Below are 72089 nucleotides of genomic sequence, written 5' to 3'. Positions count from 1 at the left end.
TCACAAAAATGTGCCAGGAACCAGACTAATAAAACAGAATCCTATGTTAGCAATGACACCTTGGGGACAGGAATCATTCACCTCTTGCCAGCAACAGGGTAAATCTGCCTCGCTGATTTCCACAGAGGATTACTCCTATTTTTTCCAATAATCATCAGAACACGGTTAGGAGCTTGCTGATCCCTTGACGTTCTCTGTCCCTGTCCACCTCACTCATTGGTAGAAGTTGTTTTCTGATGTACAATGGAAAGAAATTGAGTGCCCACACTCTTTCCCAGGCCAAGGAAAAGCCCTGATCTTACTGCTGGCCTTGGCAGCCACAGCAGTGGGACAAGCAGTCCTTTCCCCTTTCCTTCCTTTCCTTTCCTTTTCTTTCCCCTTTCCCTTTCCCTTTCCCTTTCCCTTTCCCTTTCCCTTTCCCTTTCCCTTTCCCTTTCCTTCCCTTCCCTTCCCTTTCCTCTTTCCTTTCCTTCCCTTTTCCTTTTCCTTTTCCTTTTCCTTTTCCTTTTCCTTTTCCTTTTCCTTTTCCTTTTTCTTTTCCTCTCTTCTCTTCTCTTCTCTTCTCTTCTCTTCTCTTCTCTTCTCTTCTTTTTTGTTCTCTTTTCTTTACTTCTCTTTCTTTTCTCCTCTTTTCTTCTCTTTCTTTTCTTCTCTTTTCTCCTCTTCTCTTTTTTTTTTTGGCCTTGCAAGGGAAATGAACTGGGTACAATTGTTGATGTTTGCCTGCTGCAGTCTGCAGCATGTCATTTCCATCAGCTGGGCCAAACAGCAAGAACTAACAAGTTTTTAACCTTTTTCCATGTCTGCTCATCACTGCCAATAGTCCTAGGCTGGCATCATAATGCTGTGCTGCTACCTGGAATTGTAGAAACATGCTCAGCCAAGTCCAAACTCAAAAAGTGGCAGAACAGGCCAGGTTTCACTTTTGGCCACACTGGAGACACAATATCAGAACACAAGAGAGGAAACAATTGGGAAGTGCACTCCATTTTGCTCTGTGCATATCAAGACTGGGTAAAATATTAAGGTAGGGTTGTTATAGCAACAGGATAATTACCTCAAAAAATCCAGCAGTCTGGTTTCTGCACAGGTTGCTTCAATATGGTGAAGCTGGAGGGGTGATGTAGTGTCTTTCAGTAAAAAACCTGATGCACTCAGAAAAAGAAATCAAACACGATTTTGGATATTTCAGCCCTCTTAAAGAATGGGTTTTGCTCTTGAAGGTTTGTCTGCTTTATCCAAGTATTTCAGCTGTCCTTGGAAGAATTTTATATCAAACTGTTCTTACTTATGTCTTTGGTCTATCCTGGCTACAGTGCTTCTGTGACAGACAGTCTGCCTCACTGAGATGTTCAACTGCTTCAGTGCCTCCAGGACAGCTCAATAGAAATGCAATAACATTGTCAGAATAGTTGCCATGATTAATGTGCCTTTGGCAAAAAAAACCCTGAAAATGACTAGCAAATGCATTTTCCCCATAGTTACTGTGTGTATGAAGTAGTGATGGAAAATTCTGTAGCAGGAGTTGTAGGTGAGGAGAGAGCTGCATGCCCTAGAGGGAGATATGAAAACAGAAAGATAGAGAAAGCAGTGAAGAAAAAGAAGAAAAATATTAAGTATGAACTATGGATAAGGCCATGAAGGAAAAAAAATAAAAATTTTAAGGTCCAGATGGTAAAAGTAGGAAGTCAGGTTGAATATAGGCACAAAGGGAAGAAATGTGGAAAGCAAGAAATGCCTCTTCCATGCACAGGAACGATATTGCTGCTTTCATGTCAGTCAGCAGACCTGTTAAATATAAAGAACAAAGGGTTGCTCTACTTTGTCAAGTAAGTACACCAGCAAACCTCAAGAAATCAGTTAAAGCCTGAGAGAAAACCTGACCAGAGTCCAGAACTGACTAGCACAGGGGAAACAAAACCACAGTAGCCACCAGCAGCAGAACCTGGCAAGCAGGAAATTTTCCAGCAGCAGAACCTGGTTAAGTAGGAAAGTTTCCAGCTGGGTAAAAACAACAAGATCCAGTTTTTGCATAGTAGAGCTGTATGAGGCACACACAGATGGGCTTTTGAATTTCCACAAGAAGCACCCACATTTCCACCAAGCTCAGCTGCCTCTAGGTATGGGCCCATCCCAGGGGAGCAGTGCATCCTTCCACCTCTCTGCAGCTCTGTGTCTCAGTGTTGCTCCCTCCATACCCCTGCTCCAGAAGAAGTTGTGTGGCTAAGGAGGATTAAATAGAGACTCTGAGCTTTCAAAGCACTTCACCAGGTTAGCACTTCTTACTCCACGTTAGGAGAGCAGAGGTCTGAGGCAGCACACCAGCCAGGCTGGGCATTTTTCAGACTCTTCCATGAACAAAGGGATAATGGACCCATTTGCTCCAAGTGCTTGCTCTGTTGTTTGCAAACTATATCATTTAAGGCACTGGCATGATGTCTTACTTAGCAACAAAATGGAAAAGGAAACAATTTCTCTGTAATATGTCTATCTATGTTTTGTGCTTCAAGGAATGAAAACTCGGTAAATCATTTGTGTGCTTCTCTGTGCCTTGCCAATGGTTTTCTGTGTGCCATGTTTTAGCTGGTCCAAAGATTTCCCCACCTTCTGACCTGGGATACATTGAAGCAAATTGATCTTGTCACTCCTGGTTTTGGTGCATACTACCCTTAAGTTCAAGGTTGGCTCAGTTTGCCCATCAGCTGTCATTTTGCACATGGCTGAGGATTAAATGCTTAAATAGGAGGGATGAAACAGTAGAAATCATTACTTTACACTCATCTTGAAGAGAATAATAATGTCAGTCACTGAAATATTATACATCAGGTACACTATAATTTTCCTTTAACAGGACTGGCTTGGTAAAATCTCTGCATGAGCAAGTGCTGGCTATTTAGAGCACATGCATAGAAATATTCATTTCTGCATCCCTGTTTTAAAGGAACTCTTACCCTTCTGTAGCCAGCAGGTTCCTAACCTGATGTTTACAGCAAAACCATGCTCTTTCCAGGCTTTTTGAAATGGCTTTATGGCATAATACAGAGCAGGAAAAAGAAATGCTGTCCATACAGCTGCAAAACTGAGTGGAGCAGCAGCAAATGGACCCATTGCCACCCTTCAGCCCTTCACTTCCTTCTTCTTAAGTGGCACTTTGTACACATTAAGTATGAAAATTAAGAACTGCAGATACTCTGTTTCAAATTTTTTTAGTATTAAGTACGTACTTAAAGCAAGCCCTTGGGCTGTTAAAACATCTTCAGACAGAGATCCTTTTGATAACTGAGGAGAGATTTGAACAAGCCATTAAGTGACTGAAGTAAAAATTGAATTATTAAAAGGACATAGATTTACCTCTAATTTTAAGGAAAACATAGTGCTTCTCATGGATGTCTTTAAGCATGAAAAGGCAAGCTTTTGCTTCCAAATCATCTTCTTTATACCACTGAAATGCCATTCCTACTTTTATATGTATGTACTGTTTATGCACAGGCTTCTTCAGCAGCCTTATGATATAGTATGAGTTTCCTTTACCATTTCTTTTTTTCACTTCAAGGCCTTTTTGTTGCAGTCATCAGCTTCCAAGTATAAATAGATACGGCAGTATAAATAGTATAAATAGATACAGCAGTTAACATTACTGACTATATAGTATACCTGGAAACAAGCAAGTAACTAAGATGGTTTTTCTTAATTGGAAATGTAAAAATGGTGTGGTTTAAAGTGTAATGTTAGTCATGTACCTGACCTTAGAAAAGCAAGATAGCGGTCTAATTCTGCATTCACATGAAATCTCCCAGTAAAATTAATTTAATGGAGAGCCAAGATGTCGTGGTTTGGGATCAAAGATTATCTGAAAGAATCTACTCTTTAAAAGATGCTAAGTCGATCCATTTCCCCTCTAATGCATTTTCCACCAAAAAGCTGGCCTAGCATCCCCCTTTTTAAGAGTGGAAGTATAGCCAGATTGTTTATTCTTGAAGTGAAAAATAATTCTATAACTTTAAGAAATATCAGAAGATATTAATATCTTGCTGTAAGCTCTGTGGCCAGTTTAACAATCCTGGTAAACCCTCCTGCATGCTGGATCCTGGTGTTGACTTTGGTTGTCCAGTCTTGGTTTGCAAAGCAACATGCAAGATATCTTGCCCAGCACCCAGCAGAAAGATGCTGAATTCAGATAGGGGGTACCAAACCTTCAGGCTGGAGTTTGAATACCTCTCATGGAAGTTAAGGGAGTTGAGTGGCCTGGAAATGCCCAGGGATGCAGACTTAGGCCCTGAACTGCTTCATAAAGTACTGAATACTATAGAGCTCTACAGCACTGCTTCTTTTTGTTCTCTTCCTGTAGTCACCCCTTCATGCAACAACTTCTTTTCTTGCTCCTGCCCCTCTTCTCGTTTCCTCCTGCCAGTCACTTTTCTTTCTAGGAAGAAGTAAATTGTTTTCTCTGATTTGAATGCTGAACTCTTTACCTGTCTACAGATGTTTTTTAGAAGGGGGAATCACTATATTTTACCTGAATGTGAATTCCTGGGCTTTGATTGGAAAGAGCACTCCAAATTTTACATAGGTAGTAAAAATAAAAACAGCAGGTCCTTATGGAGTTGCAAGTGTGTAAAGAAAGGTCAGGATGCCTACCTGGTCAGAACTCTTAAAATGCAACCAATTTCTTTTGGTACCCAACTGGAGAGGAACAACAGTGAACCATTTTCCCTTAGCACTGAGATATCTGAGAGATTGGCATGTTACTGAAAAGCTTAGAAGGAGGGATTTTTTTCCCCTTCTGCACTGAAGAACATCAGAACAAAAAGATATTCAACACAGAATTTTGTCTTGATCATTGTGGTCATTAACCATAGTTGCTGATGAAATGTCTGTGTCCTGAAACATGACAGATATTTCCTATTAAAATTTTACCTCAGTCATGCAAGTCTGGGTGGAAGCAAAATCCCTTTTGTTGATTAAAGACATCGTGGCATACAGCACTGTCATTACCCTGGCAGTGCCTTTTCAGACTTCCTGTGAGAAATAAAGGATCTAATCTAATAATTGTGGCAAGCTGTCTAAAAACTTTGGTTAGAAAATAAAAAATATGGAAAACGAAACTTTTGCTTTAATATTTTCAATGTACCTGTTAAAAGATTGAAATGCCTTTTGAGTTTAGGTTTGACTTAAAAGTAGGCAGTGACCCTACCTCCCCCTAAAGACAATATCAGATGCAGAGTCCACTTAGTGGACTATGCCAGCTCCAGCAGTGAAAAGTAGAAAATTCTTAGGGTAAATTTATAGAAAAGGGAAAAATAAGGCATTGCAGCTCTTCCAAGCCTCTATTCCAGGGTTTGCACCCAGTCATCCATTTAAGATATAGCTGATCAAGTAACACACAGAAGTTTTGTTACTCTCAAGGTGCCACATCCAGATAGCAGAGCAACCCAGCCTTGGAAGGCTCCTCTTTGCAACTCAGTGCTGTTCATCATTCCCTTAGTATCTGCTTAGCTCAGCATACACAAGCCGCAAACAAAAAATGAGACAAAAAGATGAGTTCTGGGGCCCAGAAATGCCTTATTTTTTGCAGAACTTGTGGGTTTAATCAACAGTGAGCTCTGAGGATGCCTGGTCATTGTATTTCTTGAAACAGTAATGCACAGTTCTGCACTTCCTGCTGGATTTATTGCCTGCAAATACGAGCCTGTGGGTAGGTCTTGTCATCCCATACATCTGTTTTGGTAGTCAGTATGATATGAATTGACTACTAGAAAACACATATTTGTTTCATAGCCAAGCTGCCACACAAAATATATTTCCAGCTGCTTTATTTATTATTTTTTCCCCATTTATTAACATATGAAATCCAAATACATCACTCTTAATGAAGTCAATAGGATGGCCTGGGCCAAGGAGTGCTTTAATTCACATGAAGTTATCAAACTGCAGCCTTTGCTAACAGCCTAAATTTAAGAGGGAGATTTTTGCAGCAGCTGGAGAGCTTGGCAAGATGTGACAGATGACAGGAGAGAGTGGCACAGCAGCAGAAGGGGCAGCAAACAGGGGGTGCTGGGCTCCTGAAAATGCTGGGCTCCACAGGTGTCTCAGAAGGATCATACTGATTATGAGACTTCCTTTGGAAAAGGGAGTTTGAGATCACAGAAATAAATCAGCCATCACAAAGAGAGACAAGGAGGCATCTACAATGTGTTGCCTCACAGTGTCCAAATTACTGTGACATTGTTTTTTAATTTTATGTCATCTTTGGGGCAAAATATACAAAATATATGCCTCTATTCCTATGGCTTTGCAGAGATTTAGGAATATATTGCGTATGTCTCAGGAAACCTGACCTTAAAGGAACCATCATGCCATGATTTTCAGACAATAACTTGAGGATCAGCCTAGGGCTGTTCAGAGTAGGAACAAACTGTTGCCCTTTGTAGGGACTGGTGCCCAGGGTGGCAGCCCAGCCCAGCTAATCAGCAGTGCCAACTGCAAACTTAAATCACACAGGAGTTCAAGATATGATGAATACAACTGGAACCTTCTAGTGACATGACAGCTCTAGTATGGGGAACTGATGCTGCTGCTGCTGCTGCTTCTTGGTGATGATTGGACTGGTAATGGTAACTGGCAATGAGTTATTGAGGTGATGGTGAACCGCCAAATGGTGGGAGACAAACAGACTGGCAGTTTGTGAAGAGTCATCACAGATGCTGAGTTCTTTAATGCCAAAGAGATTTTTGTTTCAAAATGCACAAAAGCAGAAGGAAAAAAACCCAGCAAATCACCTGCTGCTCAGTTCCTCTGAAGTTAAAAGCCACTAGAAAATTAAAGATTTTTACACCTATCGCACCAAGGTCTCCTTATCAAATGTCTCTGAGATACTAATATCAATAACACTGCTAATTTCAAATATCAAACTACTTCTCTATTGATTTCTGAGTGATGTAAATACCTGCTTGGGAGAGAGAGAGCCAGGTGACACAGATTAGCTGGCTACAGCTCTGAGACCCTGAAGCTGAGCTTTAGAAAAGGAAGAAAATGAGCTAACATGAAAGTGAGTGCACATATAACAGAGACCTCAATAGCTTTCATTTTTAAAGGACACCGATCTTGTTTCTGGCCACAGCATTTCTCCTTCTTTGATGGCACACCCAGAGGCAGCCCTGACACACACAATTCACTCCTAATTCCAGGAGGTGCCTTGCACAAGAGGAAAATCTTTAAAAACTATTTGTACAGAATTTGTTCTCTCTGGGGAAAAGTACCAGTCTCAGTAAGCAGGAAAAAGCTGTTGCAAGACACGTTTAAAGATATGGTTCCTTTTTTTTTCATTCCAGACATCTTTGAAAAAAATAGCAAAGTGTATATATATATATACCTGTATATAGGGCAGTGTATATACCATGTATTTATATTTAACAAGAAAAATGTCACCTATTTGGCAAGGAAATTAAGATAGTTCTTCTCCAATAACAGAACCAAGCTCAAAGCTTACAGGAAGATTATTCTGTGTAGTACTTCCATGCTGTTAAACGTAATGTGAGAGCAGAGGAACAGTCGAAATTTCACAGGAGGGGTTAGCCAGGGGGTTTATTATCTGTTTACACTATAAATCCCTACATGAGTCTCTATCATTGGGACATGCAAATGCTATAAAAATATGCTAGAGTTTTAAATGCCTTGATGAATGAAAATGTGGAAAGCAACAGACAACCAAGCTCAGCCTGCTAATGCGTCCTGTAAAACTGTTATTAAAAGCCATTTCCTGAAAAAGCAGAAAAAAATGGTTCTCCCTGGTTTAGGCAATGGAAGAAGAATTCAATGGTGAAACTGAGTTCCAAGAAGTCACTTAAGGCCATAAGTTAAAACAGCAGTAGGAAGAGAAAATTGCAAATATTTTTTGCTGCACCTAAGGTGTTCCCTTGGTACATGGGTGAGTGACACAGCTCTCACTGTGGTCAGCGGGGAGTGACAAAGGACCATGTCCTTCTGTGACACTCCTATGGCAAGACTCAGGGTGATCACTCATAGGGCAAATACTGAAAGCCTTCTCAGAGATGCTCTGGCATCATCCCTTAATGAACTCACAAAGCAAATTGACTGCAAGGATACCCAGCCTCTTTTTCTTTGGTTTATTTGTTTGTTTTAGTTATACAATTTCAAACTTAACAAGGTTACTTACCCATGACACCTGATTAATGCAAGCGCTCACTGGAAAAGGCCTTGCTGCAGCCTCACAGAGAACCTGTGATGGATTAGCAGCCTGTCTTTTGAATAACTTTACTAAATCCGAAATAGAAGGAAGGGGCAAACTTTTTCAAAAAATTTTTTTGTTGTTTCTTCTTGATTTTTCTATTGAACTTTCATCAGCAGAGGTGAGTGAGAGCTGGCTGGCATCCCTGCATCTGAATTTCCAGCCAGTAGCGTGTGCTCTGGCAATAACGCCAGCAAGACTCCATGAGCACCTTCAGATCTGATCTTGCATTGATCAAGCTCTTCTCTTGAGGCAGGAAGACAGAGATTTATTTTCTGCTCTATCATTCTTTTTTCTATTCCTTATTTTCTGGTGTACAGATCATCATCTAATCTTTTCCAGCTTCTGAGAAACAGCTATGTATGTTTCTGTCTAAGTCTTTCCATCCACTCCAGCCTCATGTACTTACCAACAGCAATTTGTAATTCTGTGCATTTATATTGTGTGGTTTCAGTTCAATGAAATACTTAAGTGTTTAACTGCTTTCCCATAAAGCAATACCTTGATATGCTAATAGATGAGCACTTGTGTTAGAACTTTCTTTAGTGAACACTATAAGGCAAACCAACCAACCAACCCAGGGAAATAATTTTTGCATACTTAGTGCTTTTCAATGGGCTATTAAAATACAGCTTTAAAGCAATATTAAAGAACCATAATAAAATTATATTTTCTACAATATTTCACTACTCTGCTACCACTTGATAAAAACTATATTTTGTCATTAGAGATATTTTTGTACAACAGGAAAGTAATTGTTAGCTTGTTTCAGGAATAACATATATTCGTTCAACCAGAGTCTGCATGATAGGTCTATATAAGCAGAATATATTTCTGCCCCAGGTTCTCCCCCATAGATAAATCTCTGTGCCAGCTACAGGTAGGATAAGTAGCAGATTTCAAATGATCTACTCACAAAAGTGAAAATTACTTTCTTACATAGCACCTGCTGCACTGGGTCTTGGGGTATCAGGCTGTGACAGCTACACAGAAAACAAAAAGACTTCACTGCCTTTCTTCACACTGATAATTTCCACATAAATAATTTTGAAAAAATACACATACAGAAAACCATGTATGTAATTTGGAAATTAACTAAAACAGTTTCATACCTATGTAGAAATACCTTGCATACTGGAGTGGAAATTATCAAGATACACAGATATCCCTGTCACATCAGGACTGATGGAGCTCCAAAAAACATCTATTAGCAAACTCTGTGACAGTTTTTTATGTCACATATTTAGCCAGGAAAACCGTACTTAGTCCTGTTCAGAGACATGGAGAAAATTATGATGATGGCTTTTCTGACAGGGAATAATTTCTTATTTGTAAAGCTATCAGAGACAGCAGGTAAATGTGTAGTTCAATACATAAAGTAGTTTCAGGCATGCATGTTATTATCCAGTTGCTGTAAAAAGTCTGGTTTGGTTTAGTCTATTCTATAAATTTATGCTTTAGAAATACTGATTATATTTTTTCAGGTTACTGTAAAATCCCCTGAAGTCTCTAATCTTGCTGAAGGTGATTACCTAAAAAGCCATTTCATACAATAAAATGTCATATTTCTTCTCATCCACATATACTGTCTTGTTGACTTTCCAGGAAATACAGCTATGTGAATAAAGGCCACTAAAATACTATGCAAATAGTAATCAAAAAAAATCTGGTCAACCAATCATTTTATTGAAGTCCTGAAACTAAAACCAGAACAATAGTCTGAATTCTAAGAAACTGAATACATAAATTATAAGATAATCTTTTAGCAGCAGAGAACATAACCTTTTTTTTTTCCTTAAACTTAGCTGAAAAATACTGTTGTTTCTGAGCTGACACCCTCTAGGCTGGTTTTCAGCATAGACCAAATGGTTTGTAGCTCTATGATAATGGTAACATTTTCTCTTTCTTTGAGAGAGATTAAGTTACAATAAGCAAGAAGGGTCAAAGCACTTTTTAAATGAAAAATCATCTCTTTCTCCATTGTAATCATGGATTAGTCTGACTTTTGAGAGTCCACACACTTGTTCCTCTCTGTTGCTTATTCCTTAAGAAACTACTCACTTCAGAAGTTCTATAATGATACTTTTCAATTCTGAAATTTCAAAATTTTCTAAGGTTTTCACTAAAATTTAGAAGACTGGCAGCATTATCATTTCACCTTGTAGTGGCTAAAATCAGAAACTTGTTTTCATAGAATCATAGAATCATAGAATTGGCTGGGTTGGAAGGGACCTTAGAGATCATTGAATCCAACCCTTGAACCACCGTTGCGGTTACCAGACCATGGCACTGAGTGCCACATCCAGTCTCTTTTTAAATATCTCCAGGGACGGAGAATCCACTACTTCCCTGAGCAGCCCATTCACATAGTTTTGAAGAGTTCTCTGTGATATATTTTCTTCTATTCTAAAAGCTCCAGATATTCTCATTTTTATGGAGAATAAATTAAAAGTCTATCTTCTTTCCTTAATATAAAAACCAAGCATTGAAGAGCACAGAGGGAATGCAGCCCTGAGCCCTCTTGCGCAGTGATGAAATGATGGTTTGGCCTTTTTCTAATACTCTCAGCATGAATTATCTGCAGTTGGTTAAAGATGGTGATCAGTGAAATATTGCTCTTTACTTGGCTTTGGAGAGATTTAGGATGTGGAAATTAGAGTTTAGCTGACATTCAGAACAAAAAGAAAAGGCCACACAAGACTAGAAATTACTCTCCTCTCACCGGCATGACTATTGTGTAAGAAGTCAACAGCACTCCAACTGAGGAAAGTAGATACCATGGGAGAAGACACAGGGTTACAGTGTTCCTCCTTATCTTACTCTTGTTTATCAGATAGTGATACACACATTACTCACTCCCACCATTTCTCTGCAGCCCTCTCGAGAGGGACATAAATATCCTGAGTAGGCTTTCTTGAGAGGTTTTACTAGCTCTGCATCAGAAGAGTTGTGGAAGGGACGGACATTTTGGGTAGCTCTTGATTTATTAAGAGTCAAGAATTTAAAATGGTTTGACTATTTCCTCACATTTAATTTGATTTTGAAAAAGTGTATGTCCTCATTTATTCCCTTTCCCAAGCAGAGCAGCTGAATTCCCTCACATTCCACTCATTCGAAGCAAGAAGCCAGGTTCTTTTTGTAGCTTTTAATCTTGTTTTAAAGCCAATTGTTTTCTTCTGCCAACTTGTAATTGCACAGAAAGGTTCATGTCTGCCAGTGTGAAAGGAGGTTTTCTATCATTATGTTTAATGGCTGTTCTACTCTGTTGGTGATTATTCATTTACCTCTGATGCTTGTGACTCGTAGCGGTGGTTACTAGAAGACTCGCAGCAGTTTGGTGTTGGTTCCTATGTGTACTTCACAGAATAATTTGTTTTCTGTTCCAGGAAAACATCAACATCTTACTGCAGTTTCTTTCTTTGATTAATGGGAGATGTAAATCCACCCATTTTTCTTGTGCACACCCATTTTTATTCAATAATCTAAAGTTGTAGCTATTCAAGAATATCTGAACTGGTAATACATCTTGAAAATTTAATTCCTGTGTGGAAAAGCAAGCATTTTTACCTGGTTAGTCTCACTTTTTCCTATCACCTGCTACAGGAAACAGATAATAAGGGAAAAGAATTTTGCAATAATCAAATAAATTCATCTAAGTAATATTTTGTCACTTTGTGCTTGCTGTGACCCATGAGAAGGCAGCTGGCTCTCATCTGCCATGAGCAATAGGTCTGTTGTAGGGGAACATAAACTACTACACTCGCTCTGTTAATCCCAGTACTACGCCCAAAACACCATCATCTACTTCAGAGACTAAAAATCACATTCCTTAACTATTCATATTTGAAAATCCATTTAGTCAAGTAGTCTTTTTCTATAAAGACTACAGAATTAAATGATTACTTAGGAAATGTGAAAAAGGCCAAATGCCCAGGCCAGTACTATGCCCAAAACACCATCTTCTACTTCAGAGACTAAAAATCACATTCCTTAACTATTCATATTTGAAAATCCATTTAGTCAAGTAGTCTTTTTCTATAAAGACTATAGAATTAAATGATTACTTATGAAATGTGGAAAAGGCCAAAATGAGTCACAATATTTTCTGAGGCAGTGCCATCACCAACAGGGGAGAGATATGTATTTATACAGTATGCATTTGATCCAATTAGTACTGGTTAAAAGTTTAAGACTGCATTTTAATTGATATCCTGGCACCCTAAATATTTGGATAACTGCCTGCAGCCATGAGAGGCATCCTTCCCCTCACTTTTGGTTTTAGCAGGCAGTTTTACACTTAAAAGGAAGACAATTTCTTCAGGTCTTAAAGATAAAGTTTTTTTTCATTTCAGTTTTTACCAGGAAGAACTTAATTGTCTCTTACTGAGTAAGTAATGATTCAGTACATCTTGATCACATTATGTGTCCTTCAGAGACTGAAGGTCTTGTGAAATTTCTCCTGCAGCCCATTTGTAACATCAGTTTGACAATGTTCAGCACTTGTTTGGTACCATCAAAAAAGCAGACTCATTTCATCATCCTCTCCCTCATGTTTACTCTGAAGGACATAAAGTTACCAGCCTAGATCTCTGCTCTTGTTTTAAAAGTTCACACATATAACTTCTCACAGCTTTTACATTCATTATGTACTACCTCCTTTCTTGTACAGGCTGATATGCTATCCAGTCACTGTCAATCAATGAGAATATTTTTATACAATCTTCCTATATAATTTACATGGGGCTTGGCATCTTTGGTCCCTGTTTTCCATAACAATGAAAATACCTGTCCAAGTGCAAAGATTTTTAAAAAGCACTAGTAGAAAGATAACTCAGCTGTCAATGTTTAGATCAGTTTTGCCTAATGAGCTTTAGTTTTCCTCTCCAAGGAGTTAATCTGTTAAGTACTTCAGATGCCTGTTCTTATTCAATGAAAAATAATTAATCCTCAAAAAGCATTTCTTCACAACATTGAAGGATTTTATCAGATCCTCTCCATTACTATGAGATAATTTGTTGGGAGTCTTGTGACTGGCAGGAGACATGAGCATACCAGGGATACGATCATCAACAACTTCTGAATCCAAAGAGTTTCGAAAGAAGTGGAGGTCTCAGCAGCCCCAAACCCTCACTGAAAATCAGCCAGTTCTGTATAGCAGATGAAAATCCAGGACCTTCAGTAAGAGAGTGTTATAGATTTATTTGTGTGTTATTTGCTTCTGGATGAACACTATCATTATGAACCTGTAAAATGTCCCTCAGGACTTATCTGTGGGTGTGAACAAGAGGCTCGAAAAGACAAGTTTTGCTATGCAAGTGAAGAATCTGTCACTCACCTTCCTTCAGTTTTACTGCTGTTAGTGGGTCTCATATGGGTTTTGGTGGCATGCGATGTAAGTTTCTGGTAAACGTGAGTAGATTTTATTTTGAAGAGGCTGGGTAATGTCATGCAGTCATTAACCACCTCTTGCTGCTTGGCATGCAGAAATAATAAGGGTAATTGAATATCATGCTTTTGAGTGTCAGCTAATTGCCTGCAGGGCTCTGGAAGGATGTTTCATCCCTGTATACCACATAGTAATTGGATAGGTAATAGGCATTATGGGAGCCTTCCACCCTGCTAAAGAACATCAGTACAGAAGGCAAGATGTCAAGTTAGATGAACAAACCATTTAATCCACTATGGCGAGCCCTCTGCTCCTATGGTGCCATGGTGAGCAACAGGTTGGATTGCAGGATATGCACCTGCCATTGTGTATTGTGGTCCTGCCTGGCCTGGGTCATCATACCAGACAAAGCCCCAAACTTCTCAAAATGCTCATCTCTATGGCAACCCCTATATAAAGTATTGTTCAGTTATGAATCAATATGTATTCATGCTTAAATGAGAACGAGGAGTTACTATTCCTCATTTTATAACCACACCATCCCATGGATGCCTTTAATCTTCTCTGTGCTGCTGAATGTCAGGTAATGGAGAGACACAGTGTGAGCTCAATTAGTTTAAAATCTTATCAGTGTAATTGGGCAGGATGAGCTGTACTAGCTTGCCAAAGAGGAACCAACACTTTGAAATTATTTACTCAATTTTATATTCTTCCAAATGCAATTAATTGCATAACCGTTAGCAACTAATATTAACTAATTAATGGGGGTTCTAACATTACTTCATATGATAGACATCACCAAATGAGTCCTTTGAGATTACTGGAAAGTAGGGAAGGGGATTGCTACCATGAATACCAAATCTCCCCAGAAGATAAATTCACCTACAAATCATATTCAGGAACTATAAATAAAATGGCCAGTGCTAAAGAGGACTCTCGAGCACACACTGCCACACACAGGGACTCAGCATGGAGATGCAGGGTGTAATAAAATCAGAATAACCTTGGTGAAAACAACAAGACAGTCAAAAAGCTGTCTACAAGAATGACCTTACTACTTTTCAGTATTTCACTTTTCAGTATTTCACTTTTCAGTATTAAACAGTATTTCACTGAAATGAACAGATTTCTGCCCTTCAAACTTTTTTTTACTAGCTAAACATTCTTCTCTACAATTTCAGCTAATTAGGGCTAAAATTTTCTTCTTTACTCTGCTGCCAAGAGGCTCAGCCTCCACTTGTCAGCACACAACTGCTCCATTTTTGTCCCTGCACCCCAAGAATAGCCTCCACCCAAGAAAAGCAAGCATATCAAAGGCACATTCTGGGCTGCTCTGCTTTCTGCCCTGTTTTCTTGCAAGCAGCAATGCAGAAGCTACACTAAATTCTATCACTGCCCATCCAGTTACTGAACTGAAGTCCCAGAATACTGTTGCCATAATGCTACTAGAAGTGCCCTCCTTTATAACAGCTGTAGCCCCTGAGTGCCTGTGGTTATCCTGAGACCTGAACCACCTTACTAGATAAAACAGGATGTTAACAATCCTGACCAATTCTCTGACATTGTGCATTGGCAGGGTACTGCTGTTATGATCAAATTTTTCAGAAGCTCCTGACTTGGGCTATCTAGAGAGCCTGTGTTTTGGTGGGCTTAGTGTGGGAGCCAGGCTCCATTACTACCCATGGATTTGCTGCAAGGACACGAGTGCCTCTGAGACTCAGAAAGCATGTCCTAACAAGGCAGATTCAAAAGCAAATAGAAATCAATGGGTTTTGCTCAACACAGGAGCTGTAAGGAGTGATGGGTAGAGCAGATACCTCCCACACGCTATCTGTAATACAAATAGGCTTAAAAGATGTAAGGAATGAGATGAAGTAAGATTTATTTTCAGAAAATTATACTTTTGGAATATTACTTTTTAGCTACACTTTTAGCTGAAGGTCCCTTAATGTTTCTGCTGGATTCTGCTTTGCTTCTGTCCTTCATTGTGGGACAGTGTTGCTATATACAATTAAACACATTTCCACTTTGTGCTCCTGAGACTGTGGCAGCTGTACCTCAACAGAGGGTGAAGACAGACCAGATGGATAGAAGGTGAAATGCTGTCAGTTTGGGACTGAAGGTGCCACAGACATGTAAACAGAACCTATAGTTTATAAGGAAAAATAAAGTCCCGACAGTCTGATGAAAGACAAGTTCAGAAACCCCTCATCCTCTCAAAAAGATTGCTTAATATGGGTTCACTGTCTAGCATTTGGGGATTTTTTAAATCCTTTTTTTAGTTGGGATTTTTTATTATAAGAAACTGTACCAATCTAATCTGAATGAGTAAAGTCACCTTCCCTGGTGCTCAGTTTCATTTTCCTCAAGAAACTGAAATTAAAATGAAAATTCCATTTTAAAGACATGAGAAGAGGAACATTCTCTCAAAATTAGAAAAAAGATCTTTGACAACCCCATAAGTAAAACACTTTATAACTGACATCCTTAAAAAATGAAGCTCTGTGGGCCAGGCTGTTCAAAACCCTATGAGAGTGCAGTAAGTTTATTTTTTTTCTGCAAGACCAGTAGAAACTGCAGTGTCTTAAGTATCCAAAGCATACATAGCAGGGGAACATTTGAGAATGGAAGAAGAGAAGGGAGGTGAAGTCAATTTAATTTGGAAGACTTTTAAAGAAAGAATATGAATGCTGTTACAACTGCTCTCCTCAGACTTTCTCTTGAATGAAAGAAGGTGCTGATGTGTAAAACAACATTTAATTCAATTATACTTTTGGCAAAGCATTCCTATTAGCTTTATCCTTTCTTTCTTTTTTTTTTTTTTTATGATGTATCAATTCATATGCATGCATTCCTGTTTCATACAGGCCAGATGTTGTGCATCCAAAGCAGTATTAAATCCTATGAGAGTAATAAAACTTCTAACCTGAATTACAAAGTAGTATATCATTATGTTTCCATGTGTAAACTTTATGGCCCTGAGCAAAGCAACCACCAGTGGCATGGTTTAAATTTCCTGAAGCCCTCAGCAAGAAGCTCTTCACCTCACAAGTTCTAACCAAGCCAGAGTCAATGAACTGTACAAGTATCTGCTCCTCTGTTGTGGTGGTGTATATATTACAGAAAAGATTTCCAGGCAGCCAGCTTGACATTCTTCTATCAATTGACTATGAAATGATGCAGATAATGGGCAGTATGCCCAGGAATGATTAATTCAAGCATGGTGAATATTGACTGAAACAGCATATTTTGGATTATGGAGGGCTTTCTTGGATTTATCCATAAGTACCTGAAACATACTCAACATCTGTACTATCAACATCCCCATCTGCTTCACAGACACGCCATCCATCCTCAGCAGCAAGAAGAGCTCATTGCACTGGATGCTCTGTAGACAGAGCTGAAAAAAATTACCTTTACCCAAAACCATACAAACAAATCTCGGTTTCTACGAGTGCAGGTTTTTACCCAGTTTCAAAGAGGTAAAAGGAACAAAGGAAGTCAATTCTGTGTACCTGAGGCCAGTGATCAGAAATCTTCACAGAGAGAGGATGAGCAGGAGATGGAGAAAACCTGATTTCACACCATGTGGTGCCCTGGGGGATGCATAGCCCTGGCACAGTTTCTGTCAAGTGGGATCCAGATGAAGGTGCTTTCAGGTGAAGATTCCAGGAACCTGCCCTTTCCACAGTGAAGGGCTTTCCTTGAAAAATGCTATCCAAGCTCCCTTTGATCTTTTGTCAAGACTTCCCCATTAGGGAGTTACTCACAGAAATTATGTGAAATATGAAGTCATGTGTAGGAGAGGTTCATCTTCCCCCCTTTTTAGTAACATCCAGAAGTTAAAATGTTAAATAATATGGTATGAGAATGCATTCTTCCCTCATTAATATCTGGAGGGGGAGGAAGGTATAAAATACAGCTGAATTTAAGGAAAATTGACATTTGCAATATGGATATTTGCAGGGTAAATGGCTGCTCTTCACCAAGCATTATGATATAGTATAGAAGAATAAGCCCACAGCAAAGGCAAACTGTAACCACTGAAGAAGTGATTATTAAAAAAGTACCTTCTGTGGATTTCTATAAATCCCCTATACCATGTATGCTTCTGTCAGCAAGAGAAAATAAAATAAATAAAAAGAAATACAGCCAAGAAATGGAATTTTGTGTTTGAGCCTACATGTGGGCAGTAGACTTCCATGAACATGTTGGTCACAGAATTTTCAATTAGAATCTCACAAACACCAGGATCTGTAAAGTTAGAGCCTTTTTCCTCCAACTTTCTTGAGGATGATGGGAAACTTTTGACAGCATGGCTAAACCACACCATGGGTGTTCGCATCTTTTCGTTCCAGTGCACTTTTCTTCTTTCTAGACATCTTGTTTCCTTTTCAAGTTGGTTTCTTCAGCTATCCCACTGTGATAAAACTTAATAGCATTTTTTTCTTTGCATGTGTCTTTGCCTGTCTTCCTGCCTAGCTAAGAAGAGAATCAGCTCAGTGGTTAGAGAAGAGGTCTGGGCTCTTCACTGCCTCCCAAAACATGGTGGTAAAGGACTGCCCAGGACTTCGTTGTGATAAACCACTTTTTGTGATGGGATTCAAAACCTTGCTCATGTAAGAAGGCTCACTTGGGGTTTTTTAAAGTTTTAATCTGCATCCCATTTTGTGCCAGGCTACAACAGCTGACAGTTCCATAAACTCTCCCTCACGCTAATCCCCACAGGCAAGTACACAGGGAACATGCCCCACAGGCATGGCACAGGGAACAAGGGGCTCCCAACATTGGCTTGGCTGCATTTTTTCTCCCACCCATTTTCCCCCCTGGGGAAGAGGTGCCCTTGGCCAGGAGTTTGACCCCCCCCCAGTGCCACCGCTGTAGCAGGCACTCACCAACCTGATTCCAGGGTATTTAAAGATCCTTCACAGGTGAGGGGCAGGTTGGTCTCTGCTATGAGGCTGCCCTCAAATCTGCCCCTCTGGCACAGGGGCACTGCCCAGCAGGAGGGCGATGGCCATCTGTGCACAATGGAATGCTCCCAGACTGCAGCAAACTCCCACAGCAACCAAGAACAAAAAAAATCATCCCTCACCTTGACATCCACTTTGAGGTCATGATTTTGCATGTCCTGTTTTTCGTGAGTAGATTTCCCGAGGGACATCAGCCTGGTTCAAAATCCCCTCCCCGTGGCACAAGCTGTTTGAGGGCAGCAGATGACTATTGTGGGGATGGCTGCAAAGGCATGTGCCTTTTCCCTTTCTTTCTTTTCCCCCAGAGTTATTGTTTTGAGAAAACCACCACCAAGCTGGTGTTTTCTGTGACTTAAAATTTCTGTTTCCCCTTAAAATTTTATTTAAATGGCTTGGTCATCTGGGGAAAAGAAGAAAAGGACAACAGCAAAACCAAATTCTTTACATCATAAGCCTATGTTTCTCCATTCTGAACTACAGCTTTTACTGGCAGTATTTGAGTAACTCATTTAGGCTAAGAAAGGAAACATTTCCCATTTGTTGAGGCAGCAGTCCACCTTCCCTCTCCCCATTATGATAAATAATTTCTTCACCCTTTTCTTTCTAGCAAACATTTGCAAGCTATTGAATAAAACAGGGATTGCACAAGCACCGTTTTGGTTTTTTTTTTCCTCTCACAACAGATGACAGCCTCAGAAGGAGCTGAAATCAAAAAAACCCCTTAGGTTCTGGGGGTGCTGCTTGTGCCAGCAGAGAGCACTTCCATACCTTGTATACATCAGCCACCAGGGATGTAATTTACAACACTGTAGACACTAGAGAGTTTAGGCTTCAGAGCACCAATTTAATTTACTGGCTCTGGGTATCTTAAATGATGATGGGAACATAATGCACCATTTAATAATTCAGAAGGTTTTTGAGGCAGCAAATAACAGACAGGGACAGAGGGAAAAAGTTTATCTCATGGAAAGCACAGGTTTAGAAGTGACCTCTTAAATGTCTGCACCTAAACAAAGGCTCAGAGCAGAGAGATCCACTTTAAAACAGAACAAAATGAGTTTAACTCTTCAACAGCGTTGCTGAACACTCAGCAATGCATTTGCAGATGAGCTTGTGTTTAGGTTTGGGCGGTTTTGTTTTTTCTCACTGGACTTCATCAAGTGCTTAATATTCTGTTATGTATGTGTTTAACACAGCACACACTTCTCTGATGGAGAAGTTGAAGAAGAGATTAATTACACGTTGACTCTTCCAGTACAAAAATGAGGGGATATGAAATGCACTGCAAAACAAACAAAATAATGTGTTTGTTTTTCCACCAGTGTGTAACAGACTTGTAGAGTTTCCTCCTACAAGCCACTCTGAATGCTTGAAGCTTATGCCTACAGGAGACAGAGCAAGCATTTGAAAAGAGATATATTATAGATATATAGATATAGATATAATGTATTTTATATATATTATAATATAGATTATATAGAATATAATATAATATAAAATATATATATTATATATATATAATCTATATCTACATATCTATAGATATCTACAGATATATCTATATTAATATATAGATATATCTGTAGATATCTATAGATAGATATATAGATATATATAGATATATTTTAGATTACTAAACAAAGAAATTACACCAGTTCTGGAAATTGCTTCAGCTACAAATGGTCAGAGGCTGTGAGCAGTGTAGTTCCCTCCATTTGTCCTGGTTTATCTCTGCCTGTGGCTTCTGCTTGTAGCCACTGTCCAAGTTAGGGTGTTGGGCTGAGTGAACCTTCAGCACAACCTCACGTAGCCTGTGTGTCTAAGGCCTATGAGATAACACCATTATTAATCTCACTTCAGAAATACAGAAGCCAAGAATCATGGAATGGTTTGGGTTAGAAGGGACCTTATAAATTATCTAGTTCTAAGCCCTCTGCAAAGGCAGGGACACCTTCCACTGGACTAAGTCTCAGACTCTATTTCCAGGATATCCCCCGAATGTAACTCATGTTTTTGACCTGATCAAATGAGGTAGGCAAAAGGATCAACCACAAAATCAGAAAATAAATGTTATTCTTACAGGCCCCTAAGAGAAACAAAGTATAAATCAAAGAAAACTCAAGTTGCTGGTGATCACTTTTCATCAACTATTCTCATTCAGCCACCCACTTCCCTGCTGAAGCCCCACTGCCAAACAGAGGTCCTTGGATTTCTGCCACTTCCCCTCCAGGATGGGTAATTGATGTTCAGAGCAAACTCAACACAGCCCACTTACTGTGGGGTACTTCAAAACTCCTCTCAGAAGTCACCAGGTGATAAAATACCAATGCACCTCCAGTGAAGAGGACTGCTGGTCCCACAGCATTTGTATTGGGGTTAACTGTTACAAATCTAACTCAATCTTTTATGAAATCAAACAGCAGAATAGCCTTGAGCTCAATTCTGTCGGGCACACACTTACATCTGCCTCCCACTTGTCAGCAAGCAGGGGGATCTGTTCTGTGCAGCAAGCCATTCTCCTGTTGGTAACAGCCCTGAACACCAGACAAGGGAAATGTATCACAAGCCACTAGCAAAGGAGAAAAATAACTAATGATAATCAGTTAACAGCTTCAAGACATCTGTACCCAAACATAGGCAATGATGGAGATAGATATGGAATAAAAATCAGCAAGGATCAATCCATCAAGTATGCAGCTCCAAAGAGTCCTGCCTGAGGCACACAACATTATTTGTGTCCTGAAGAGACCAAAAGACCATTCACAACTATTGTAAGTTGCTAAGTGTTCTTCCAGAGAAGCTCACTTCATTGAAGAAAAAACATAAGGGTTTCATGACTAAACACTGGTTTGAGGAAAAGAAAACAAACCAAAAAAAGCTTAGTTCAAATTATAACTAGAAGGACTGATGGAAAAATCATACTAAACTGTAGTTTTCAGATTCCTCAGTGGGGAGATCCTTTCTCTTTCCTTTTCCCTTTCCTTTTCCTTTTCCCTTTCCCTTTCTCTTTCCCTTTCCTTTTCCCTTTCCTTTTTCCTTTTTCCTTCCCTTTTTCCTTTTCATTTTTTCTCTCCTTCCCTTCCATATCTTTTCCCTTTCCTTTCCTTTCTCCTTTCTTTTCCTTTCTTTTTTCCTTTCCTTTCATTTTCCTTTCCTTTCCTTTTTCCTTTCTCTTTTCTTCTCCTCTCCTTTTCCCTTCCCTTTCCTTTCCTTTTTCCTTTCCTTTCCTCCCCTCTTTTCTTTTTTTCTTTTTTTTTTCTCTTTTTTTTTTCTTCTCATTATGATTTTTGCACATCTCCTCGATACCACGCAGAGCCAGCCAGAATCCTTACACATTTTTGTCCTTCTCCCTACCAGGTTCAGGAGCTCTGAAGGAACATGTGAAAAGCAGGTGCTGTGGCAGTGAAGTAAAACTCTTGTATTTTGGCAAGTCTGGAATAAGCAGTTACCAAGAAAGCATAATGAAGCCTATGGAGAATAAAATTTCTGTAATATTTCAGTCTTTTTAAATAGGAGAGAAGCAGAGGCAGAAAACAAGCAGAAAAGTACAAGGGTAAATATCTACACTGGAGAAAAGCACAAAGCATAACACAGCAGAAATGCTGCTAAAACCTGCAGGGTCTCCCTGCTACAAGCTCCCACTACAGGCTCCTTTGTGTTTCCAGCCAGTATATATCTGACACACGTGCACTCATTCTTTTCATTCACAGTCCCGAAAAAGCTGAGCTTTGGTAGGTCTACACTTAATTTTATTTGTTTTCCAGGCAGGCATGTGACACATGAACACAGCTGGTCGGAAAATTTTGCTGGCACTCACAACACAGTTTTCAGATATTGCATTTCCAATGAAGTTCCAACAACAGTTATCACCCATTCCCTTGAAAAAGGAAGTAATTTCACTTTACCACCTTATGCAGCTTGCTTGAATCATGGAGATATAACAAGGGAGTGTCCCCACTGTTTCTGAAGGGCTCCCAGCTCATGGCATTTGCTGGGGGCATTTTAGTTGCAGCAATCCACCTATTTAGAACTTGTCTCATCAAAAATTAAGGCAGAGGATGCAGCAAAGCACCAAATGTAAAGTTTTCAACTTGAAATCCTCAGAACCACTCTTCTACTTGAATTTCCACAAGCCCTAAGTTCTTAGTTTCTGTCTAAAGGAGATGTTCCCTGAGCAGAGACTTTTGGAGCAGAAAAGAAGAACAAGCAGATAGTTTGCCCAAACCCACTGCTAAAAAAAGGGAAGAAATGTATGGTGATGTGTGTAAGCATGTCTTCTCTTTGCTTTTAACAGCTTTTTCCAAATAATCTCTCTTACCTTGTCAAATGAAAAGCAGATAACAGCAGGATAAACATTCTGGTGACTCCAGGATTTGTCAGCAATTTTTGTTTTACGGGTGTTGAGGTTTTAACACAAATTTTAACCTTGTGATCCCTGGATTTTTACAGCAGCACAAAGCCACAAAAGTTTTGGAAATAATTTCAAAGCTAGCTATTTTCTGTACTATCTGTGCAAATGTTTTAGTCTGGAATATAACAGTAGTTGAGTAAAAAGAAGACAACTGCACATTCTAAGCTCAGTAGTAACCCAATAAACCAGGATCATTAAAAGCACAAAAATTAACCTAGACTAACATCATTTATATGAATTTCTGATATGATTCTTTAAGGACTTAGGTTTTTTCTTTTTAAATCGGAGTGCCACTGAAAGACACCTTGAAATTACTGCCATTAAGGAAAGCAAAATAAAACCATGTTTACAGCTAAAATTAAGTTACTGATTTCAGTTCCATAAGCAGAAAAACACAAATGGCAGAGCTCAGCATTTTCTGGAGCGTACTCAAGTCATGTTCCCAGCAACCAAGAGAGACCTAATCAAATTTTTTCCTCTCAAAAATAATTATCTTGGCAGATGTTGTTATACAGCTTGCCAGGCTTTGCTGTTCCTATAGATGTTGTGCTTCTGGTGCTCGCTGGGTGCTGAGATGCGTTTGTGTCTCACTGCCGCATTGACTCAGTCCCTGTGCTTCTGTCTGCTTAGTGCTGGGTGAGATCTTTCAAAGACCACTTGAAATAAGATCTGAAGGTGGCAGTCACAATGCTGCCCTCAGGGAGCAAGCCCTGCTCACATTCCATCTCTGAGCCTTTGCCCAGCACCTTCCTGGCCATTTCCCACCTGCACTTGGTTGACACAGCTCTGCCTCTCCCCTCCATGTCCTCAGCCTGCATGGCAACCCCTCTCCTTCTCCTCTGTTTCTTCTCTGCCTCACCTCAGCAGATGGCTCCTTTCTACAGTTCATGTATTTTCCTATTCCTGCTTCTAAAGCTTTCAGTGGCCACCTAGTATATCTAGGTATTGCCTTATGCGGTGGGTTTTTGTCGTGGTTTTTTTGTTGTTTGTTTGGTTGGTTTTTTTGTTTTGTTTTGAGTTTTTTTGCAGTCCCTTGCATGAGAATTACTGCAAGATAATGTGTTATTTTGCTGTTTAGGGAGAGTGGAAGATGTCTACACTTCAGAGCAGCATTTTCAATTTTAGTTGCCAATAACTGGGTATCTAAATTAAAGTTTGTAAGAAAAGCAAACCTAAAACCACTTTGCTAATGACATCTCCAACGCTGCTGAGAACATCCTATCATGATTGCTTTCATTACTGTCAGAAGAGGTCACTTGGATGGAAAGTGCCATTTAAGGCACTAAGAAAGCTACATTAAGTCTGAGTGAAGATGATGACATCTCTTCATGCTTACTTAATTCTAGGCAAGTTATCCCTGTTGGGAAGAAAGCCAGACCATTGTCCTGCTTCTTATTGCTAAACTGTGTGCTGCCTTTGAGTGCAATCAAACTGCAATACTCACATGTGGCAGGGAAGAATGTTGGGGTCAGGGAGAAGTAACTCCCTGTGAAATTTAATTCAGTGATTTAGGTTATATTAACAGGGAGTTGCAAAGTATTTGCTATGGTTTCTGAACAAGTACAGGCACCTATAGAAACACTGTGGGTGAAGAAACTGAAAACAGCAATTGTCCCATCCAATTAATGACAGAAGACTGAGGTTAAGTATCCTTTATGCCATATTAAGAGAACAACCCAAGTAAAGAGATTAAATAACCCATCTCACCTGCAAAGTCAGAGGCAGCACTAGGCACAGAACCCATCTCTTGTTTTCCATTCCACTCTTCTCCTGGCAGGATCCTGCTGGACCATCTGGGTTCTGCAGTTTTTGCTCTCTCATGCCAGTGCCCCAGACACCCACACATTAGCCTTCCTCTGAATTTGGCCAGCTCTGCCAAACTTGCTGATAGTCTGAATCATGCCATTTAATAATTAACTAATTTGGGTTAGGCCCACTGCTGCTCATAATTTCCCATTCTGGTGCTCTGGTTTTCAACACAGGTGTTGCAGGGCAAAAGACCTCAAAATGGGCTTTCCTTTTCCAGAAAGACATATGTGGAGAGAAAGACTCCATCAAAACATATGTTTGTTTCTACTTCCATTCAGAGCTATGATCCAAGCATATTTTAAAAGGTGCCCTTCTTGTCAGTTCTTCTGAAGCACAGCCTTATTGATCCTATTTCAGAACAACACATCTCTCTGCAAGGGATTTATTTGACTGCCAGACTGCAATGTGCCAGCAACTACTTTTGTGCTCATAAAGCCTTACCTGCTTACGCCGTGAGTTAGTTGTTAGTTTTAGTATAAAAGTGGTCTGTGTTCTTGAGAGCTTACCCTTCCATGTTTCTTTCTTTATACAGCTCAATATTGTGACTGCATTTTAAGACCAAGTAGTTTGGTGATATCCCTTTAACTGGCCAGTGAACTTTAAATACAAACTAGACTTTTATCTAACATATTGATTATGTTTTCAATTGAGTTGTTGCATTTTCAAAATATTTTTCCTTTGACACTAGCTGGGATTGTGGTTTATATATTTTTGCCTTTCTCCAAATGCAGTTTTTATATTCATTTCTTAATCTCTGTGTTTATGTATTTTATTGAATTTTTGAGATTAGATTTATTTTCAGCATTTGATTTGCTTCAGTAACTTTGGGCTGGCTGCCCAACTTAAACATGGCTGCTTCTCTTGGATGGTAGCCCGACTCTTAATTATTTCCCTGATGAAACTGCATTACCACAAAACAAATTTTGTTATAATGACATTAAGTAAAGACCATAGAAACCTGCCCAGCATTTGAAAATTTTTCCTGGCAGCTGTTTTATGCTTTTTCCTCATATCATCTAAACCAAGAATGAGATATCATTTAACATTCTACTAGCTCATGAATAAACAGGCCTTCCATTTTCCTTGATGTAAATATAATAACATCAGCATTTAAGTCATTATCAAATCACAGACATTATCCTGTAATCTTTATAAATTCAATCTCCCAAATGAGACAACATGTTTAAGCACAACAAGGTTGAATCATTTGGGCCAAGGTTCACAGTGTCACCATCTTTATTTTACAAGGTATAACATTTATTTCCTTATCCCCAGACAAGCCTTCATATCTCAAAAAGGCTTAATAAAATATGCTTTACTTATCTTTACAAATATGGTAATTCTTAGTCACAAAACCATTTATAAACTATTCACAATTGGAATGAAGCATCTTGGGGTTGAAAGGCTGAGGAAGAGAAAAATATGTTTGATTAAGAACACCCTACGGGTTCACTCAACATAACTGTAAGGCCAAGAAGATGTATTTTGGTTACTCACTTCACAACTATGTAATTATGGTAATGTCATTACCCTTGAAAAAATTGCTTTCCTCTCTTAATTTAGGAAGAAGATCAATTATGAAGTCATATGGCTCAATCTTGCTGTTGGTGATGTCATTGTGTCATTGTGCAACAGAAAAAGGATTAATACTTTTAAACTTCCACCATTTATACATTCCATCATTCCCTCAGAGCAGCCTTTCCTTTAAGCTACAGACAAATGGAGAATTTTTCCTGCAGAATATTTTTAAGGCAGTAACTTCAGAGATGTTGATTTACCCCTGAGTATGTAAACAGAGTTGGAGACATTTATCTTATATCCTGGCCTCTGCAACATTAATCTATTTCCATTAATCTACTTCCATTTTACCTAAGGCTAGCCTGATGTTCATTATCTTTTAAGAAGGCAGGGCTTGCTTGCCAAACATATGCTTCTGCAGTAGATATGATGTTCCTACATGTGTTTTCATAGTTACCTGTTACACAGTTCTGTTGTAGTAGTTGAAAGTTCCATTGTAGTTTTTGAAAGAAACATATTATTTATCTTTTTGAAAACTCTACTATTGGTTTGAACCCTCTCATTCTAATTTAATGATAAAGATTAAAGAAGCAGCTAGGTAATACTATTTGAGTACTTCAAATAATTTTTTTTTTCTCAGTTACAAACCAGTAAATTCCGTGTGTAAAGTAAACAAGAATTCAAAAAGGCCATCATAGTAGGTAATGGAGTAAGTATGAGGTTTTGCATTCTTGATTTAAACAGGGATTTTATTACCTACCCCTGCACAACCTACAGCCTATCTTTGCTGTTTATTTTTGCCCATGATGGCTTGACTGGCACCCTCAAATTTTAATCCCATCTCAGAGCAAAGACACTGTTTTGCACTTGTTTTTGTGCAGCACACAGAATTCAGTTGCCACTCGTAAAAACTTTTCAAGGACAACCAGGTATAAATCCTGCAGTTCCAGCCACCTCCAGAGCTCCATTTTGCTTTCTACTTTGCAAACAGAAAGGGAAGACTCAAAACTTACAACCTAAGAAACTAGAGATAAGTGCCAAAGGAACCCAAGTTAAAATGTGAAATAACAAGGAAGGAGTAAGGGAGAAAAGAAGGTATTCAACAGTAATGCCAACCAGCCCAGCCTCCTTTTACCAGGCTGCACTGACTAACTAAAAATGCAGATGGTTCTCCTTAGTACTTTCCTGGTGTCAAAAGGAAAAAGACTAATAAAACTACATCCCTCAAAAACCCAACTCGTACCTCAGTGGTTTGCATTTGTTGCAAAACCACTCATAAGTGCTACCTTTCCTCAGGTCCTTTATATACATAGCCCTGGGAAATAATATTTACTACTCTTTGGCCTAATAATGACATTGAGATACTCTAAGTACCTGAAGTTATAAATGGTCTCATTCCATGTAGTAAATTTTGCTTTCTTCTTCAAATTAAGAGAGGTAAAAACCTGGCTGTAACAGGGCAGCAAACACAAACGCTCACACCAGCAGAAATCCATTTTCCTCCTCTTTTTGAGATTTCCTTTTCAGCAGCCTAACAAAACTAACACATCGTAGCGGGTTAGAAATGGGCTGTTACCATTAAAATGGATGGTCCCACCCCTATACAGAAATATCAGTCATGACCCTTTTTGCTATGAAATTGGGAGCCAAAAACATACAACCAAATGGTCTGCTGGAATTGTCATTATGTTTTTATTTAAAAGAGAGATTTTCTCATCCACTTTCTGACCAGGCAGTGTTATTTCAAAGCAAAAAAATAGAAAACAAAGTCAGTATCAACACCATACACACAGAATAACTTAAATAAATAGTTTTATCCTTTTTAAGATGATTGAAGTGTAGGACAAATAAAACATATTATTCTGGACATTGTCTGTAAAAAGTTCATATCTAATGTATTAGGTATTAAGATAACCGGTGTTTATCAGCTGTACTACTCTGACAATGATTAAGTCTTTAGACAGACAGGCTGTATGGAAAAAAATATATTTCACTGAAGAACAAACCTATAGAAATTAGGTTTCTTAATGCTTATGCATCCTTAATTCCCTGTTCCTTAGGAAATGCTTTCTCCCCCCTCCCTCCTGGACTTAGCCTACAGCAAATTGCTTTTGCCTGAGAAGGCCTGGAAGCTGTTGATGCCACTGCTTATTTTAGCTAAGGGTTTAACCAGGACTGGAAAACATTAGAGATCATCCACAAAGCCAACATTAGACTTTTGAGGCTACACTCCAGAGAAACCCTCCTTAGAGTTTCTCTTCACTCCTGTACAGGAACATATTTGCTTTGCTTGGCCAAATCTTGCAGCTGTGAGCATCCACACATTGCTTCTGCAAGAAGGAGACACTTTTCCTATAGAGAAGAAATCCATCTAGGTCAACACCACAGAGACTGTGACATCAATCATGCCCAGAGGCTTAGCACACAGTTCCTATATATCCAATGGTTACTGCTTAGCTTGACCCACCCCTGAGGGAGCCAACTGTGCAGCACTGCATAGACCAGAAGAGCAAAATATAGCTTTGGCTTAGAGATCTCACAGCCTAGGATATTATAATAAATAGCAGTTCTTCCCTGCAACAGAATAAGACAGCAATATGTGGACCTGTTTTCTCTCTTCCTGCCACATCCCAGGATAAACCCAATGTAATAAAAGAATGTAGCTGTAACTCATAATTTTTAACATTAACTAGATAGTCAAAGAGAGTAAATCTTACTTCATTGTATTAGACATTAGCTTTTTGCTTAAGAAACTGAGTTGAAAAATCAGTCACCCCCTGGTCTTTTTCATTAATGCTATTTGTCTAAAAAGTTACTCAAAAACACTTCAATAATGTACACCCCACCTAAAATAACTGAGTAGCTTTGATGATGATCAGCTCCATACTAACCTGAGCCTTAATCCAGTCAACCTGTGTACCTGTTTTTCTGAGAATGCCTTCTCTTTCCTATTGCTGAAATACAGAACCACAGAATCATTATGGTTGGAAAAGACTATTAAGATCATCAGCTCCAACCATTAACCTAACTAACTGTATTAGCTCACTCAGTATTAACTTAATACTGTCAACTCAAACTATTTATTATCACGCATTATTTAGCATCGACCCTAAAACCTCAGTTCTTGTAGGGAAGTAATGAAATTAAAAATCTAAGTTTTCTTTTGCAGAGTCTCTAGGTCTCATTCTCACAGCAAAAGGCCTAGAAACATGAATCATATCATCTTAAACCAAGAAAAGAAAATACAACACCTCTCACAACCATTATGACAAGTTTATAATCTGAGGAGGAGTGGCAGGTGTCTGACTCATTATGTCTAAGCCCTTATGGTTCCCATGTAAGCATTCCACTTCCCCTCTCTCTTCTGCTTTTCTACTCTTGTACTTTGCATGAGGAATGAAGATGGCCAAATTTCTGATAGAAATCATCTTCAGCACGATTCAGAGCTTCCTCATCAATGTAGACAGCAGGTCTCCGGGACACCAAAAAGTACTGCACCTTCCTCAGGCTCCAACCCATCACGTACCTCAGCCAGCCACTGACAGCTGCTGTAGACCTCCCAACACCAGCATTGCAGTGGACATAGACTGTGTGTCCATTCTCCAGCAGCCCGTGTAAGAGGCAGACAGCTTGAGGCAACATCTGTACTCTTCCTAAGGTTAAAAAGAAGGCACAGTCATTTGCATTCCAGAAAGCCAGCTTCACAGTTGAGGTTTTGTCTGTACAGCCTGATGCACTGTGAATCACACTGGCAAGCCTGACATAATTTTAGGTTTTCTTTTTTTGTCATTTTTTTTCTTTTTTTTTTCTTCTTTTTTCCCCCAAATTATCTTCTACCTTTGTTTCTTCTGTCAACAGTAATGCAGATCAAACAAAATCCGTAAAATGCCCCAAGTCTTCTCCAAATATACATTCTGATTAACACTGAATGTGTATGGCATATTAATTTTCACAAGAATTGAGATAAGGCAGCAAATTACATCAAACTGTACATTGTATATAGCATAGAGTTATCAAGCCAAAAGTGCAATGTTTTTTAGTACCAGAGGTTTCTGAAGCTACCCATGTAATGCTGCCTTCTAAAACACTGTACTGAAGGCCATTTTGCCAGTAGGTAAGAGAGGAGGAGCAGGAGTACTTGCCTGTACAACTTCATACTGTTATGATTTAATTGTGTACTAAGCATATGGTTAATCAACACGGAACAGTCTCTCTGCCTCCCAAAGGTATGACTGTACCCTACTTGCTGATGCCTTTCTTTCTGTTACTCCAGGAACTGAACCTGCAGACATTAAAGCCTACCTTTCACTTATGGCACAGACATGCACTGACTTTAAGCTTTTTCAAATCCCTGTTTTAAGGTCTTCTCTCTTCACTGATGTCCTATTACTGAGATGTCAGTTCTCTATTTGTAGCAGCAGTATTTAACTCTATTGAAAGCATCCTTCTGGTCAGCTAGTCACTGGAAAACATGCACCTTTCTAACCTACTGGTTGGAAATTTGAACCAAGCATTCCAAAGAAAGAATTAAAAATAATAATTTCTGTTAAAACATGAGTATTAAAAGTTAATTACAAATAATTATATGAATTACTCTACCGAGATAATTTAACCCAGTATCAGACTGGGATACTATAGTTGAATAATGATTTTTTGGGGGACAGGGAATGTCAGAGACAGGCACACAGCACTGGATCTCCATTTTTAACCAGCAAGGATGGCAAGTTGTCCTTCTGTGCAGCCTTGTGTTCTTCCACCTACACAGCACATTTTCATTATATAGCTAAATTCAAATTGAAAGCAAAAACAGTCAAGCAGGTATCAGTTTTGGATGATTTTACACTCAAATACATGGGTATTGCCAGACACAAAGTATTTTAGATGGCCTCTCTGCCTACAAGGAAATATGAGTAACTTGTTAGGGACAGCACACACAGAGAAATTACATCTCGTGCGTTAGATGTATTTTTATGCAAAATTTACACAGGAAAAAACCCACGAGGGTCGAATTAACAATGTAAAGGGTTTGTTGCTATCAAATTACCTTCAGTGCTCATGTCTGGGGTTGGCATCCAGACATAAGCAAGACCTTCCTCTTTATACAGTCTGATGAGGATTTCAGGGCTCATGGGTTCTGGGTAGCGGTTGCAGCCCCAGGAGTTTTGAACAATGTCCCACTCGGTCTGGAAGTTCATCACAGCCGTGACACCCAGCTCGTGCTTCAGCTTGACAGTCACGTGCTCCAGCTGCCGAGGGCAACTTCCCAGCCAGATGTTTGGAAGAATTCTAGCATTGAGAAAACATGGCAGTGGGATCAATTAAAATATCTTTAAAAAAAAAAAGAAATTGCCAAGTTCGGCAACGTTCCAGCTCCAAGCGTTCTTAGTATCACTACATGTACACTGCTGTGTGCAGCCTTTTCATGTCTTGCTGTAAGCAGCTTCTTATTTCATTACTGTTGAGCTGGTAATGGTTGATCCCAGAGATCAGGTTCCTGACCTACCACAAAGAATCAGGCAGTCTGAGAAAAATTTCAGAGCATAATTAGTAGCACAGGTCTCAAAGGCATTTGTCATTAAGCCTGCAGTAGCGGCTTACTGAGATCACAGCCTAGGATAAGAAAACTATAAAGATTTATGCAACTTGCACATAAAAAGGAGACATGAAAGATTCACTTGATGCAGACCTGAATTACTTATTACTAAATCAAACACACAGAACTCCTCCAGCTATAGCTACCACTATAATGAGGACAGCAAACAGAAAACAAAACAAAGCAAAACAAATGAAAAACCACAAAACAACTTCAGCTACCTTTCTATGAGAAAACTCAAAAATGAATGAGGGAATGTCTTCTCATTTTTATCTGCTCTTGTGGAGTCCAGTGGGAATTAAATGCACAATTACAAAACATGTTACCTTCCCTCAAGGCCCAAAGAGCCAGAAATTCTGCAAGAAAAACTTGAGAGATATGTTTAGGATGGATACAGACATCTGTGTTTCTGGTACTTATATAAATCAAGCTTCAAGACTCTTATACTTTTTCCCATTGTAAGTGGTCATAAAACTATTCCATGTCTCAACAGATTTTGACATAAATATAAAGTGAATAGTAAGAGGCTTGTTTTTCAAACACACACATGAAATTGAACTGATGGTATACCTGCAATGGATTATTCACAAGCACAAATTTTAGTGACCTACTTTAATTATTTTTTGCTGGCATAAACTTCGTTTTTGAACACACAGTTCACAAACTACACAAAATATCCCTGCAAGTGAACATAAAACTTTGCAAACATTAATAACTGCAAAAAACACAGGAAGACAATCTACAACAAAAGCAGGATCTTAAAAATTAAAATGTCTACCATGGATTTTTTTACAGTCTTTTCCAACTTTGGTGTCAGGGACAAATTCAAAACTTTTATGTTTATTCAGGAGCAGTTACTCATATAAAGTAACCCTTAAAACAGCAGCTGGCTATTTCCATCCTGCTATCACAGTAGTAAGTGCTAACTAACATTTAATTAAGACCTGTAATTGACAATTATTAAATCCTGCTGTTTTATTTCTTAAAGACTTTCAAAAAGAAAAATTCAAATGCAGGAAGTACTTATATTTGCTTCCTGTATTTTGGCTGTATGCACAGTGAGCTACAGATCAGCCACAGAAATGAAGCCTTTGGCTTTAACAGCCCCCACTGCAGTAAGACAGTGAACTTGATCTCAGTATCTGGTAGCTGAGTCCCAGATCTTTGGATCACAGATAATGAATGAAAACCTGAAAAATTTGACAAATCTACCACATAGCAAATCACCATTTCAACCAAGTTGCTCTGACTGTGAGATAATTTGAAGAGATTTGGACTTCATTATTGTTTCACATCCATATTCTCATCTGGAATGTGGTGAGAGTCATTCCCATTGCTAATAGAAAATGCATTTGTTCCTAAGCAAGAAACTTTGACCCAAAAATTCATTAATTAAGATTTAGCCTCAAAATAATCTCCTTTGTCACTTTCTGTCATCCCTGAATATTACCTTTCTTAAGGAGAGAAGACACAGAAAGAATGAATTTCTAATACACAGGCTCTGGATTTCTTTAGCTACAAGTCAAATTCAATTTCATTTATTAAGAAATACCAACACCCAGTGGACTCCACAGAAACCTGAAAGAAAGGGAATAAAGCACAACCATTGTGTATTACCATGGTGTTCAAGGTACAATCCCACATCCTGGCCCGTACAGGGAGCTTCACAAAATTGCCCCAAATCCAGCAGAACCAGCTTGATCACTCCCACTGATCAGAGACATTAGTGAGGGTTCACTGCAATAATAACTCTGTTGCCTCACTTCCCATGTGCCATCCCCACAGCACACCCTGTCCTAACCTAAAAGAGTCACCCCCGTCAGGCTGCTGCCACAGGAATCCGTCACAATGCTTAGAGCATTTCAAGGTGGCAAATGCAAGTTAAAGTGCCCTCCAGATGCAGATGAATGGCAGGAGATGAGTAATGCTCACAAAACTCCATAGCAGGGAAAGAAAAATGGCAATAACACTATAACCTTGTGGCAATACGAGGATATTCTTTCAAGAACAAGAATTTGAGCATAATTCCTTCAAAGGCTTTCCTGAGACTCATACATATGTAGTTCTCTTGATATTTTGGGAAATTTAATACAATAAGTTAGCTCGGCAGGCGAGCTAAAGTGTGTTTTCTAGCATTTGATTGATTGATCTGGAGTAACTAAAGGGTTCCTGAAATAAATAAATTCTGTGTAGCACTCTTGCTTACAGATAAATCAATCCTTTATATTTTTTCCCCAATGATTATTTCGTGGGCAAACAGCACAGCTGCACTACCTGCAAGACCACTGGGATATTCATTGTGTATATATTCTGGTTTTGTAGCCTAAAGCATCTTTTCCATGACAAGACCTTCTCTATTTCACAGTTGCATTTACCATCTAAAAGCCCTTCTTTTAAAGCTGTTTTCTCTAGAGTTACTTTCAGCCTGCCCTACACTTTATTTCTCCATCAGTAATACGGAGATAATATTTACCTACCTTAAGGGGACTTCTGGGGATTAAATGAATAAATGACTGTGAAGAGCTTAAATTTGTGTTAACATGGAGTATGTGATAGACAGGTATCTGCTCAATTTACTCAACTTAGGAACCCAGACTAAATGTACACATGGTAAACACTTGCCTTTTGACTTGTAAGCTGAGAAAAAGAGCAACAATTTGTCATTACCAGGGAATAAATATAGAATGCTACAAAATCACTCGTACAGTTACTTTCCAGCTGTCATCACACTTATATTATTTTTAATGATGCAGATAAACATTGCTCTTGATTGCTTTCCCCCAGGATCTGTACAGTTATTAAATTATAAAAATTTGCTATGAATGCACCTGAAACAACAAATGCATTCTGTTAAATCAATGCATATCCAAATAGCCTCCCCATCCTTAAGGAGAAAATGAGTCTGAGGCAATAAAAGATTAGCAGTCTGATACTTCTTTTTCTTTTTCTTTTTTCTTTTTTTTTTTTTTTTTTTTTTAATGGTGCAGATTGTAATTTTCTGGCCAGAGGAAATCTTCCCAAAGTGTGGTGCATTGTACCTTTGAATCTTAGACCTCCACAGATAGCACAAAACCAGCCCAGCAACTGTTACTGTGGGGAACTGATTTGCAGCAAGGGAGGAATCTACCAAGTCACTGCATCTGGCTGACAACTCCTCCTCTACCACACAGATGTCTACGCTGCTTCTTAGGCAGCTCCTGTGTTAGTTTTGTTGATAATGGTTTAAAGAAAATGGGCACCAAACTCAAATTTCCTTAAAATGCTGAGCTGTAAGCTGAGGTGACTCTGGCACTGTTTCTGGATCTGTTCAGTCATCAAGGTACAAAGAGCAGGCATATTACAGGCTCTCCTAAAATCCATCAGCTCTTCTAAGGAGTCACAGATCTTATAGGAAAGGGTAGGATTCAAGCCTTTGGACCCACATTTAACCAGAACATCAGTCAGGTACAATTTTCAGATGTCCTTTTATTCCTATAGCTGCCAGCTTTAATCAAGAAGAGGACTTTGACAAACTAAGTCATTTTTTACTGGTTACTGGCAAAAGAGTGACCCGTAATCTGTTTCTATTGGTAATATTTTTTACCAAGGTCCAGCATATTATTTCAAATGAAAAGTGATGGATTCATCCTTCAGTGCCAGGTCAAGATGTAGCTTGATGTCAATTCTTGCAATTCATGTCAATTGTCTGCATCAGTCTTCCTTAGATCCCACTGATCACAGCAAGATGAGCACTAATATATACAAATACCAAGACATAGTAATTTCACTGAAACAACAAACAAAATAATGATTAAACTAGCTGTCTCCTCCCTTAAGGCTTTTATTTCCTAAAGGTGTAGCATGCGACTAAAGCTACATCTAACTTGCAGGAAAACTTATTCTGTATTCCCAGAAGAGCAACATATATAATTCAGTCAATTTACCCCCAGCACTTTGTGATGATCTTATGCATACAGATGGTACTGATGTAGTGCTATTACCCTGACACCACAGCAAGGAAGCAGCCCAAGGGGAACACAGGCTTGAAGCAGAAATCAGAGATATTTTTGCAGCACAGTAACTACTGGAGACTGCTTCCAATTACAGCAGATTCCTATTTCCTCCCCTGATGGCACAGGAGCAGGAACTGGTTCAGAATTGTTTGCTAAGGTGGATTTTCAAAGGAAAATTATGATCTGTCAGAACAAAAAGTTTGCTATCTATTTTAAATTAAATTTAACCCATTTAAACCAAATGTCGGATGAGAAATAAAGGGAGAGAAATAATCAGAGAGATGGAAGCAAAACCAACCTATCTCTCTTTCCCCTTCTCTCATTTGACACGAAAGAGATTTCCAGAAGTATTGCTTTGGGCATATTCAAAATGAGAAAATAGGAAATCCTGCCAGCTGCATCTGAGGTGCTCTTTCATCTTTTCTCTACCCTTTGCCTTGTAACAAGGCACATCACTTTAAATCATTATACCATTGGATTAAGATGATCCAGAACATATTATCCTGCATGTGCTCCTTTTGCCATCAGCATCAATTTATCAACATATAGCAGCTTATTCATAGACACATGCATGCCTCTTCTGGGCCTTCCTTGCTCTTTTCTTGTAAACTGTGACAGTGAAAACACTAAGAGCGCTTGTCAGAAAACAGATGAGGTTCCTGCACCTTTGTCAGAGCAATCTAGAAACATTACTTAGAAACATTGTTATCTAATATCCTGAAATGCATTTACAAACAGGTTTTTCAAGTGACCAAACTCTGTGGAAGATCTGAACACTTTCAAATACTGCTTGAGATGCAGAAAGCACGCTGATGACTGCCCTCACCTTCAGAAATACTTTCCTAGTGTCCAACACAAATAGTGCAGACACAGGTCACAGTGATTCTTCTCTCCACAATGAACAGATTACTCCTTTCTGCTCTGCAGAACCCTTTTACTTATTTGAAAATTACTAAAATGCACACACAGCTTTGTATTCTTTACACACAAACACATACACACGCACAATTACTTGTCAGACAATCAAAGCAGGTGATGCTTCTTGTTTGCCTTTGGACTTTCTAGCTGGTCAATACCTTTCTTAAAATGTTATACCCAGTACTGGCAGGAGGTCTCACCATTTCTAAGCAGAACTGAAGGTCAGCAATTTCTTGTGCCTCAAAGGTTATATTCCTCTTTATAGTCCCCTGACAGCCCTTTTACAGAACGATGCAGTTAACCTGTGTTCAACATGGAATTCTGTTTCCAACTTGAGTTTCCAACTTAAGATCTCTTGCTAGAGACAAGCCTACTCAAGGAGAGGTTAAATCTGCCTGAAGCAGAATTATTTATGATTTATTAGTTATAACCACCAGTGGTCTGAAATAAAACTAAATAAATATGCAGCAAAGGAGCAGATGGATTCATAGTTAATAAATGAATCTCAGTAATTTGTCTTGCATTAACAGATCTCAGCCATTCACACACATCAATGGGGTTTAAGTTAAATATAATCAATTAGAAAGGGAAATAGTACATGTTTGCAGTAATGCTTGGTGAAAGTGTTGTTTATAGAGAGGTCAAAGTGATAATATTAGCCTGTACACAGATGTGAACTGCAAATACCAGAATTTTAAAACATTTTAAAAATCAATGACCACATTCTATGCATTCCAACTTTGAACTTTCTATTACCTATTTCATTTTATCAGAAAAGATACAGAAAAGTGGAAACATTTTAAATACAGGAGATACCAGCTGTTTCTTGTGAAAATACTTTCATATGAGGCCAGACTAAGAATTTAACATATTTTTAGAGAAGAACTCCTTAAAGATAAAATATATGGGAACAGCAAGTCAATGCGCCCTATCTAAATAAGGGACATAGCCTTACATATAGTTTAATCTATAAAACAACTACTAAGACATGAAAAAATGGCAGACCTTTTTCACTTGTTTTGTAAACTTTTATATCTCCCTGCAAAACGAAACAGGCAGACACCAAAACAAATGACTCCCTGGCTTGGTCTTATTCAAGAATTCTAGTTTCATTAAATTCCCTTTAAATAACCCACAGAGAGATCTCTCAGCATAATGCCTCCTTTCCAGTGAAATAACAATGTAGAACCAAGGGGTTATGACACTGACATTTCATTGCACATTGCACAGGGCATGTGGGTACATGGCTGTGGTCTTAATCCCTTCTCCTGCTGACTTACTGATAAAGTCTCCTTGCAGAACACAAGACAATGGAGGCCTTGTGATGAGAAGGGTTGACTGAACATCATCCAATGCACTCAGTTGCCCAGCACACAGACAAGCACTGCTGGTCAGAGCAGGAGAATGAGGTTTGATGATTCTGTGGTCAAACTCACAGAATACCAAGATCCAATAGCCAGGCTTTATAAGACTACTCCTATCAATAAAGAAGGATTAAATGGCCATTACCTTAGCAGAAGTCATCAGAGAAAAGTGTTGATTAATGATAAAACTATATCATACTGAAATGACACAGCTGAAAAACTTGTAAAAGCTACTTACATTAAAAAAAATATGTTCCTTTAACCTAACTGCAAAATGTAGAAGCACAAGTTATCACTTATACATTTGTTCGGCTTTGCTGCTGAAAGAGTGCAGTTTATTGTGAAGTTAAGAATTCTACCTCAGGGCTCTAAATTAGGACAATTAAATAGACCACAATTGAGTTCCAAAGATGGGGTTTTTTCTTCTTCCTATTTGGCACTGTGAGGAAAAGTAATTACACTCTGGCAAATTTTCTTCTTAGATGTACTCTGGATTACTTATCTAGCCTCTCACATGGCATCCTTGCCAACCAAAAAGAAACACCTGCTTTTATCACTTCAGAACAACACTTTGTCAGCTTAGCAATAGACAAAGTTTCTCAAACCCTTGAATTCTGAGTGCTATGCTTAATAGTATCTTATTTATTCCATATTCACAAATTTATTCATGAATGTGGCACCAAATGACCTCATTTCCAGATATGCAGAGCAAATAAGCCATTAAGATTTGACCTCAAGCTGGCAATGCGCTAAAATGAAAACACGTAATAATAATACCAAACCAATACCTGAAGTACAAGGTTAAACAGACATTCAGCTACAGAACACTTCCAGTACCCCCAGGTTCTGCAGTCTTAGGAGATTTCCATAACATCAGCTTGATGGTACAAAAGGGTTTGGTTGTTCCCTCTTCACCCACCCACATGCATTTACCAGTGGTAAAAGAGAAACGACCCAGTGGTTTGGGTTGGGTTTGGGTTACTCTTCAGGCTGAGACAAGGAGCAACCATGGTAATGCCTGAACACAGCACTGCTCTCCTCCTCTTTTTTTCTGGCTAATTCTGATGCTGGGGAGACCTGTAGGCTATGTCTGCTTTAGGGACTATCCTAGCTTCAAATGCAGCACAGATATAGGATAAGAAGGATTCACATGAGTAGAATTAAAGTCGATCATGCAAAAGAAGTTCACAGATGGATCTGTCCAAAGATAGATCCACAAAGATTTCTGTTCATGGCCCATTTCCCCCTTTCTCAGGCCCACTTCCCCCCCTTCCCTCACAAGGAACGTAAGAGCTTCATTAGATGAAACTCACAAAAGCATCTCATAAGCACAGCTGTAGAGATCAAGGGCATTTCTAACATCTTATACCCAGCTACAGCAGGGAATATATTGGGTGAAAACACATAGACAGCTGGAAAGTAAGACACATCCCACACTGCAATAATGAGAATAATAACTTGGATAAATAAGCAGTAGCACTATGACTAAGAGTCACAAAATAAGCTATCATATTCAGCAGTGTAGACTCAGGAGGACTGGAAGGAAGGAAGGGAAAGAAACACCTGGAGAGCCCTGCCAACCAGAGTTCTAGAAGAAAAGTTTTCAGAGAAAAGACTGAAGAAGCAAGTGTTAATATCAAAATGGAAATACTGAGATGTTCCAACATCAATCACCTTCTTATTCTGAGAAAAAGTATAAGAGTTTCCAAGCATATATGAGATTACTATAAAGGGGCAGGATATTAATTTGTTCTTCAAGTCTGCTGTGAAGAGGACATGAAGAAATGAACTTGTGTTGCTCTAGGAAGACTTAAGTCTAGCTTAGAAAAGCTTTTTAATGGTAGGAATAGTGAGGCAACTGAATGGAAGAGTAACAAGGCTGTAGAGTCTCATCACTTAGATGAGATCATATTTAAGATCAGGCTGGATAAATCTGGAATGATTTCAAAGTACCTGAGACTCAGAGCAAGGAAATTGAATGGATGCTTTTTGAGGTCTCTGAGCCTATGATCTGTGATACTGTAATAATAAATTTTAATTTCCATCTCTGGAACCACTATCTATATTAATTTATCCAGCTCCATCTTGAAATAATTTGGGTTCCTTGTACTCCCTGCCCTATTTAAAAGGTCATGTGAGAATGAATTCAGGTATCATTCCTTTGATGTGAGAAACCTTGTTCTAATTTACACTTTAAATTCATTCAGAAGCAATTAATATCCGTTTGATCTTAAAGCAAGTTCAGTTTCACTAAGTCCTCTTCTTCTCCCGTATTAATTCCTGAATGTCTATTACAAATAGCAATATATCTTCTTTCTCAGTCTTCATTTAACTGTGCTGTCTATCTCAGACACCAGAAGGAGTCAAGATATGGTAGCACAGAGTTCCTTGCAAGCCAATTTATTTTGCTCCAACTCCAGTGTTATAAAAGCCAGACAGTGTGTGGCAAATGCTCTCATGAATTCCAAGTTAGGTCAGATATCTTTGCCCTTCACTGGAGGTTGTGATACAGGCACATCTTACGTCAAGGAACACCGCACACAGAAACACAACAGAATTCCTCCTGTAATGCCAAGAGGATGTAAAGTTCACCTAACAAGAAACCTTGGATACTATTTTTGTGGATTATCTCATGATCACAGAGTTCCTGTGATGAAGGCAAAACAGAAGAGGCAGTGTATCCCCATTGACAGGGATCTCAACATTTCCTCAAAAGTCAGTTACTCACAGATCAGATAAACCAGCCTGGTACAGCTGAGCTCTTCCATGCCACGACTAGAACATGTTCCACACTTGTCCTCCTCAGGAAAGGAAAGTGCAAAAGGGATTGTAAAAAATCTTTGCTTTTCTTACATGATAACAGATCAAACTTACCTAATTTTGTCTCTAGGATAAGTGTTCATCCTCCAAGAAATTCAATGGTATCGCTCTCATTAAGTTTCCAGTACATTTGATTTTATACAGGGAGAGCAAACAATAAACCCATCTCCTCTCTCATTCACCCCACTCCATTAAAATGCTTAAAGCCAATTAATTTGTATCTTATACATTTTTTATAATCTATTTTATCTCTAGATGTGATCTAAAATAACTTGGTCCTGCAAGACTTTATGTACACAGCCAAAACTAAACTGTGGAAGATAAAATTTTATACTCCCTGTATTCAAAGTGAAATATGTCATAATTTGCTAGGAATTTTCACTCTGAAGATAAGAAAATAATCATCCGTGAGCACACCAATGCCTTGTAGGGCAGGCAGTCCAGGTCTAGACTTACAGGATGTAGCCAGACTTTATTTTCAAATATACACAAAAGGTTTCTACAGATGCCTAAGGAGCACATCGCATGCAGCAGAAAGCAGGATTTGCCTTTGTAGGGAATTAATCTTTCCATACTTTCATTTGTATAAACAATTATCTGAAACAAATAATGTGCCAATTACAAATCTACAGCCTGTGAAGGGAATTGGCTTCCAAGGATTGTACTGAGCAACCTGGAAAGGACTCCTCTGTTGACTTGTGAGGATTAATACTTAAATGCTCTGGTTATAGAATCTTGTCTCATACAACTGTTGTTGCCAATGGTTACTTCCTACATATGTCTCCATTAGATTGCCAACATTTCCATTTGTTTTGAAATAGAACAAATACTCAGAAAGAGAAGAACAACAGGCTGCTAATCTAAGCCAGATAGTAATGAGCTATGCATCTCTTGGCATTGGGAATGAGAATTTCTAACATTAACGCTTAGCAATGGGAACAATGCCACTCCTGGCACCTTCAAGTTAAAGAATTTTAACAAAATTTATTTAATCTGCTACAGATTAACTTTAAATTAGTGTCCAAGAAGTTTCAGGAATTGCTGGTAAAATTATCTTCTTTCAAAGTTTACTTACTAGCAGCTGCTTAAAAATCTTCAAAAATAATAAATTATTAATCTACTTTTCAAATGCAGCTTTTCTCATCCAATGGAAATTCTTTCCAATGTTTCTGAAACGAGCACATATTCATTAAAATTGCATACTTGCAAAGCACAGTTTAGTGAAAGGTGGCCTTGTGATCCACATGGCAGCAGATGCACACATACAGACTGCTGGAACAGCAACAGTCAGAGGGAAGAGCACATCCATTCCTTGTGGTACCACCCAAACATAACAGTCCTGACAGAATCATAGAATCACAGAATTGGCTGGGTTGGAAGGGACCTCAGAGATCATCAAGTCCAACCCTTGATCCACTACCACTGCAGTTACTGGACCATGGCACTGAGTGCCACATCCAGTCTCTTTTTAAATATCTCCAGGGATGAGATGAAGAATCCACTACTTCCTGGGGCAGCCCATTCCAATGCTTGATCACCCTCTCAGTAAAGAAATACTTTCTAATGTCCAACCTAAACCTCCCCTGGCACAACTTAAGACCATGCCCTCTTGTCTTGCTGAGAGTTGCCTGGGAAAAGAGACCAACCCCCACCTGGCTACAGCCTCCTTTCAGGGAGTTGTAGAGAGCGATGAGGTCTCCCCTGAGCCTCCTCTTCTCCAGGCTGAACAGCCCCAGCTCCCTCAGCCTCTCCTCATAGGGTCTGTGCTCAAGTCCTTTCACCAGCCTGGTTGCCCTCCTTTGGACCTGCTCCAGGACCTCGATATCCTTCCTGAACTGAGGGGCCCAGAACTGGACACAGTACTCGAGGTGTGGCCTCACCAGGGCTGAGTACAGGGGCAGAATCACTTCCCTGGACCTGCTGGGCACACTGTTCCTGATCCAGGCCAGGATGCCATTGGCCTTCTTGGCCACCTGGGCACACTGCTGGCTCATGTTCAGCTTCCTGTCAATCCAAATTCCAAGGTCCCTTTCTGCCTGGCTGCTCTCAGCCACTCTGTCCCCAGCCTGTAGTGCTGCATGGGGTTGTTGTGTTCATTCCAGTAAAGGTATGCAGAATTTCTAAACTTGCAGCAATTAATTTATATTAAATTTCAAGAAGGACAGACACATTCTCAAGTACCATCAGCTGGAGGAGAAGAAAAACTGTATCAATGCATCACCAGATTCAGCTGTATGGATTTCTAGAAGAATGTTTTCCCACAACACAGTCAAATCAAAGGGATAACAGCTGTGTGGTGCTACCCTAATAAAATTGTCAGAAACTTCATTTTAGCTAATATAATTGGCTATTGCATTATAAATATAAAATTAATAGCCCTGGTTGGTGAGTTGCCAACATCAAAAGTTGAGGCTGAGACTGCAACGAAGCTACTGAGAGGCCCCAGAAGAACCTGTGTAATTCTGTTTAGCACTAAACTGCAATGTATAATGTGATCTCTAAAAGAAGTCATGGATGCCAAAAGGGAAAAAAATTGACTTAAATTTTATGAACTAATGATGTTGCATTTTTTATCAGAGCCCACAGATTGAAAAGAATTACAATGGGCTGTCTATTTTTTAAACTACCTTTTTTTTCAGATTTCTGGCTTTTCCATTTCAATATGATTTCACTTGCTTGGAAAATGGAATTGCAGGTATTTGAATAAATGTATCAAAGTGATCTTCTATTACTATCGTTTATAAATGTGTTTACATTCTCATCCTAAGCTTAACTTTGTAAATTTCTAAAACATTACTCATATTGGATAGCCTTATTACCTAGAGTAGAAGATAATTTGAGAAGCTTTTTTCTCCTTTCATCTCACAAGATCAAAGTAACAGTATTACAGGAATCAGAGCAAAATAATTGTCTGTACTGAAAAGAGTAGTTAGCACCATTTAGGAATGGTCTGCATACAGCCAGCCCTTCAACCTGGAAGAGGGAGAGGGGAAGGGAGGGAGGAAGGTTCTCTCTCATTATTGATTTTACTTCTATTCTACACTTTTTTACCTTCGTATTAAAACTGAAACGCAAAAGGAAAATATTCCTTTTTTCCTCCTTATGCATATTTAAAACTAATTTTTCTTTTATTAGTTTTTCACATTTCATTTAAGCTTACAAACCATGGTATCTATTCAACCAATACAGAGGAAATCCATATTTGTTATAACATGGCACCATCTATAGAATTTGACTCAATTTTTATCATAATTCACAAGAGGACATACAGTAAGCTTTTGAACAATAGCAGGGATTATGTATCTCAGCTCCCTGGAATTAAATTTCTCAAAGTACAAGCATTAAAGGGGGGAACAAGAGATTTTCAGTTCAGCCTTTTAATATGCTCCCTGGGAAGCCAAACACAGTTTATTTCTTTGGTGTTTTTGTTTTTCCTTGCAGAGAGAAAATTATATATGGGGAAATACAGCAGGAATTTCATAATCTCTATTTACTCTTGGGAAATAAAATACTTACATTTCTGAGAAAAGCTGTAAAGAAACTGGAGCTACAATCAAGTTTCCTTTCTAATAAATAATTTTTTTTATTCCCTAAATAGAATTTTCCATGTTTTAATATGGAGGGGCTTCTTAAAAATTCTCATGTAAATATCTAGAGCATTTAAGCATGCAATCTTGCATTTATATCTCTCAGCATTTATCGAAAATACTGAAGATAAACATAGAATTCATAACCTAATAGTTTCAGCTTGCTACAGCTTTAAATGAAAAATCTTTAACACTTCCTCCATTTCATTTGAATTGAAACAACTATGAAGTTGCATAATTTAGATTTTTCTGACTTACAGGCTACCTGTTACAGAAACACAGTATACTGAGCAAGCAAACACCAAACCATCTGGTTGTAATAAACTATCTGATGGTGTCATGTCCTGCAGGCCAGCTGGACTATCCTGCCCTAGAAGCTGTTTCTGCAAAACCCATGGGAAGGGTAGGCAGGGTGGGTTTACACTGCAAACACAAGGCCTTGGTTCAACAGTTTTACCAGTTGTAAATTATAGTTTTCTTAGTGTAAGTTCTTCTGATAACAACCAAATATATCTGTATCTGCATTCATTCCCTCCTGGTAAACTAAATAGCAAGAAGTTTGAGTACACAGTCTCTGCTTCTGAAAAAGAGCTTCTGCTGTCTTTAGATAAACTACATCATGAAATGCCAGTGATTACAGGGCACCTAATAAATGCATATAAAAGCTAACAGAAAATAAATACCTGCAAGATGACTGGAACATCATGAAAGAGCAATGCTGCCCCTTCCCTGCCATCCTGGCTGTGAGCTAAATTGCCCAGATTTCACAATCTCAGTCAATTTTGCTCACAGCCAGCAATGCCAACAAATTGCTTTCCAATGGAGACAGAACTTTATTCCCTCTCTGACAGCCTGAATATTAAAGAGTAAAGGTGCAGGGAATAGGACTGAAGATCTCCAGAAGAAATACTAGGATGAACAGTAAAACTAGAAGAAACAATAGTTTTTGCTGTCTAATAGTGATACCCCACATAAAATTTATATTAGCTAGACTATCAACATTTGTCTGTTACATCTCACAGAGAAAAACAGAACAAATAAGTATGTCTACTTCTCAAGGCTTTTTCATGGAGGATTCCCAGTCTTCCTTCTGGCTTTTCCTTCCAGAATGACACAGAACTGTAAGCTTTTATTAAGAAGCAAGGAAATAATTTTGTGAACCTGTGAAAAGATCCATTTTGAAGAGCAACAGTAGTTTTAAGCAAGTATCACCTATTACCAGTCAGGTGATGAAAGGTGTTCATATACCCATTAACAGCCAGTCTCTGCTTGCTATCATTTTATGAATGAAATTCTCATTTCAAAGCAATCCCCTCTCTAAATAAATAATTCTCATTCAAATCCCCATTCCAAATGCCACATATGAATGGCAGAATGGTAAAGAGAAGTTCAGGAAAAAATCCAGATAAAACTCACATCTATCCAGCCAGCATGCTAAGCTCCCCTTCAAGCTTGCTGTGACCTGCTGCCCACCCCCTCTTTAGAAATTACTTGGTTAAATTATGAGCTATTTCGAATTGAATCCTCACTTTGGATATTCTTCTAAAAAACCTCTCAAGCCACAAGCTCCTGGCATGTGAATAGAAGTCAGTTGCTTCGACAAAGCAGTGAAAGGTTTTTGCCATCTCACAACACTTGTCCTAACTCAGCTCTGCAAGTCCTACCAGGTTTATAAAACGATTAAAAAAAAAAAAAAAAAAAAAAATTAAGATTCTCAAATTCACCAAGCTGCCTAGAAGCACATTGAGTCATGCTCAGTATAAGTTATATAGATATTTATACCAGATGTAATTCTTTCTAATACAGATGAGTATTGGGCACTACTCAGTAACTTCTGAATGGTAAAATATGCTGTTTCACTAGAAATATATTTGTTTTCATCAAAAGTGAAATCCATGTATCAGTGTGACATGACCTTACTATGCTATCAAAAATTATTCTGGTTTTTCTGTAACCTAAAGCAAACACCACACTAAATCACATATGTTATGCCATTTAGACTATATATCTGAACAGTTCAAAATTATCAATTTATGCTGACAGTAGACATTGTTAGCCCTATAGAAAGAGCAGAAACCACTCAGAAAAACTAGAGTATATTAATTATGTCTGCCATTTTAAAAAGTGCTGATATAAAAATATTAATAGTTCACAAGTTTGCAAGTTTTTAGCCCCGTTTGCTGCCAAAACCATTCCTTCCCACAATTTAATCATATTTACAGAGATAATTTACTGTTCAACAGACATTACTTCAACAGTGTCATCTCAATATCTTGACAATATCTTGATATCCCTCAGACACTACAGTAACCAACAAACCTGGCAGGATGCTGGCTAGTAGCCATTCATCAGATTTGACAGACCAGAAATCATAGGTAGAAGTAATACTGGGAATTCAAATGCTGATGACAGTCATGCAAAAATCTTTACTTCAAAAGCTCTGTGATTTTTGTTTCTCACAAGACTTCTATCACCCATTTAAATGCCAGATTTCGCTTGCTACTGTGCCACATACAGGAAAGGAGTAACTGAGATCAAGGATTTCCTATTTCAAGGGGCATTCAAATGCTCAGGTGGTCGGTCACAGAGAGTGAATCAGAGCTGTGCTGACAAGGTCAAGAGAGGTTCTCCTCCTCCCCCTCTATTCTGCTTTGGTGAGGCCGCACCTGGAGTATTGTGTCCAGTTCTGGGCCCCTCAGTTCAAGAAGGACAGGGAAGTGCTTGAAAGAGTCCAGCGCAGAGCTACTAAGATGATTAAGGGAGTGGAACATCTCCCTTATGAGGAAAGGCTGAGTGAGCTGGGTCTCTTTAGTTTGCAGAAAAGGAGACTGAGGGGTGACCTCATCAATGTTTTCAAATATGTAAGGGATGAGTGTCAGGGAGATGGAGTTAGGCTTTTCTCAGTGGTGACCAGTGATAGGACAAGGGGTAATGGGTGTAAATTGGAGCACAGGAGGTTCAAGTTGAATATTCGAAAAAATTTTTTTACTGTAAGGGTGACAGAGCCCTGGAACAGGCTGCCCAGGGGGGTCGTGGAGTCTCCTTCACTGGAGACATTCAAAACCCGCCTGGACACGTTCCTATGTGAAGTGCTCTAGGTGGCCCTGCTCTGGCAGGGGGGGTTGGACTAGATGATCTTTTGGGGTCCCTTCCAACCCCAAGGATTCTATGATTCTATGATTCTATGAAAACAGCTACTGGCCAAGTCTCAGAAAAATTAAATATGAAAAGCGAGGTCCCTCAATCCAGTTCACCCACAGCACTACACTGGTACCCCAGTTCATGACTGCACTGCAGGCACATCCTAACTGCATGTCTGGGTACCACTCAGTGACTGAGATTTGTAGCTAACTCAGGTTATCCCAGCCAGATGCTGTCCTGCCCATGTCAAAACATAATACTTAGAAAAGCAGAATCAGTCTTCAAGTTTTCAGCCATTGTTATGGAGGGCAAAGCACGGGGAGTTCAAGAAAGGAAAAACTTTGGATGTGCAATAAACATGGCAAAAAAATGCCTTTTTCCACTAGTACAGGATACATCTGAATTAAATTAATGGAAACAAGGACTTTAAAAAGGGATAATGTTCCAAGCTCTCACTCTTTCACCTTTTGCATTTCTTTTATTTCCTTCACAGCAGAGGGGAGCAAAAGCATTTCACAGCTCCAGCTGATTTACAAGGGACAAAACAATCATATTTTATGTCAAATGTCCTTGTTTATGAGATAAACATATCACAAAAATGTGGCTTAGTATATTTTCTTTATTTAATGTATAAAATGGCCAACTTTAACTTTAGAGTTCCAAGTACTGAAATCAAAGGCCAAACTCCCATTGATGTTACGTATTTTAAATCAGGGTTATTGTACTAAAATACAATTCAAGACTTTTGTTGCAGAGCTCATTACCTCTTATTCTTTTCTGTAATACCACAAGTATTTTTTAGGCACAAAGGACAGCTAGATCTCAGCTTTTAATGCTAATTATGGTAATCTCCAGAGACATCATCACCTCTTCTCTTAATTCATAATGTAGTCATAAAGTATAATTTCAGCTTTCTACTACAGTAGCATAGTTCAGTGCACTCTAGGGAATTTTTGTGATAGCTTTCCCTTTAAAGCTTTTTAATAATTCAGTAATAAAAAAAAATTACTTCAGAATTACACTTAGAATATATTTTGTGAATGAATTAAAACTGATAAATCAGAAGAGAAGAATATAAATAAATAGTTATCTCTTCTGTATTTATTCCAGTCACATAATTCAAAGGTAATTCTGACTTTATACTGAACTGAGAGGGATGGGAGATCATCCAGAAGGGCCTGGACAAACTGGAGAGGTGATCCCAGGTGGACCTCATGAGGTTCAACAAGACCAAGTGCAGGGTCTTTCACCTGGGTCAGAACAATCCATGTCATCAGTACAGGCTTGGGGATGAGGTTTTGAAAGCAGCCCTGCAACAAGGACTTGGGGCTGCTGGTGGAAAAAAAGCTGGACTTGAGCTAACAGTGCATGCTTGCAGCCCAGAAGGCAAATCACAGACTGGGCTGCATCAAAAGAAGCATGGCCAGGAGATCAAGAGAGGTGATTCTGCCATTTAACCCTGCTCTGCTAAGACCTCACCTGGAGTATTGAATCCAGCTCTGGAGCCCTCAGTACAGGAAGGACATGGACTTGATGGAGCAGGTCCAGAGGAGGGCTATGAAAATTATCAGGGGGCTGGAACACCTCTCCTATGAAGACAGGGTGGGTTTGTTCAGCCTGGAGAAAAGAAGGCTCCAGGGAGACCTAATAGCCACTTTCCAGTACCTGAAGGGGGCCTGCAGGAAGGCTGGAAAAGGACTGTTTATAAGGGTCGTAGTGATAGGACAAGAGGCAATGGTTTAAAATTAGGGAAAAGTAGATTTAGATTGGATATTAGGAAAAAATTCTTTACTATGAGCACGGTTGAAAAATGGAACAGGTTGGCCAGGGAGGTACCTGAGGCTTCATCCCTAAAGATATTCAATGTGAGGCTTGACAAGGTTCTGAGCAACCTGACCTGGTTGAGGGTGTCCTTGCTTACCATAGGGGGGTTGGACTAGATGACTTTTAGAGGTCCCTTCCAACTCAAATTATTCTAGAATTCTATGAACCCTATGATTCTAAGTATACACTTACATTCATCAATCTCAACAGAATTCTAACATTCAAACAATATTTCAAGCAATAACTGTGCCTCATATAACCCAGTAAGTTAAGAGAAGTTACATTATTTCACTTTTTCAGTGATTCCCATGCAAAAATATAGTCAACCAGTTTCTTGTTTTCCACAATAATTAAAGGTGTATGTCAATCAAGTTCATGCTCATTTTCTTCACAGCACAATTACTACAGACAAAAGGAAACCCAGTGTTCATTGGCAGAGTACTGCTTTCATGCCTCCAGAAGGCAAACAAGAAGCATCTGGATTTTACCCTGGATCACTTCTCATCCACTCAACCATCTCTGTTAACATTTTAGTACAAATCAGGAGCACACATCTTCTATATGACTCTTACAATCATCCTCACCTAACACTTAGGTTATAACTTACACTACTATGGAAGACTACATTGTGAATCACATTTAACATAAAATCATCAAGATTCAAAAGAACAAAAATAGTGAAAACAAGGGTTTATTTTCTTGTAGCTTTTGTTTTATTTAAAAAACACCAGGATATAAACACTGATGACAGCAACACATTCATCAACTTTGCAATTTCTTGGACGATATCCAGTAACAGGAACATCCCACTTGCTCCATAAATGGGAAATATTAATATTTAATGGCCTTCATATTTCAGTGCAAAAAAACTAAAAAGCTGTACCTCAAAAGAATGTTCTTATGATCCATAGCTACTCTCATGTAATGTCTCCTCCATTACATTCTTTCTTATTAAAGGTGATTGTGTATTTTCCTCTAAAATGTTTAGCAGCTGTAGAAATACCTGTTAGAGATGAGCTAGCATTGTTATCTGAAGCAGTCACTTACAGAATACATGCAAAGCACATAAGATTATTTTCCTTTGTCAGATTTAGGGTTAGATAACCCACAAAAACCACACACAATGAAAAAAAATCATAGTTATGAAGACAGTAAATCTGAAAAAACATATTACTAAAAATTAGACTTCATAGTTGGTATCAAAGTAGATGTCCTAGAATGAAGAAGTGGTGGTCATGCATGGCTTATGAATGAGTATGCAAAAACTAATGGGAATTCAATACTTATCAGGGATGGATTCAAGAACTTAGTCTGAAAATAGAAAACTGTAACTAGATGGCTTTTCCTCTAGGTGATATTCATTCTTGTAGCACCTAATTCTGCCATCAAGCATCAGTATCTCCAACATATTATTTAAGGATTTTGTCATTTCAGGTGTCACTCCCTCTCTTGCTCTTTAGCAACGCCTTTTTTTCTGAGAACTGCAGAGGCTTTTATATAAATAATAAGGTACATAACACCTGTGAGTCATGAAGTTCCACCTTGCACTGATGGAACTAAAACAGCTAAGACGTCACAGATTTATAAATCTCTGGAAGTCATCTTCTCCCAGAAAAGATTACAGTGACTCTTAATTTGCTTGGGAAAATTACTGTGCCCTAATTGAACTCTCCTGTGTGAAGGCATCTTATTGAGCTAATTCTAACACAAAGGAGAAAGGGACTGTTATTTTTTCCTGAATCAGACTTTGGTCACATGTGTCATTACAAGTCCAAAATAAGTTAACCCTAAGGCTATGGCACTATCAGTCATGACTCTATAACTGCAGGCAAACTTCATTTCACACTCTAAAAAATCTTTCTGTGCTTAAAAAAACACATCACAGACTCTCCAACCTGAATGACCAACACAGCATGGGTTCTCTAAATGTAAGTTTTAAAATAAATTCACTGATTTATAAACAAATACACCTGTAAGTAAAGTAAGAAAAATCTAATTCCTCCGAGCATAGTCGTCAGCCTCAGCATGATTCTTGCAAAATGATTTTTGGCAACAGCAGGAAGCCAGGCTCTTCTCATCCTCCTGCAGCCAGCCAGTTTACAGTTTAAGCACATTTTATGACAAAGCAAGGTGGTAACAGAGCTTGGAGCAACTGTTTCTAATTGTTGTGATTAGACAGAAGATAAATAAAATTAATACAGGGGTTCACGGGGGAGGCCATTTTGACAGAGATACAATTTTGTCTCCAGTTAACTTGAGTGTGGCAATCCTATTTACTGGAGCAACATAGAAAAGGGGCTCATGTCAGAAGTTTTCACTGGTAAATCACTTCTTTCCAGCTGCCTCCATTGTATAAAGACCTGACAGCTGGTGACAGGACTCAAAATTTGTGCTTATAAAGCTCCCTGTGGTACTGATGCCTCCGTTACAGCATGGAAAAAAGTAACCTTAGCTAGATAACTACAATTCAATCATGCACTCTGCTTTTAAACATACATGCAAAGGGACTGGCTCTGCTTCTATTTGGGTTTGCTGTTTTTTGGGGGTTTTTTGGTGGATTATTTTTGTTTGCTTGTTTTTCTTTTTATCTTTGCTTATCTTTTATCTTGCTTTATCTTTGATATTAATTTTCATAGTACTCTTCTGAATCAATAAATCCATTATTAAAAACAGGTATTTTCATCAACTCACTTCAGCTGCTCTGCCAAAATACAAATCTTAATTAGCCAGTATTTTTGTCTGACTTTGTTATAACCAGCAGAATGGTGAATCTGCCCCCAACTGTTAATAATTAAAAAGTCATCTAGGGCTGCATATCTTCAAAGCATTAAAAACAATTATGTGACAAGACTGCTATGGGGTATGCTCACTTAATATAGCTCAAAGAAATGAGATAAGAATTACTTATTGAGGATGTACAAATAAGGTTGCCTTGCAATGAAGGGATGTGTCTCTGAGAAGGGAACAGATGAGTAGATCCTCATCTGGAAAAGACTACACAACTCAGAAATTTTTCTCCAAATATTCTTTAGTGAGATCAGTGCTTTTTACCTAATTTCAGAAACATACAGTAGCGTAGACAAGGCAGTATTAAATGGATCGCTGCTCCTCTGGAACAGAAGATAAGTTAGCCTTTGGCTCTTAGATACTCATTTTCTGACAGCTGTTGCTTCTCAATAACTTCCTCTGCCAAGCAAAGATTGTTTGGGATTGAATAGTCTGTGCTTTGGAATGAACAAGATCTTTTCTCTGATAGGGTGTGGGAAATGGATGCTTAAAATACAGATAACAGTCTGTTAGGTGTATTTTATAGCTTGATGGCAGGGAAAAGGTACCAAGCCACATGAACAACTACATATGCCTAACAATATCTATGCATCTATTCCAGAAGATATCAAAAGGAGGAAATATTTCCCTCTTACAGTGCAACCCTGATGAGAAAAGGACAATTCTGCTTCCTATCCTGTAGGAAGGTGGAGAAAAAAACATAAGAAAGAGAAGGCAAGCTGGCCAGGTTGGAGTAGTTGAAATGATAACAGAGAGGAACTCACAGAAAGCAATACTTAGACCTAATCAATGTGAGAGGTGGCTTGATTCCTTCAAACAGTGCACATCCATTTGGGATCACTCACTGCTCTGGCAATGACACGCGTATGGCATATCAGGGCTGCCAGGATTCATGCAGCTATTATTAATCAACTAATTTGCTGCCACATCCATGATTGGAGATGAGGAAAAAATTACAAATGGTCCCAAATTCCTCAGTGCCACTTAGTTAACCACCAGTGCTAATGTCGCTGCTCTAAGTACAGCCTGTATTTTATCAGCAGCCCTAAAGGGTGGGTGACCACCACTTCACTTCCTCCTAATTCAGCCCAAGATGTTTCACTGGTGAGACAGTAGACTCAAGTGAACACCACAGAAGTACAAACATTTTAAGACTTGTCTAAGTTTTAGTATTTTTTTTAATGTATGCACAGAAGTTCTCTATAAGAACTGTCGCTAATGTCTTTGCCACCATGCATGAGCGATTAACCTGACTCCCTAAAGTTCTGGTGATGAAATACACTCTTTTTGTTTCTCAGGAGATGTTCTTCAGCAAAATAATCCCAAACAAAACACATTACATACATGAGTATTGACATGTATGTGTGAACAAGCATTTGAAAATGACAGTTCCTTGTAAATTTATCCATTATTATCACTAGCCATTTTCAGATGTGATCCAGCTTAACACATCCATACAGAATGCATGTAACCTTCAATTGAGAATTTCTTCTTTTTTATTGCCAAAAGTGACGTTTAATTGCAAAGAGGTATAGAATCTTTGTTAAACTTTACTGCTACATGCATGCTACCATTCACCACTTCTAATTCAAAGTTTGTCAATGTTACGTCAGTACAGATTTTGTTTAAATACTTGACGCTAGCCAAGCCCTGCATTTTTCTTTTACCTGGAGTAATGGATAGCTTGATGTCCTGCTATATTAAAATAGAAGTCAGTTGTATGTTTCACCTCATCAGTATGTCCAGAAACTTCAATCCAGTGTGCTATTGGGAGGCAGTAAACTCCATCTACTATGTTGCTCTGGTTGTAAACACAACTTCGATCATGATGAGGCCCATTACCTAGAACAGAAGAAATGGCAATTGCAGGCTGTGGATTTGGAAAATCTTCAGAAGTTGTGCAGGTGCAGTGAACTGAGTACTTAAGGGAAGGAGAAGTATTTGCTGCTTGTCCAACTGCATTTCTCATATTATTAACACCTGAAGTATTAGCAACAAAATTGCCATCACAAAGCAAACGGTCTCCTTATTTGCAGATGACATGCAGCACTGTCTACCATAATTGGGAAATACGATTATTTACCAAAGAGAAAAATAATAGGCAGAAAACTATTTTATCTTTCTGTACTGCTGAGCCATTATGTATCATATGCAATGTTATGACACAGCTCTTAAGAAATAAGATGAACAATATCGGTCTAAAGCTCCTGAAGCTAAAAGTCTTACCACTATGTTTTATGTCACACTTGTAGCCATTTACATTTTTACCACTTTAAATATTTGAAGACAGCAGTATATATCAACAAATTCAACAGCGTGGCAAAACCTATGGGTTTTTACAACAAATAGCTGACTTTATGAATTAAGCAAAATCTTTACAACCACAAGTAGCACATCTCAAGTTTCCCATTTTACTCTTTGTTGGCTTCCCGCAGCAGTGCACATCACCGTGGCCCTGCACAGCCAGCACAAGGCTCTGGCTGATCCTGACCCCCACCCACCCACAGGCTGATGCCCTGTCCCAGCCTCAACCTGTCCCCATCCCCAGTGATGTGCCCAGTGCCCAGGGCTACCCGGGGCACCTGACTGCCAGAACTATGGGGTGTCCCTGCAGACTCCAGCATGCTACCATCCCTCATTTAACCCCAGCAGTTTTGGATCATGTTCTCAGCATCTCTGGCTCTTTTGCTCCTCCCAGACTTATGCTTCCTGGTACATGGGCACTCTTCTGTTATGGGACCCTCTGCTTCTGAACCCCAGTAATGATATCATTCTTCCAAGAATCCCTAACAGAATCTCTCTATCACCTTAGTGCTGGGTGATACCTTGTACCCATTCCGGTTCCCTCGAGGACTGTCCCTTACACTGCTCACCTCCTCTCCCATCAGGGTTTCTGCAGAATTTTTTGTCATCAGAATCTATGATCACTCTCTCCTGCTAATTTCTCTTTTCCCAAGGTGACTGTGAGTTCTACAAGACAACTAAGCATCACTCTTCTTTGTCTTCATCATCTCAGTCACACACTTTCTGCTTTCCTATTTCCAGCTGCTGCTGCTTGAGGTGCATATCCTTCTGTCATTCACCAGTTTTACTGTCCATCCTCTTCTCCAGCTTTAACTCTCAGCTCTTTTACTCCTTCCTTTTCTATCATCTGTCTCCTAAATAGCAGTAAACTCCTTTTCTTGGAACCTCGTTCCCTTATTTATCATTCACTCCCTTACCTAGCCCACAGCCACCCACAAGAATGGAGCCAAGAGAAAACTGCCACAAGATTTTTGTTTCATTTTCTTTATCAAACAGGTTTTGTCAAATCTCATTCTGAAAAGGTTCCTTCTCTAACTGTTATTTATCACTGTTGACTTTTCTGCACCACTCAACCCCGCCTTCCCACTGTGGCCTACAGTCAAAACAGAATCTTAATAGGTGTGTTTCCATTTTGGCTGTAATATTCAGGCAAAAAAGAACAGCTCAGCTTGCATTAGTTACATTTTTTCATGAGAACTGCACAGCTCTTTGCTACTCCTTACATTATATACTGATCTATTAATTAACAATCCTATTATTGAAATCTGATGATGCCTGTGCAACACAATGTATATGAATATAAATTCAATATATATATATATGTATTCATGTGTGCATATATGTTCATGTGACATAATTTCAAACAGGAAGGGGAAAGCACCACCATCTCCAAGAAATAGATAGCAGTATGATCATACTGAGCTGTTCAGGAAGCTGGATTCTCCATTCCCCTTGCAAGATTTATGAAAGAAGGCAATTACCACAGACAATCAGGATCTCACTACTCAGGCAATATCCAAGTGATGCACCAGTGCTTCTCACCACATTTTGCTTCACAAGATGCATTTAATAAATAAGTTTCAAAAAAAAAGAGAAAAATTTTGTACCAGTTCGTATTATGCTTTTGCTAGCACAGTTTGTCACCAGAAAACCGTATTTTGGATTCCATAAAATAAACAATGCAAGGAAACAAATAAGTACAGCCAGATGACAAGTTTGGAGGAGTAATGTAGAACTCATCGATAATCTAGAACTGCTATTAAAAAGCTAAAGATTAATTATCTGAATTTAAAGAATGAAAAATAAATGAGTCAATGAAACTCATTTTCATTCAAAGTAACTGATCATTAACAATGTTTTAAATATAAAACAATTAGCATCAATTACATGTTCTGGCATATATTTGTAGAATGTTCAGGGCTAGGAAAATGGGCAGAAATCATTAGCTGGCCTATCCTCAGTTCTTTCTTTTTCACCTCTATCTTTTTAAGCCTTTCATCATGAGTTTCCTCTGTATTAAGCAAGGTGCATCAGCCTCATGGTATGAGGCATGTCCTGGCAAAACATGCCTTAGTCTTGTCTTAATCCCTTTATCTCTGCTGATGGAACAGGCTCCTTTTGTTTCCTCTGTGGCAGTTACATAACTCTGGCAGACTCAGAAGAGGCAGCCCCAGACTGCTCACAAGTTCATGCCAAGAATAAAAATAGGTCTCAGAGTCAGAAGCAGGATAAAAATCTGGCACATCAAGTAAAACACTTACTCCTCCCTCCCTTGCCATAGTCCTTTCTGGATTTGGGTCTTTGGAACATGGGGACTTTCCCACATCCAGGACAGCAGAGGGTGTTAGCTACAGGCAGTGACCAGGAGCATCACAGATCCTTGCTCTCTCTCTTGCCAAGGGTTGTTTTTGTGGTGCAACTGATTAGCCTGGGAGGAATAGGAGCACCTGATGAAGTCAGTGGGACCAAGCTTAACAGAATCTGATTCTTCTCAGTGCAATAGGAATGTGTTGCAGCCCTTTCTAATTTATTATTTATTATGCTTAGCAGAGAGAAAAGATGAGAGGCCATTTCAAAGACAAATGCCACGAGACTGCATGCATGCAGTCTGGTCATGTCTGCTCATGGCCAAAGCTGCTCACACCACACCAATTTCCTACTCCGCTTATTTTCCCCACAAGTCTAAGTTATCTGCATTACCTGAAACGCCACAGCACCTTTAGATCTTCTAAGAGATTTCCTAAGAAGGCAGCTCAGCAGCGCTTTGCCACAGAAACTCTGCTTTATTACTAAATTCCCAAATGCACAAAGCATTTAACAAAGTAAATTACCACAACTGAAGGCCCAGAGCTGAAGTTTTGGTGGTATCTACAAGCTGGGAAGGCTCTCCTTACTGTACTGGGCATCCATAGCTGTCAGGATGCCTCTATATCACTGCCTAGTATGACACAGAGAATAAAGGGTCTACTTTGCTGCAATCCAACATGCTTCCAGGACCACAAGTGCACATCACATTTTCACCAGCAAAGTGTGCACCACTGGCCAGTGCCATGCACATCCCATTCATGCAGAAATCCAACAATCAGAGGATTTCACATCCCTGTTACAAGCTGGGTGCTCCAGACTTCATTAAGAGATAAGCAGCTCGAAGCACACCAGTGCTGAGCACAGGGCCACACTGCAGACTCCCTAGAGGGCTGCAAGTCAAATTCTCACCAAAAGGAACCCTTCAGTGCATAATTTTTTTATGTATATACATCTGTCCCCTGACACTGACTAGTCTCCCGAAGCTTACCCAAACCTTGTATGAAGACTTCAAGATATTTTGAATAAATGTCCCATTACTCCACCTACCTATGCAGTGAGAATTCACCACAACTCCCATGTAAATGCCTTGCTCAGACACAGCAGCTGAGCATCTGATTTGGGCACATGGAAAATATGAAATTATCTCTTGACTCAGCATTTTCTCTACTCTTTTAAAAATATATCAAAGCTATTTTCAATAAACAGACACCCTGTCTCCTCTTTACAGATCGTAACAGCACCTCCTCACCAGTGTCTGCAAGACAGCAATAGCACTGGTCTCATTAACTTATACATTGCTTAAAGCAACTGTGTAAGCTTCCAAGTACTTTTAATATGTAAAAAAACCCAATTCTTTGGATGAAACTTTTATTTTTTTATAAACAAGAAAACCTTGTGCAGCCTCAATGACCTGGGGAATTTTAACAACATTTCAACGTTTCTCTTCCCAGAGCCAGCAGTAAAAAATCCCATCTGTCTTCCACTCACCTGTTCATCTTTGCAGAAGCAATGTCCTCTGAGAAAGGGCAATACACAATAGGAAACATTTTTACAGCTCAAGCAGCTTCTGAATTAGTATTTTTCTTCATCATGTTTTTACTCATATTGTTCCAAATGGTAAAACATTGGTTTAATTATATATTTTTGGGAGGCAAATACACAATAATTTGAAAACTTGTAAAATTCAACCACTAAAAAGGGTAACAAGTATCTGAACAATACTGATCCTCCTGTTAAGTGATCACATTAATTGAAGAGCAAAAGAAACTTGGAAGAGTGTATTAGAAGTTAACCCCTAGTTGCCCTAGCTTAACTGATAGGGTAGCACCCTTATTCCTCCAATAATAGCCAAAATTATTTAAATTCCATCTTTGTGACTGTCTTGGGTTAGTGTGGTGGCGTTTTGGAAGTGGGGGGGCCATAAGGGTGGTTCCTGTGAGAAGCTGCTGAAAGCTCTCCTGGTTCCAATGCTGGTCCCACCTCTGGTCAAGGCCAAGCAGATATGGGAAGCTGGATGTGCCTCTGGGAGTCACATACTAAAGAAGGGGAAAATGAAACTGCAAAATTATATAAAAGACCTGCAGAGGAGAGGAGGAGGTGGAGCATGGCCAGAGCAAAGACATCAAGGTCAGTGAAGAAGAAAGGGGAAAGGTACCCGAGCAGAGGTTTCCCCACATCCCATAGTGAGATGGCAGCTGTGACCCTCCAGTCCATGGGGGAGTGTCGTGGAGCAGCCCCTGAAGGACCATGGTGGGGCAAATGTAGATTTGTAGCCCCTGAAGTGTCACGGGTGGGCAGATGGGAAGCTGCAGCCTGTGCAGGGTCATGGAGAGGGGCAGATGTGGATCTGCAGCCATGGAGAACCCTGTGCCAGAGGAGGTGACTGCTCCCACAGCAGCCGTGACTCTGTGTGCAGCCCGGGCTGGAGCAGTTCCTGAGGGACTCCCACGAGGGACTCATGTCCCAGGGGTTCCTGAAGGACTCTCTGCCATGGGAGGGACCCCATGTTGGAGCAGGGAAAGGCTCTGAGGAGTCCTCCCTGAGGAGGAAAGAGGTAGTAATCACGTGTGGAGAACTGACCCTAAACCCCCATTCCCCATCCCTCTGTGCCCTGAGGGGGAGGCAGCAATGAAGCAGTTTGGGTGCAGGAAGAAAGGAGGGGTGGGGGGGAATTTATTAAGATCTGGCCATGTTTTCTCTTTCTCCTTGTAGATTAAGTCAGGGGGTTTTTTCCTTTCCCAAGTTGAACCTGTGTGGTTTTCGCCTGTTACCATAACTGGGGAATTAAAACCTCCCCATCCTTGTCTGGATTAAGGAGCCTTTGGGTGGATTCCCTCCTCCCTGTTCCACAGTGGGGTTGGGGGATGAGCAAGTGGAGGCCCGGTTGGGATCAGCTGGGCCTAAACCAAGACAGTGATTCTTAACAAAAATGCTTATCTGAAAGAGAAATGTAAGAATAGATTTCTAGGTATTATATCATTAAAATTTCCTATTACTTTTGCAATCCACTTGTTGCCCTCCTAGTGCAGATGGTTGTACAGTGGAATCCCCTGGTGTGGGTAGCGAACTGCTGGATTAAAAAGCAACCAGCACCCTGAGGCCTCCCAGAGGGCTCTCCCAAAATCTGCATGACTGCACATATAGCTCCTGAAGGATGATCAAAGTGGCACACGAAGCTGCTTTTGTACAAACAACCACACAAAAGATTAAAACCAAAGATTGCCACAAAAGATGGAGACAAGAACAAGGGAAAACAGGTGAAGGTATAGTAAGATGTCCAAAGCTCAAGGACTGGACAGTAAACAGGGACCAGAAGATGGTCTTCTGAAATTTGAGCTGACCACATGCAGTGACAGAACCCAAAGAAAAGCCTCTAGTTACTGTTTTATTACAGCTGTATTGCAGGGATTAAAAATTGCATAATCCAACAGCCTGCCAACAGCACAGACTCATCATACACAGAGAACAACCACACACAGGCTGTGTAATGCTCTGGAAGAGTCACACTGGTGAAATTATTAACTTGATCTTAAAAGATAATGAGTAAAATCTGGGTCAATGAAATCTCTCAGCACCATTAAGTGCAGAGATAAAAAGCCAAACATGAATGAACAAAATAAATAAGACTGCCTCTTACACCGAGCTCTGCAGCAAAGCCACTTCGTGTAGTGCTCAGCCACAACTCTCTCACCAACCATCTTCCTTTCTGGAAGTTTCCATTTTTTTCCTGTTTTTACTGTGTAAGGGAAGGTTTGTAGAAACTCCAAGGCACAGCAGTGGCTGTAGAGTTGCTGTGTAGCTCATCCCTGCCTTAGTCAGACCCTATGCCAAGAACTACATCTTCTGAAACTCCAAACCCCAACAAGGTCAGCATGTTTCTCAGATCACTGCTACCTTTGACGGCTATTAAGATCTTAGATAGCCCATTAGTTTCAATGGAAACAAACACATCCAAACAGCAAGCAGACAGGCAACTTTCACATCACTTGCTTCCAAATCAGTATGAGCAAAGATTAACTCTTATGATCTTAATCATAAATTTTGCAGGCTTTACATATCAAGTAAAAATTTTAAGTATACTTAAATATTATAAGTAATTACATTTGAAATATTAAACAAAGTCCTCTAAGAAGGTAAATGAACATCTTGAGTTCAGGCTTTGAACTTCCCCTGCAAGAGTTTAATAACACCATGAGTCCTGTGAACACTCTGGGGTGAGAGGAATAGGAAGGGGTTGAGGAATAGAATTTTTTTTAAAAAAATATTAATAGAACAACAGGAATCAAAAGAAACAAGTGGGGGGGTGGGGGAGAAATCTCCTAATTGAAGGATTTAAAAGATTAGGTATTTTGCTAGCTTCCATATCTTTCATACCATCATTACAATTTTAAAAAGCCTGAAGTACTATTTTGGACAAAATTCTGAGAGTTACATGAATTTACTACTGCATGGTGTCATTATCAGCCATTACTCTAATCAGACTCCCATCACTACACTTACAATATTCAAAGTTGCTTACCCTTCACACCAGATTCTCATGAAAATCTCCCTGCTGCCTGTTTGAATGAAATGCAACCTCTCATGCCTTGAAATATGATCTGTTCAAATCCCACCAAGGCTGAATTGCTCTCTATTGTTAAAAAACAGAGAAATTGGAGGCTGAATTCCCTTTGCTGGAACTGAGCTAGGTCAGGTAATTAGGCAATTTGAATCTGCCACAGGCTCTCAGACTGGAATTTCACCTTTCTGAAGTCACAGTAAAGCCCTTGAATAATTGTCCCCTGTTTTCATACCTCTGACAAATACTGCCAAACAACATGTTTTCATTCTATGTGCCATATACTAACCCATACTCGTCTGCTTGATAAAAATATACTTACTTTGCTTTTTAACCCTACTATTCCTGCTGTCAATAAACTGTTTTCCCTTTAGATTCTGAAAACAGATTTATTTCTTAAATACTTAATATAAGATAAAATTGTTAACTTGCCACACTTAGTTCACTAACGCTTTCTTCATTATTTGTTTACTTTTCAGAAATGTTTCTTCTCATTTGCCAGCCTAAAAAAGCTATCAAAAAAAACAGAAGACCATTTCTATCATGCAGCACATGTTTATTTCCTAAAAGACTGAAAGCAGACTGTTTTAACATCTCATTTGGCAGGTCTGATAACTATAAAACTAAGGAAACAATTTAAAATCTACTAAAATCCACGTTGAATTCAAATTTTTTTAGTCTATTAGCTTACTCTTAAGAAAATCCTTATGATTTTTTTAAATTATGCTACATTTAGAACTAAATGGTTTAGAAGAAATCTCTTCTCAGTACTTCATGCTGTTGATCAAGGCTTTTTTAATCAGAGATGAGAAAATCAGATTTTTCAAAGGAAATTTTCAAAATATGTTTGTTTTCTCTCTCTAGGTCTGTTTCAGCCGTTGAGGTGTTTCTCAGTGACAGCTGCTACTGTACTAAGGGTTTTTAGCCAAATACCCAGTCTAATGATGTAGACTGAAAGAGAGAAAATGAAACTGAAATGCTCATGTGAGGTTCTTCTCAGAGAGATGGTGAAAATAAGACAAAAAGGAAATTAAGATAGAACAATGGCTGATAGCAACAAAATGTATAATGTGATACAGTCTTCCTAACTGCTTTGATACTCTCTATGGCATTATACTGTGTACTACAGGTTGTTACTTTTTACCTGACCAGAGAAGATTATGCCAGTACAGGCAGGAAACAACGTACATCAAACATAGCAACCAGGGCAAAATCTTAATCAAAGTACTAACCCATTTACTTACCATTTCTCAGTGCTGCTTGCCACTAAAAATAAATTCTCAACCCATATTGCATGCTGCTGTAACTTGGAAATCAGGAGAGTGAGGTGGGGGAGGGGGTGGGAAAAAATGGTAAGTATTTGGATGAACAATGCATTTATTGTAATTTTACCATTATAATCACAAATACTTTAATTAGGCTCTCACAGTTGTCAGAGCTGGCCTCTGCCTATCCTGCAGGTAGGAAATGTCACCTGCCAAATCCAGAGGAATGCAGCTCTACATACTTGTTTTCATTCTTTTAATTTTTCAGTTTCATGGGCAACTCTTGTTTTAGTGATCTACCTCCAGCAGTCTGCTGGTTAATGCTGACATAGGAGGTAATGAAAAACTTGCTACCAATTATAACATAATCTATACTAAGAATATGTCTCGAGAGGGCTGAAAACAAAACACCACGAGCTACTGCAGTGTGTAAACAAAAGCTTCTTTCCATTCATTACAGGTATTAAGTAGCAGATTTCAAACTTATCCACTTCACTCATCAGGTTCCTTCACATCCAAGGGGTGTTAAGGCATTTAGCACTACCCAGGAAAGCAATAGCCCTCCACAAACAAAATGCATAGTATGCACAATTATTCAACAACCAACATCTACCTAATTGTGCTTTAAGATCCTTCCTAGTCACTCCCTACTTCATAACAAAACTGGGATGAAGGAAGTAAAGCCCTGGCTTATTTTCAGAGCTGGAGCACGTTACACTAAATACTGATGAAATACGCAAGCGGCAAGGAAGGAGGCAGCAGCTGGCGGTACACAGGTAAAACGGCGACACCCAGTGGGAAGAACACTACATAAAATACCTCCATTAAAAGAGGTATGGAGAGAAGTTTTTTTCGTTTTCAATAACAGAATTGCTCTGTAATTAGGGGCGCTGTTGATTAGCTTTTGGAAAGAAAGGAGATGCATCTCAGCTACAGAAAAATAATGTTTCATTTAGCCATACTCCAGAACATCCTCAAAGAATTTTTACTACCTTATCCTGCTATGGTTTAGCTCAAAATATATTTTGTTAGTTTCTTCATCAATTCCCATACAGGGTTTAAAGAATCTGCCCCACTAAAATAAGAAATTATACCCATTTTGTTCCACAGAGGCAAGAAATGAGAATCTTTTAGGTTTCAACACACTGCCATTTTAAAAATGAAATTTTAATGTGCCTTACTATAACCAACATTTTCAATCAAGTGCTTGACCCCTGAAAGCTACGAGAAAACCTTACTTCTGATCTTTTCACTATGTATATTATGAAAACCTTTGTTACTCCATAAATGTACCAGTCTTCTGAACTACCATCACAAGTGTATGTTCTCCAACAGATGGCTTAAACTCCAACTAACAGCTCGCAGGCTCCTCACCTGAGAACACTGGAAGTCAATAGAGCAAGCCATGGGCTGTGTAACCCAACTGCTTCTACATCAAACTGCGTTGTATTGTTTGCTCTGAGCAAACACAAGAAACCACAGAGAACAGCAGTAGCAGCTAAGTGCAAACAAGACATCTCGTTTTCTCTTCTCCCTTCCTCCCCAAAACTAGAGATGTGGAGGCTTTTAAGGGATAAGGCCCTGTTCACCTGTACAATTTACCAGAACGTAGGCTGATAATTCCTTTCAGCTTGAACTGGCAATACTGTGTCTGCCAAGCTTTGAGCAAGCACCAATTACATCACACTAATGCTTATATTAAAATGAGTTAACATTTTAGAATACAAGCTTATACTTTTTTCCCCTCCTCTCAAAATGTAGTGTAGGGTGTCAACAGACCACACTCCACCATCTCAAAAGTCTGGGCCCTACTACTCTGTGCTTTTATCCAACACGTATCTTGTATGGTACCTACAGTTCATTTAGATCAGCGTAAAATGAGAAAAACATATATATGAGTGTTCAAGCATGAATTCACAAAAATAAACTCAAGTATAAGTTTCATCTTTTATTTATTTAGGTTTACAGTAGGCACAATATACTTTTACTTTCCAAGCTGAAATGTGAGACATAAACTGAGCTTTGGACAATCTACATCAAAACAGAAAGACATATAGATGCAGTTGGGAAAAGAAAAAAGTATATACATTCTTTTTTTCTCTAATAGGTTAAACCTATTCCCAGATTCTAAAGCCCAACACAGTCAAACTGTTTTCCACAGATCACGTAGCACAGTTAAAAACTCTCCTGAACAACAGGCCTTTCAGCTGAGCTCAAGGCAGGTAAGCAAAGTACTGTCCCTAAAAAATCCCCATCTGGGCCAGAACACACATGGAAATCACATGATTTGAGCCAGAAGTGCTCCGCATCTTTAAACGACAGGTTCTGGATGTGGCATCATCACCCTGGGACAGCAGAAGTAAGCATGTGGCCCCTCAGGAGCCCAAGAGTCTCCTATCCCACCTCATCCTCCTGGAGAGGGGACTTTGCCTCGCTCCAGGCAAAAATAACAAGCCAGCAACCCTGGCTTGAAGACCACCTGGCAGAAATCAAAACCACAGAACATTGATGCCTGACTGACTCTTCTAGCACACAGAAACAGACACCCATGCTTTATCTTTCCATTTCCTGATTGCATTGGAATGGCTATAAAGATGAGCTAAATTTATACTCTAAACATATGATGCAACATGTATTGTAGTATTATAAAAATAATAAACATTACTAGAGAAATTCTCACATGAGGTATACTAATTTAAAAAATGAGGGTAATTTTCTTAAATATGGCACATTATTTCATATCTGATATATGTAAATACCTGAAATCCATAATTGGACAGGAATTTCTTTGGTTACAGATGAATGCTTCAACTCATAAATTTAAAGCAAGTATCATTCTGCACCTTCTCTGTTCCTCATGACCACGTCTTCAAAACTGCAGATGTTCTGTAACTGCTAAACTTCTCCCAAGATACATTTTAATTCTAAACACATAGGATACTAAAGAGCTATGATAAACATTTGCTTATCATTAAAAAAAGTTTTGTTCTTTTTTCTTTTAAAATGGTAGTTGTTTTTTCAAACTCTGATTTTTATAGTAAACAAATGACAAACTTTTTTTAATTGACAGCTGAAAATAAAAGATCATTAAAACAAGTAAGATTTTAAAAAAAGACTTCAAAATGTTCCTTGACTGTTGAATAAAAAAACATCCCCGAACTCTCTTCTTGAAATACAACAACAAATTTCAGGGTTATGGCAAATTTAGTTCTCTCCAGTAAATAACAACTTAGAAATAAATTGTTGATATGAATGGCTAATTAAAAAAACAACCCGTTGCATCCGAATGACCTCCTTGTTTGTTTTTAATCATTCAAGCTAGGTAATAAGCTGAAAGCACCAAGCATTCACAACAACAAGAACAAAATCCCATACAAGTGAATCCTAAAACTGCATCAGTAGCACTACTTCCAAAACAGACTACGTTTATTACACAACAGCCTACATTTGCTAAATGCACTCCCAAGTATGGAGAAATACCTTGAGATATCCTTACTTTCAGAAAGTAACCATCACCTTACAATTGCAGAGTCTCTAGACTGGTACACTATCATTCCTGCATTCTGTGTGGTGATGACCTCTTTATTTACTAGTATCACTGGCATATTATGTACAGCTTGGCTCCTTCCAAATAGACCAAATTCTGCTTCCTTGAAAAGATGCAAATATTTTTATTCCATAAACTCTCCTTCCCTGCATTTCTGCAAAAGATAAACATGGTTAAAACAGGCAGAATATAATATTTATTCTAGCTGCCAAATAAAACAATTGGTGTAAGCAGCACTTCATGATGTAAAGTTCTCTGAATGTACTATTAACACAGTCTTTTATTAGTATAAAGAAAAAAAACAAATGCAAGAGATACGACGGCATGCATATATGACAGTATGGCAGTTTAGAAGTGTGAGATGTATTCTTAAAATGGGTGAAGAGCAGCTGCTCTACAATGTGTTATTCTGGTATATAGATTATAAAATTATTCCATGAGTTAAAAAAAATCCCTCGCAAACTCCCTAGTCATTTCTTTTCACCAAATTTGATTGGTTCCTCAGTGACAAGAGGTATATTTAGAACTTTATTTGACTCATCATACAATTGCACAAATGTTTTCTTTTATTTAAGATACTTAAACTGCTAGAACAGCACATGGAAAATTATTAAAGTTGTTTGAGTACACCGAACGGGAGAACATGACGGTGGAAGTACTAATGAAACAGCAAGAAGGCTGACAACTTGTGATAGAACTTTTTTCTATTTTTTTTTTCTTTTTCAGCGATTCTGATGGGAAAATTTATCTGCCTGAAAACGACATCACAGTATCTCAGTTTACTGAAATAAAATACCAACTCACACTTTAACGCCTAAGTAGGAAATTCTGAATTCTTTCCTTCCGGGCAAAAAGAGAAAACAAAACTTCAGGCCAATGGGGGACTAAAGTACTGAAAAAAAAATAATATTGTTTTAAAGAACTTCTACCAACCTAGAACCGCAGCTTCCCTCTGCATTCACTCTCTTCCATCTCGTGGTTAAAAAATACTTTCTTTAGCGGGAGTCACGACAGCCCACGAGGTTCTCTCTACCTGCAAGCGTTAACTCAGGACGTGGTTGCCCTGGAGGCGGCCGACCCTCGGCAGCACCAAGTTGGGGAAGGGCCTATTGGATGGGGACACCTCTCCCGGACCCCGGGCACTGCGCCGGGTCACCGGGCAAGAGGCGGAGCTGCCACAGCCGCCAGCAAGGGGAGCGATCCCTTAGGGAGAAGAGCTCCCACCTCCGTCCTGTCCCCGCAAAGCCACTCCTCATAGCCGACCCCCAAATGCCCGACCCGCTCCCACCACTCTGTCCACAGCCCCACCGGCCCGGCCGGCACCACACCGGCCCCGCCGTCCCCATCACACCCCACGTCGGGGGCCGACGGTCTCCCCCAAAAGCACGAACCCATCCACCCACCCCCGCCTCCAGCGGCCTCTCGGGCCACCCCACCCTCCAGCCATGGCGGGCGGGGCAAGGCGGCGGCCCCGCCCAGCGCGTCCGCGTCCGTTACCTTCCCAGAGGAGGTGGCCGCCCTCCCGCCGGAGAAACTTGTACCAAAAGGGGCTGGCGGCCTCCTCGTCCGGCACCACTACCTCCGCCAGCCACAGTGCCGGCTCCTGCGCCGCCAACGGGGCCGTCGGCCGCGCTGGCTTCATGGGTACGGCGCGCTGCGGGTCCCACTGGCCCAGCTCCGGCCGCGACCCGGCCAGCAGGAGCATCCCGCCGCCCTCCGTCATCTGGGCCGGTAGCACCACGCCGAAACGGAACAGCATGGCGGGCAGCAGCCTCTCACGCAGGGGACACTCTTCACTCAGGCCGCGCCGCCACTATCGGGACACCCCTGGCCCGCACTTCCGGCAGGGGGCGGGGGCAGGACGCCGGGTACCGGTGTCACCTCCCGGACCGGCACCGGTAGTTCGGTTCGCGGAGCCGGGTGGTTAGCGAGGGGTTAGGCGGCGGCCAGGCAGCTTCGTAGGGGCTGTGGTTGGTTTTTGGGCTTCTTAGGGTGGTTGTGTGCCCGCACACACGTAACTAAGGAGGCTTCATTGCCAGAACACCCGCCCCACATAGCCCCCTCAAATGAGGGCTGGAATGGGAAGTTAGTTACCCTTGCAGCTAAATACCAGCTTTCCAGGTTGGAAAAAGCTACAGGCTGTAGCAAGTGAGTCTTGTTTCTTCATTAAATGAAGCTGCTGCAGTTACCCCCGAGAGGCCAGGCTTAATTTAGCACAGCAAACATCATTAATGTACCATTACAAACAACGCTTAGCCTCAGATAACGCGTCTGCCGTGTCTGTATCTTCTCTGCAGACAAGCAACCACTTGTGGTAAGCCCAGAAACACAAAATGCGGAAGACTGGGGGAGTTTAGAATGTTTTTTTGAAAACTAGTTCCCCACTGCATGTGTTCTGTTTTGCCCTGCTGTAACTTTGCAACTCCTACATGTAGTGATGTTAAGGACTTGGAAAGAATGACTGAGAGAGTGGATGCAGGCCACTCAAAGGGAGGTCCTTCTCTGAATACACCCATTTCAGAAGAGTTAAAGGACAGAAACAGAGGGGTGGTGACTTCATTTAGGTCAAGTTCTGGGGACAGAATAAAGGGCTTTCAATGGCTCAAAAGAAATCCTGCCTCAAAAGATCGCGGCTTGTTCCATGTGTTGGGAGGTGATGACACGCCAGTGTGTGTACTGCCAAATTTATTTTTAAGAGTGCTTTAGCTCATTTTCACTTATCCTCATTGAACTTCTAAAAGTGATATGCTGCCACTTTTCCAGACGTAACCAAAGCTAAGAGAGTTCTGGCTGTTTTCCATGCATTTCTGCTAGCACTATACCTCACTGTAGAACTGCTGCCTTTGTGGAATAAAGCATAACATTTTAATCCTTACTTTTGCTCCGTCTTATAGTTGACTTACCCATAACTTATCTTACAGTTGTCTTTTGAATAAGGTACTATGCACCTTCATTTTAGTATCATGAGCAACACAGAATGTAGCAATGAACTTTGGGGTTCCTGAAGTTAAAGCTTGACAGCAGCCCAACATAGTGTTTTCATTAAACCATGTGCCTGTAAGTATGAAGCCCTTATCTAAGACTTGTAAAGCATGTGGAACAATAAAAAAAAAAATGTTCTTTGATATGCCAAATACTACCTTTAAAAATAAGTCAGTCCATTTCTTCTCTGCCTCAATCCATTTTGTGCCTGTCAATATTAGATTTTAGATTAAGGTTAAAGATGACACACAGTGACAAGCTTGACTTCCTGCTCTTCCCTCAAAAGCCCTGGTTCAGATTAAGGTTATTATTGAGAGATCAAACAAGAAAGGCTGAAAAACTGGATTTATTGCTGAATTCTGCAAGACTGGGATAAAAACTAGAACCGAAGATTGGCTTGGGACTCTGAAGTCCCATAGGTTGTAGAAGAGCAACTTTTATTGAGAAATGTTGCCAGGTTGTGGATTGAGGGCTGTAGACAGGATAAATGGATTCTTCTTAGAATCTGTGACTGGTGACCTAAAGGTGACTGTAAGGTTTGGGGTTTAAATTCAGAATATTCTCACATATGCTCACATATTCTCACTCTGCTCTCTGGCTGCAATTGCTGCTGTGCAGGTTTTATTCCCCCTTTTTAACTCTTTTATCCCTGAGGTATTTCTGCTGTCTCTGCTGGGCTCGGCCTCAGCGAGCTGTGGATCAGTGCTGACATTGGCTCTGTTGGACACTGGGGAAGCTTCTTGCAGCTTCTCACAGAAGTCACCCCCCCAGCCCCCCACTACCAAAACCTTGTCACATAATCCCAATAGAGTTTCTAACTGATTAAATGGGGAGAACTGTAGGAAAAAGATGGATTGCTTTTCCACAGCATTAGTATCCAAGAAGGGGCTCTAGAGATCGCAGCCTCCGCAAGAATCAATTGCTTCATGGGATTTCTCCTAAATTGTACTTGATAGGCCTAACCTTATGTAATTTCCAGCCAATTAACCTTTATGCCTGGTTTATTATCCAAAATCTGTGCAGATGGTGTAGATTTCACAGGAGGAGTCACTGAGGCTTTGTACCAACTGTTAACATCAACAACTGCATCTTCAGTTTCTTCCTAATTGCTGTAGCTTAAAGCATTCTAAGGAAAAGTTTGAATGTCCACAAATTGGAGCTGTGCTTATATTTACATACACATTTTTAGGACATTTTCTGTTGCTCTGCACTAAGCTTGCAGAACCACAAATCTAACTTTCTACATGGGGCTCTACTGAAATACTGACACTGAGAATTTTTGTTCATACAAATTCCATTGCTGTGGATGATTAGCCAGTCAGGAAAAACATGTTTATGGCTTTCTTATGGTACAAAAGCCCCCCTAGTTTCTTATATGGTCTCTTCCTGGCATAAAATAGTCCTGATATTTTTGTGGATTCAGAGTTTTGAACCATTTGTTACATTTAGGATACTTGAACAAAGTATTACTGGCTGAAATTATAATAAAGACACTAATCAAAAAGTTTGACAGTTTACAGCAGCCCAAAATTCAGTTTTCCAAATGGACAGTCAGATTTTTCTTCGCAGTTTTCTTGTTTGAAAATATATTTTTTTTTAATCATTATTTATAGCACAGTTATCTGAACAACATGAACACCACAAAATGACAGATGAACTGACTACTTCCATGTTGGGGTAGGCAGTGTCTGTCGTGTATGTGTTCTTTACTGATTACAAACTTTTACACCACAGGCCAGTTTGCTGCTCGGCACAGATTTATCTGTGGTTGACCTACAATGATCTCAAACAGTAATATTTCCAAGTAGGGAAATCTGTAGTGAAGACAGAGTTTGAAAAACAAACCCGAAACAAATACTGAAAGGATCTGGTTGGACAAGGAAGGAGAGGTGTGGGGGGGTGGTTTTGATTGCAAGTTGTGGGTAATGTTTAGATTAGCTGTGCTCCTTCCTGGACGAGCCTTTCTTCCCTTTTTAGGGCATTTTCTTTCTTGTAAAGATCCAGCGAAAATGTTATTACAATTTCCAAACGTTGGTGCTAATTATAGAAAAGAGAAAGCACACTGCACAGTCTTGCTTGTAAAAAGGAAAACATTTATGTTATGTGATAAGCTGATTTAGATGTATTAGTGACGTAGATGTATTTGTGATTTGGGTAAAGTGTTCATTGCTGCAAAATTTAGCCTATGTTTCTTCAAAGAGATTGAATTAAATATAAAAGCAATTAGTGTGATGTGAAGAATTTAAGATCACTGTTTTAAGTGACAGGTGATCATGTTGCTTAATAACCCAAACTAACCAGTGATCCAAACCTGCTGAGTGAAGTCTGATATGGAGTCTTCTCGTGATAATTCTGACAGAAATAGGAACTAATGTTTTCACTGTTATAATTTGACTGCAGCCAGGAAGAGCTGAGATTGTACCTTTATAGTCTCAAGACTAAAAGACAAAGCAAATTCAGACCTTCTTACCAGATAAGACCTTCTTACCTTCTTAACCACTGCTATTCTCATTTTTAGTTTTAGGTGCTGTGTCAGGGCAGTGAGAACTGCATGAACTGTTTTAGCAGCTTAGTGCTAATAGCAGCCTTTTATGCAGTCTAAGCTACAGAAGTTCTGGCATGACTGACCATTTTAGGAATTGTGTTTGGAGAATTATATTGTAATACTAGGTAGGACACTGCAGGAGATTATTTTCACTTTTGAACAGGGTTTTGTGTAGCATATTTCCTTAAAAAAAAAAAAAAAAAAAAAAAA

The 72089-nt window shown here is 39.4% G+C and overlaps 1 protein-coding gene across 1 annotated transcript; it reads right to left on the bottom strand.

Moving 5' to 3' along the window:
* Nucleotides 1-28021: 28021 nt before the first annotated feature.
* Nucleotides 28022-68169, bottom strand: EPM2A (EPM2A glucan phosphatase, laforin). Its single transcript, XM_030447296.1, has 4 exons — nucleotides 67850-68169; nucleotides 54039-54213; nucleotides 31390-31631; nucleotides 28022-29998 (listed from the first exon to the last, which is right to left on the bottom strand). Exons 1-4 carry the CDS (start codon nucleotides 68109-68111, stop codon nucleotides 29718-29720), a joined length of 960 nt encoding a protein of 319 aa, XP_030303156.1. The 5' UTR covers nucleotides 68112-68169; the 3' UTR covers nucleotides 28022-29717.
* Between the last annotated feature and the right edge of the window lie 3920 nt (nucleotides 68170-72089).

The sequence above is a fragment of the Calypte anna genome, chromosome 3 (assembly GCF_003957555.1).
Source record: "Calypte anna isolate BGI_N300 chromosome 3, bCalAnn1_v1.p, whole genome shotgun sequence".
Lineage (NCBI taxonomy): Eukaryota > Metazoa > Chordata > Aves > Apodiformes > Trochilidae > Calypte > Calypte anna.
Note: the sequence above shows the minus strand (reverse complement) of the source record. Positions and strands in the feature narration are given on the sequence as shown.

Excerpts from the sequence above, each read along its gene's own strand:
- EPM2A (XM_030447296.1), bottom strand. The coding sequence starts at position 68,111 with ATGCTGTTCCGTTTCGGCGTGGTGCTACCGGCCCAGATGACGGAGGGC. Across the intron at positions 31,632-54,038 it reads CAAGCTATCCATTACTCCAG|AATTCTTCCAAACATCTGGC; the intron begins GTAAAAGAAAAA and ends TCTCAATGCTAG. Across the intron at positions 29,999-31,389 it reads CCCAGACATGAGCACTGAAG|GAAGAGTACAGATGTTGCCT; the intron begins GTAATTTGATAG and ends TTTTAACCTTAG.